The 72089-nt window shown below is 37.0% G+C and overlaps 2 protein-coding genes across 10 annotated transcripts; one reads left to right on the top strand and one right to left on the bottom strand.

Annotated features, from left to right (window-relative positions):
- Positions 1-32065: 32065 nt before the first annotated feature.
- On the top strand, positions 32066-47224 carry LOC103491394 (probable thiol methyltransferase 2). 2 transcript variants are annotated; one of them, XM_008451323.3, is made up of 8 exons: positions 32066-32299; positions 33782-33912; positions 34365-34451; positions 35455-35555; positions 35627-35726; positions 36094-36143; positions 46374-46452; positions 46914-47224. In XM_008451323.3, the coding sequence occupies exons 1-8, from the start codon at positions 32119-32121 to the stop codon at positions 46965-46967; spliced, it is 783 nt and encodes a 260-aa protein (XP_008449545.1). In that variant the 5' UTR covers positions 32066-32118; the 3' UTR covers positions 46968-47224. The 2 variants fall into 2 exon arrangements, with proteins under 2 accessions (XP_008449545.1, XP_016900866.1); XM_017045377.2 differs by having other exon boundaries at positions 32073-32299; positions 46871-47224.
- Positions 47225-49362: 2138 nt separating this feature from the next.
- On the bottom strand, positions 49363-70150 carry LOC103491385 (uncharacterized). Of its 8 annotated transcripts, none has more exons than XR_007822960.1 (4): positions 69465-70090; positions 67423-67629; positions 55115-55482; positions 49680-49829 (listed from the first exon to the last, which is right to left on the bottom strand). XR_007822960.1 is itself a non-coding variant. In XM_008451313.3 (3 exons), the coding sequence occupies exons 1-3, from the start codon at positions 69948-69950 to the stop codon at positions 49686-49688; spliced, it is 837 nt and encodes a 278-aa protein (XP_008449535.1). In that variant the 5' UTR covers positions 69951-70150; the 3' UTR covers positions 49363-49685. The 8 variants fall into 8 exon arrangements, 2 of the variants coding, with proteins under 2 accessions (XP_008449535.1, XP_050944400.1); XR_007822959.1 differs by lacking the exons at positions 67423-67629; positions 69465-70090 and adding an exon at positions 61983-67392 and having other exon boundaries at positions 55115-55197; positions 55316-55482; XR_007822957.1 differs by lacking the exons at positions 67423-67629; positions 69465-70090 and adding an exon at positions 61983-67392 and having other exon boundaries at positions 55115-55197; positions 55332-55482.
- Between the last annotated feature and the right edge of the window lie 1939 nt (positions 70151-72089).

The following is a 72089-nucleotide window of genomic DNA, read 5'->3' as shown; positions in this document are numbered from 1 at the left end:
ACGTTTAGTACAAGTTTTCCTCTCTCTTGCCCAAGTGTAAGTGAAGAGAGAGGTTTCCTGGTAAGGCTAGGGAAAACAAAAAGAATTTGTGCTTTAAATGGATTAATCGAGCGTTCTAATCCTACATGGTATATGTACAATATGATTATGAACAATATATTTTATCCTAAGTATTTACACTACTGTGCGATTGGAGTTAGGAAGACGGGCGTGGCTATGAAATGTGATGAATTGGGAACTCAGGTATTAGATAAGGTAATGAGGGAAAATTTAACTAATAAAATGTAATACAAAGGAAATTAATATTTTGAGGTGATACAAAGCATTTATTATGGAATCACAAGAAATCCATCCTATATGAAGTTGAGCAACCTCTCGATACACACTCGCATCTAATATGTATGCTAAGGATAAGTTCTGTGATAAAATTGTATTGCTACAGTCTCTTCGTCGCGTGTTTAGCTAAGTCTGGGTCATCTCATGTCAATTGACAACAGTCAATGCTTTGTCTTTTCTCTTAAATAAGGCAAGACATTGATGACCACATTTAGCTTAATTGAACAAACAATGTAGACATCCAGATTCTCTTATATTATAACACCTTACATAATTCAAAAAATTAAATAAATGTAAAGTGGATGGCGAGATAAAGAGATATGAGAGAATGGTAGAAGAAATGTTTTAACATTATAATTAAAACTTTAGGCCTTGCGGCCATGGACTCAACATTACAACTTAATACAAATAAATTGTAAAATGGGATACAAAGAAATGAGGCAAGAAGTGGTAAGGGAATTTCTCTCTTTGTTTTAAACTATCACCTTAAACAAAGGAAAGTATAGAAGAATGAGCTTGCTCTTCATTGTTAATTTTTTGTGCCCTTAAGAATGAAGAAGATGTCACTATTTATAGGTAAGATGTGACGTAACAGGACATTATGGGCTTCATTTGATTCTTTGATAAAGTTGTTCTGCACTGCAGATGTCCTTTCTGTCCTTTCTGACATTCCCACTAACCAATTTTGTCTGCTAGTGCTTCAAAACGCCTAGCTTTGCTTTGTGTTTCGCTTTGTTGGTCACAATGTCTCCTCGTTTGATGTTTTAGTCGTTGGATTATTCTTCTTCTTTTCCTGAAATCCTGCATCTTAAACATGAAAAACTCGATAAATAGGGATAATGCTCTTTTGTAACTTGTAACGCGCAACTTAATCAACTTTTTTTTATTTTTTTACACATTTTCTTCCAAACTTATGCGTTAAGGCTTCATTATTCTATCTAAAATGCTATACTAACTTATATTTTTACAAGTTATCACTCTCTTTGTATTTGATATAAATGCAATGATCCAACTCATTCGTGTAAGTGAAATGCGAGTAAGGGTATCCTATACAAACAGTTTGCATAAGATCGGACCACAAAATAGTAACTACTAGATGTAACAACACTATTAACTAGTTAGGTTTCTATTTCACTAGGATGACCTAGGTAACTTAGTCTTAATCTTGAGTGTATTATGGGTAAGAGTAGCCAACCTGCCAACTCAATAAGCTTATCATTTTAGGAACAAGATCAAATGGGTAGTTAGAAACATAATCACACAAGATAAAAGTCACTTCTTCTCAACTTTAGGGTAAGTAGATGAGTGTTCCCCTAAATGATATCTCCAGGACTTGAACAAAGGGTCCTACCCTCTTTATGGCACGAGAGGGGTTTCTATTTGTTGGTTGGACCATAACCAAGTTGTTCATTAGTGGAACACTGGTATTTAACACCTAGAAGTAATTTAGGGGTAAAATGGTAATTTGACTTAACTCACGTTACGAACATTTGTGAAGGACTAACTTACTGCTATTAGTCTTTATCCGTGGACATATAAATATATCTATAGTTAGAAGAGTTCAACTGTGAATCTTCAGTGGAGTGTACACACAGTTAATGAAAATTAATTAATGTGGTTAATGAGTTTAGCCAATTAATCTCATATCGTTGTATCTCTAATGTGAGACTTGAGCTTAAAAAAGAAAGAGAATCTTGGGGCAACCTTGAGTAGTCTCGAACTAGATGAAAAGTAGAGAGAAAACCTCGATGCTATGGAAAGGGCATCTTGGTGTAAGACAATCGAGATAAAGAACATAAGAGTTTTAGAATTTAGTCTCGAGCTATCTCGAGGTATTTCTCAACCAAAACTAAAAGTAGAAAGGAAATTATTAAGGAATATCGAGCATTCATGTGGAATCCCGAGTAGGATTAAAGGTAGAGGGTTCATCCCAGGGTAATCTCTGTGCTTGTTGGGTGGAGATTGGACAAATAGAAGCAAGTGTAATAAGACATCTAACATGATTCCACCCAGGATTGAAGGTAGAAGGGGAAAGTGGAAGGATCTCAGGCATTCTTGGGGTAGTATCATCTGAGACTGGAGATAAGAAAGGATTTAAATAGTGATCCCAGGTTGATCTTAAGCCACTTCCAGCTGGGATCATTAAGAGTTAAGTATTCAGTGAAGTTGGAATTTATGTGTTTTGGGCTCGTTTCATGCATTTTGTCACTAAACAGAAGCTGTCGAGTTTTGGAGATTAGTTTAAATAAGGAGAAAGGGCCAAGAAAGAAGAAGGTTATTCTGAAATTTTGCTAAGAAATTACTTAAGTGTTGTTAATGAGTTTTATGGCGAGAATAAGGGTTCGGGCAAGACATTCTGAGCAAAAGGGAAAGGTAGTACAATTAGTGATTTTCTAAAGTAAATTAGATTTTTAAGCTTTCTTCTAACGTTTTTGATGTTATGTGATGTTTATAAAAAGTATGATTTATGAAGAAAGATTATTGTTATCTTACAAGTAAAGTTTATGTTTTAATGATTTATTAAGAAAAGCTTGAATGATTTCTAAAGATGAATCTTATTTGTTTGATTGTATTGTATGCTTTTCTTGAGAGTAAACCATTAGTCATATTATTCCTATCAATGAGCTAGCTAATTATGTGCACATAAGGAGTAAAGGCAGCTATCTAAAAAAGGATTGCATGATGGAGTGAAGTTGGTCGATGCATAAAATGAGTGTATTAAGCTTAGTGGCCTAAGCAACGAGAAACGAACTAAGAAATTCCTATATATTGTTGATGAAAAAGACGTCACAATAGTCTAAACGCAAGATGTCAACTCTTGGAGTAGGGATTGGTTTATGTACTTGGTAGAAAGGATTATGTGAGACTAATGTGTATGTTTATACAATTTGATGATTTATTGAATTGAGGCATTGAGCTTGTGTTTGTGTAATGATTTTTTTTTTATAAATTGTACTCCTAGAAAAAAAAAGGTTTTCTAAATCTATCACTCACTAAGTCATTGACTTACGGTTTTAAGTTTTTCATTTCCCTAGGATTCATGTGTTGAGGCCAAGTTTGGGTCAAAGAAGGTGAGCAAGCTAGGTTATTGAAGGTTGAAGGTTGTGAAGGCATTTCTTTGTTAAGCTTTTGTAGTAAGAACTTATATCTTGTATTGTTGTAGAACGCATGGTTTTAAGTTATTAAGAGATGTGGTTTATGGTACCTAAGTTATTGTGATTCTGTTATTTCTCTTAAGTCTTGAATTTCTTATCTATGTAAAGTTCAAAAATTCTAGTTCTGTTATGTTTCATATAGCAAGGTTAAGGATGCGTGCCGGACAGGACGTGACATCTGATATGTAGGTCTATTAGGTCCACTTCCTAGCTCGTAAAAGGTAATGAGGTTTAATTTATATTTGATTTAGTTTTTAATGTTCAAATTAACTTTGAGAATTAATATAATGTATTGTGGTTGGGCAGTTCCTTAACCAGTGTCCATTGTGGTCACAGTGGTAACATTTACCTTTTTCTGCAGCTTTCTTTCCTTTGTTCTTCTTGAGAGTCTTCCCCTTTCCATTCTTCTACATTTGACCATTTGCTTTTGAAGGTCTAACTTTGTTTTTAGAGGATAGTCCTCTTGAAAACTTATTTTTGGTGGTAGCAACATTTGCTTCCACTTTTGTTACACCCTGCCCCACTCACGTCCTTACTTAGTATGCAAGACGCGGCGTGGCTTGAGCATTTTGACGCATTAAACACCAAAATACTCATTTTGAGGTCCTTAAGCTTTGCTTAATCGGCTACTCTTTTATTTCTTAACTACAGTCATAATTTAGGCGATAAAACAACTTAACAAAGAGAAATAAGACAAACAAATACTTTTCTTAACTTCAAACAAGTGTTCTACAACTCTTTATATAAATTACATAAGTGCAACACTTCAGTTTAATATAAACGCCTTGCCAGCTTCTTCTCACCTAGCAAGCCCTTGCACCTTTCCCTTGGTCTTAACGCCTGGAACATGGAAGGTAAAATTTTAAAACATAAGTCTAAAAGACTCAATGAGGTTTTATGAAATCCTTTTCGCAAAATACCTTTAACATCATCATTTCACCAAACATTTAATCGCATAAATTCATCATTCCATGTATACATACTTTTTACATAAACACACATTAGTTAACAATCATTCCCTTCGCTAAGAATCCTGAATCATTTTCTACGCTAAGTCTCATTTCACATTTAGACTATTGTAATAGCAGTATCCGAGAATATCCTGATTCGTTTTTGTTGCTCAGGTTGCTAAACACAATGCAGTCCTTTTCTACATTGACCAGCTTCACTCCACCGTGTAGTCCTTTTCTACATGGTTGCCTTTACTCCTTATATACACATAACAGGCAGCTCATTAATAGAAAGTAGACTAATTGTTTGAGCACCATTTCACAATCGTTGAAATACATAAAACATGCTTGAAATCATAGCATAAACTTTTCGTATAATTCTTTTCAGAAATTTTCGTATTGAAATCATCAAAGAATTTATAAACAAAGCTTGAAATCATATAAATACTTTGAAAAAAACACTCACACTACTTAGCTACTTAAACTTCAAAGGCTTCTCTTCTTCTTCTTCTTCTTACGTAGACACTTTGGCAAGCAACACTTCAACGCTTGGCCTTTTCTTTCCAAAATTTTTGAAGAACAATCCTTAATAATCTAGCTGAAGACTTCTATTTATGCTACTCTATAAACAAACTTAATCACCTTTAATCTCTTATCAGCTTGTCAGCTCCTACTCTTAGTTGTGTACATGTAAGCTTAATGTTTAACTTAATCATGCTTAAATTAAACTCTACATGTGGCCCATTAAGCGAACTTCAGAAAATTTCTGAGAAGTTTCCTTATTTCTTCTCACCTAGTCCTTCATCTTCTGAAACACCTTAAACGCATAAGAATACAACTTTAAAAAAATCTTGTTGCATAACCTTTCTCGCGAACTAACCAATCTCTTCTCACGTAGACCACCAAAAACGCCTATTTCAGGACACTTAGTCAAATTTTTACTTCTTATCTTAACTACGAATCTTACAACTTCATTTCCCTTACCTAGGGTAAGAGTTTGAAACAATTGGAGCTCATTGAGAAGAGTGGTTAGGTTAAACTCTATCTTATTCAATGACGCGCTCGTTTGAAATAATATAAACTCTTTGGAAGAGACTGTAAGATAAAGCTAACTTGATTAGCCTTATCAATGAGTCCACCATTTATCTCAACAATGTTGAAGTGCATCATCATGTCTGGGATATGTTCTTTAATAGAGGTCCCTTCCTTCATTCGCTTTGGGTAAATGTGCTTAATTGCTTCGTGTCTTAGAGAGTATGTCGGTTGCCCAAATATCTCCCTCAATGAATTCATAATTGTTTTAATTGTGGCTAACAATTCTTGTTTCTTTTCCAAAACATCAGTCATGTAGGCAAGAATATTGACACATGCTTTCTCATTAGCTCTGACCCATTGATCAAATGCTTCACGAGAAAATTGGTTAGTGTTTGAGGCTGGGCTTTGAGGACATTCTTGAGTTAAGACAAATCGTAAATTATCAATGACTAGTATTGTGTTTAAGCTTGATTTCCATGTCGCATAATTAGCGCTATTAAGTTTCTCGAAAGCTGAAAGTTGAACTATTGAGTTATTCATGTTGAAAAGATAAACATATTCCTTTTAGAGAAAACTATAATCATATAGAAAACAATCTAGCTTAGCAATTACTAATAATGTATCCTTCATTAAATGTTTAGAATAAACTCCATCGAAGAGACTCGATTATTCGTCATTTGAACTAAGACAATCTTGACTAGATGCTAACTCTAGAATAACTTTTTATTCTTGATAGCACTTAGTTATCATTACTTTGGTCAAGAATGTACTAACAATTTAATAATTCTTGTAAGTGTAACACATCATTTTCAGATCTCAGAGATTAGAATCAACATGCTCCCAAAAGTGGAAAGTCAATATGAAATTTGATCTAAGCAAACCTATCCAATTTTGGAGTTCATGTTGTTATGAATCCTAAAATAAGGGAAAGCCACTCCAGGGCAAACAAGCAGGCGCATTATAGGAATCTCTTGATGGGACCTAATGAAAGATATTGTAGGATGTGTTGTCACATATCTTGCACTCACTTACTATGAACTACTTCCCCTATTCACCTTGATATTGATCCATGCAAACACTCTCCAAAGGAGTCCACTCCTATGTACAACCCAAAGCCCTGCATGGACCTCACAGTATGAATTTTTAGGGACGCTAGAGCTAAAACTACACTACTGCTCTCTAATTAAAGTGTTTTATAATGATTTTAAGGGTATTCTCATACTTTAGTATTATATTTAGGCTAACTTAATCAAATCTTAAGTCTAGGTGAAAAAGCCACGCATAACCTTTATACTGGAGTGAGACCTGCGATGTTTAGATGATAAACCAGTTTTATTACTTCACATCTCTCATGTAGGCTCATAGAACTAGGTTAATTATGCTCAAGAACTGATTATGATCTCTAGGTAGTAGGTGTTCTATAAACCGTCAACTTAAGAACCTCCAACCTTAGTCATCTTATCTAACTTTTTGACAAGATCGAATCAGGTGAGCCTCTTGTAACTAGTTTTACAAGATAACGACCTAATTCTATGAGAAATTGGTTGATATGTTTAACCTATGTGAGCATGCAAGTTATCTTTGTTATAAATTTTAAATGTCTAATTCATTTTATAACACTTATAAAAGAAAAGACGATCTTATAACATTCATCTAACATTCATTGTATAACAATTATATAAAGAAATCACTTAATATGAATTTTAATTTATTTATCCTTTAAATTAAACAAATCGAAAATTTTAATTAATTAATTAATTTCATTAAATCATATTTAATCAAAATTAATTAAACAATTAATTAATCAATCAAAATTAATTAACTAACATGCATACTGTACATTATAACCATTATAACATACTCTATGCATAAACATATTAACCTAGGGTAGAATTTTAAATCTATATGTCATACATTATGCACATACAATTTAACTTTAATTAAAACATACATAAACATGCATAATTAATTAAAATACCCTAAAACGAACTTGTTTTGGCTCTTAAATTAAACTATAAGCTAAATTATTACATTAATAATTTGATATAGTACATAAAACCGTTCTCGAACCACTCAAACTGGCTGGAAAAACACCTAAAACTTCTTAAACCAGCACAAAAAGAAACTGAACTGGTCCAAATTACACTGAACTGACCCAATCCACCTCAAGCGAGCAAAGGTCCACATCCAGGTCAAACAAGGTTGCGCACAACAAGTGCGCTGGTCGTGTAGAGATGAAAAGCGAGCGCACAGACAGGTCAAACCAGAGTTAGGCACTTAAGCGAGGGGTTGGCAATCTAGACGCATGGCTATCGTTGAGAGGGACAAATGGAACGAGTTGGAGCTACGAAGCACATATAGGTCTAAGGGTCGGATCTGGGTTGGTTGCCGTTTAGAAGCCTTAAACGAATCTGTAGATTATTTTTTTCAAAATTTTACCTTTTCTCTCTCTTGGTTGATGCAATTACAGCCTAATTTCAACTCTAATAACTTTAAAAAATTATAGACCCTAAATAATGTTAATTAGACTACAAAATCCAGACAAATTACATTTTAGTTCAATACACAATTTATCTAATAAATTGACACCCACCATATGCAATTAAGTAAAATTAAGCATTCTCTAATACCACATGATAGTTTTTAGATATACACATGGAAACTAAATCTAGATTTTACTTTAATTGCTAAAATTAACATGTAATATGGTAATTAGGGTTTAAGGTAAATTTACCTTTGTAGTTTAATTTCTTGAAAATCTTCACATTTACTCAACTTGAACCACCACTAGAGTTGACCTACTATCCTCCAAACTTAAAACTGAATTGTAGGACCCTTTGAATGAAGGAATCGAGAGAGAGAAAAGAGATGGAAATAAAAAGGAATTGGGCTTGGAAATTTATAATTTTAGAGAGGAAAAATTTATGAACCAAAATGAAATATCCGACCCAAATTCTAAAAAACTCAAAAATTCTTCTAAAGGAATATATTGTCGGTCAAAGTTTGACTTTTAAAAATCAAAAGTCAACCCTTTGGCTTTTTACAACTTTGACCATTTCCATTAATTTCGAGCTTTTGAATATGAATATGCATTCATATCTTTTATATTTAAATTCCATTTAAACATAAAGTTTTATCTATAATCTGATAACCGACGACTATATCACATATATCACATATACTTGTTAATTTCTCTCTCCTCACCTAATTCGAACAATTTGAATCATTCCATCATATTATTCTAAGTTTATTCCATATAAACTAATAGGAAAACATAATGGACCTATAGATCATGAGCTCCAACGACTCGAGATTAATTGGATAAGCTATTTTAGACTGAGCTAATCATTTCACTAAAGTCTCGTAGTTGCACTCCCCTTACTATAGATATATTTGTGTCCACCTAATATAACCATGATTAGTAAGTTAATTCTTAACAGATTGTTCGTAACCTCGGCTGGGTCAAAATATCGTTTTACCCCCAATACTACATCTTGCTCCTTAAGTCCCACTAATCCACTATTGAACAATTGGTTTAAGGTCCAATCTACAAACTGAATCCTTATCAATGAGAGGGTGGGGTCCCGTTTAAGACTTGAATTCAGTCTTTAAAGGAATAACCTGTGTCACACCTCGCCCCACACACGTCCTTTGTAACGCCCCAAAATTTCGAGATAAGTTCTAACATTTTATGCTAATTTTTCGAGAATTTAAAATTTTTTTGGTGTTAATTTTTGTTTGGTTTGGAAGAGAAAAGAAAAAGAAAATGAAGGGTATAAATTTTAATAATATAATATGATATAAATTAATATAATAATAATAAAATATAAATTATATTATTATTATTATTATTATTATTTTTTAAAAAAAAAAAGGAAAACCCTAGTCTACCCGTGCGCGCCGCCCCTCCCCCCAGATTTCTTTTCTTCTTCTTCTTCCTCGTCTGTCTTCTTCTTCTTCTTCATTTTCTTCTCTCGATTAGCTGCCGCCCCCAACCTTCTCCTTCTTTTCTGACAGCGCCAGCACAACTGTCTCCATCTCCGTCGTCATCCACCTCACAACGCCAACGTACAGCCGTTCACGGCCACCCCATTTTCGATCCTCCTCTCTGTCTCGCGAAGCCGACCGTCTCCACCTTCTACAAAAAACGAATGCCGCCCACCGTTGTGTGTTCGATCGGTGTTGCGTCACAGTGGTCGCCGCTGTATGGCACTGTGAAGTCCGACGAAGCTTGGGAGAGCAAAATCGATCGTCAAACTTCTCCAAGGTGCGAAACGCCACTACCGTCGAGCACCCGAAGACCCGTCGCTTGTGGTTGCCCCGGCTTCAAGCTGGCCCGACCCGAGCCACCCTCTTTGAATCTGACCCGCAAGCCGAGTCAAGCCGAGCTGAGCCACGAGCCGCGAGCCGCGAGCCAAGAGTCAAGCTAAGCTGAGCCGCGAGCCACGAGCCGAGAGTTGAGTCGAGCCAAGCCGAGCCACCTAAGCCATTTTCTTTCCACTTTGGGTCACGATGAGTCTTCGGTAAGGATCATTTAGTGAGTTTCCTAATGTCGTTATAGCCGATTCGAGATTAGATATTAGAATAAGACATGGTCCTACCTTTCGTTCCTTGAAGGTATTAGAGAGTTGACGCTCAAGTTCTCGGGTTTCACGGCAAGTTTACTTGGAGATAGCTCTCTTTTACTCGGGTAAGTCGACAGATGTTGCTTAGAACGATTTAAAAGTGACTTTTACTAGTGTCATCGTTTAAATCCTTGTGATTTCGTTTAGGTAGATTCGTTGGGCGTAGACTCGATCAAGGGGCATAGCCAAGTTACAGGTATGGGATTTCTTACTACTGGACCTCGGATCGAGGCTGAAAACGTAGTAACCCACATGGGGATTATACGTTAGTAACTGTATTGAATGAATTGACGCATGTTTGACTAATACATATCACTTGTACGCTCTTGACTGATTAAAGGTAACGTGACCGTTAGTTGTAGCGTATGTGCTATCATATGTAATGAGTTGTTTATGGATAGACACCGATGCCCGAATGTTCTGTGAATTATAGTTATGTTGGTAGGCTACGTTGTGAACTGGAATAGTATGTCGATGGACTATAAAGTCTTAATGTTATGTAAGTTAAAGTCTGTTGACGGGATATTGGTTATGGAGTTACGTCGTGGAAGGATTAAGAGTTCGAGAACCTCTCGTGTACATTGAGTATACGCCGTTGAACTATGCTATGAACTGAATACGATTGTCAGATATAATGTGGGCATTACGCATAACGTAGATTACCTGGGGATACACTAGAGTTTGAACTGAGTCGAAGTATCGTCAGGTAACTTTACAAAGTGAAGATAAGCTGATTGACTGGATTTAAATAAATGTCACAATGATGTGTGAATTGGATATGCATATAGCAACTGAGGAGATAGTTGTTTAAACCTATATTGTCTGACTGGCTAAGCCTATGACTGAACTGTCAGTTTGAACGTTATCGAGGTGTGACTATTGTAGATGGTTTAGTATAGGTTGTGGGGTAACGGTTAGCTTCATCTATGGGGTAGTGTACCTTACTTATGTGTATCCTTCGGGATCACTAGACTGATATGTGTATCCTTCGGGATCACTAGACTGATATGTGTATCCTTCGGGATCATTAGACAGATATGTGTATCCTTCGGGATCACGAGACTGATGTGTGCGTTCTACGGAACAACTAGACTGTTTATGTAGGGTACCCTTGAATAGGAAGTTAATTGTTATTCCCTAACGGGCTCTGTAGTGGGTCCCTTACTGGGTATATTTTATACTCACCCTTTTTCTCTTTAACTTTCCAGGTAAGGGTATGGCGAGAGGCAAGAAGGATGCGTGAAGGTCATATGGACGCGTCTAGTTTTCTTTATGCTTCTGCTGATGTATTTTGTTACTCGTTATTTTCATTGTTAGATCGAGTCATGGTTAGAACATTTGGTTTGTGGTTTTGTTTATTGACGATTTGAGCACTATATTTTGGAACTCTCGAAAATGTGATTTAAAATAGGGCCCGAAATTGCTTTTTGTGATATTTTAAACGTTTTTAATGAATCGTAACCAGTCTTTTATGAGCTTGTGTGTTTTAGTATCGAGTCTTAGTACTACGTAGTGACCTCAGCTTAGTCCGGAAAGTTGGGTCGTTAGCGTTACATCCTTGTTAGTATATGAAACGCGACGTGACTTGAGCATCCTTGACACATTTTATAAACACTAAAGACACTCAGTCTTTAGTTTCTTAAGCTTTGCTTAATTTCCCAATGAATTTCCTTTGTCTTAACTTATTACTATACAAGTATTTTTAGGTGATAAGAATACTAAACACAGAGAAGTAAACCAAACTAAAACTTTATTAAACTTTGCTAAGCATTTTACAATAACTTTACAATAAATATACAGATATAACTCTTAAAGCTTAAGCTAAAACGCCTTGGTATCCTTCTAGTCTAGCATGCCCTTCAAACTGATCCTCGTACTTAGCCCTAATGCCTGCTTCCTCGAAGGTGAGATTTAAAACATAAGTCTAAAAGCCTTAGTGAGATTTTAGAAAATCCTTTTCGCAATACCATGGTAAATACCATTTCATATACATAAAACAGAAACATCAATTCATAATAACATTTCATTTCGTATAAAAGCTTCATTTCACATAACACACATTAGTTACCATACATTTCTTTCACCAAGGATCCCAAACCATTCTCTACGCTAGGTCAAATAAGTTTGTGTCTAGACTATTATAATAACAACATCCGAGAATATATAAATTCGTCCTTGTTGCTCAGGGTGAGACGCAAGCACACCTTTTATGCATTATCCTACCTCAATTCACCATGTATCCCCTTTCACCCCTATGGTGGCCTTGACTCATTAAGTGCACATAATAGTTAGCTCATTGATCGGAAGTAACTAATGGTTTGAACACCATTTATCAACAAGTCATGCTTTGAAATCATAAATCATACTTTGAAACATATAAGCTTTTCATGTAAATCTCTTTTATAAACGTTTGAATTGAAACCATCAAAGAATTTATAAGAATGCTTAAAATCATTCAAATACTTTAAAGAAAACACTCACACAGAACTTAGCCTTATATCTGTTTTGCTTTTAATCTCTCCTTCTTGTGTAGACCCTTTGGTAGCACTTCAGCACCTTGGATTTCCTCTTGAATTGAGCAAAATGACTATAACTAATGGTCTAACCTCAACCCCTATTTCTACTACTTCTTAACTGAGCTTAGTCACCCTTAAGCTCTTGTCCACTTGTCAACTCTCACTCTTGGTGGTGCACGTGTAAGCTTAAGGTTTAACTTAAACATGCTTAACTTAATTTCTTCACATGACCCATTAAGTAACCTTAGGAAATTTCTGATAAGTTTCCTCACTTCTTCTTGCCTAGCCGTTCCTCTTACGTAATGCCTTAACCGAAAAGTATCACTTAGTCCTTAAATTTTTGCCATTTAACCTATCTCGTGAACTACCTTAACATCAATTGCTTTTCGCATAACCTTCCTTCAAAACGCTTTCTTTGTTCAAACCGCCTAATCCAACATACTTAGGAAAATTTTAACCCCTTAATTCTTAATTTAGGTATGGGTCTTACAACCTATCTACTAACCCTAAAGCATGTAGGAGTAAATTTTGTCTTACACTTTATGTCTCCAGCTATTCACCCGGTCTTACCTCTGAAATGGAAGCTTATTGGGCTAGCACTAATAAGCTGCCCTCACCTATCTAGATCTAAGGATAATCTCATGTGAACAGAAATTCATAGTTAACTCAAGATTAAGATTAAGTTACCTAGGTCAGTTATAATCAAAATAGTCAATTTAAACAGTAAACGGTGTTATAACGTAAAAGTAACTATTTCATGGTTCAATCTTATGTAAAGTCTTAACATAGGATGCCCCCACTTCCATGTCTCTACATGAACGACTTAGTATCAAATCATTTTTGTACTAACTACAAAGTGGGTCAGGTTCATAGTGTCCCTAGAATAAAAGATCCAACCTTATTCATATACTATAGTGTTGGAATTTATGTCATAAAACTCGTAGTTTGTAGCTTAAAATTACATTATATTCAATAAAGTGGTTATTGAGATCTTATTAGTAAAAATTGAATGCTATGATCTTGAATCCAATAAACGAAGGTCTCGAGGCTATCTAGTGTAGACTTGAACTTTATCTAAAGACATAAAAGTATATAGCCTAAACGGTCTATAGTGTATGAATAAAGTTGGGTGCCTTATTCTGGGAACATTATGGATGCGGCCCGCTTTGTAGTTAGTACAAACGATTTAATCCTAATCGTTCATGTAGAGACATGGAAGTGGGAGCATCCAATGTAAAGAGTTTACATAAAAGTGGATCAAATTCATGTATATAGCCCAAACGATCTATAGTGTATGAACAAAGTTGGATGCCTTATTCTGGAAACATTATGGATGCGGCCCACTTTGTAATTAGTACAAACGATGTGATCCTAAATCGTTCATGTAGAGACATGAAAGTGGGGGCATCTAATGTAAAGAGTTTACATAAGACTGGAACTATATAATAGTCACTTTTAAGTTATAACTCCATTAACTGTATAAAACTGACTATTTCAAGTTTTGATGACCTAAGTAACTTAATCTTAATCCTAAGCTAAGGACTAAGTGCTACTTTTCACTTTAGAATTGTTCCTTTAAGGACTGAATTCAAGTCTTGAACAAGGGGCCCCACCCTCTTATTGGCTATAGAGGGATTCAATTTATAGGTTGGACCTAAAACCAATTGTTCAATAGTGGATTAGTGAGACTTAAGGAAAAAGAAGTAGTCTTGGGAGTAAAACGATATTTTGATCCAGCCGAGGTTACGAACAACCTGTGAATGATTAACTTATTGATCATGGTTATACCATATAAACAGATGTATAGCTTGGTCTAAAAGAGTTTAGCCAGTTAATTTCGGATCGTTGAAGTCCATGATCTATAGGTCCATTAGGTTCCCCCTACTATCTCATATGGAATTAACTTAAAACAATATGTTGGAATAATTCGAATTATTCGAATTAGGTAAAAGGAAACCGACAAATATATTTGATATGGTTGTTAGTTATAAGTTTAAGATAGAGCTTTATTTTTAAACGTGATTTAAATATTAAAAAAATGAAAGGATTCATACTTAGAAGCTCTGAATTGATGGAAATGGTCAAAGGTGTAAAAGTCAAACTTTGACTAACTTTATATTCAAATGTGGTTTGAATTCCAGAAAAATGAATGTGGATTCATGCTCAAGAGGTTGAAATTAGTCCAAACGGACATATTGGTAAAAAGTCAAAATGTTCACTTTTCACTTGAAAAAGTAAGTTTGAGAACTTTTGGCAAAATTGTGTTTTTATGAATTACAAAATTATTTCATCCTAATTTTCTCTCCTAAAAATCTCAACCAAACTTCAGCCCTAAGTTCCATCCCTCTCTCATTTTTTCCTTCACCTTTCGAGTCTCACAACCCGGGTTCTAAGTCTAAAAAATAGCGAGTCAACTCTAGTGGTGGTCTCGAGTTCGTGTTTATGAGGAGTTATCAAAGATTGGGAGGATTTGAAGGTAAGTTTTTCGATAATTCCTAATTTCATCTAATTAGGGTAGTTGATGTACATGATCTCTAAAATAATTTAGTGGTAATTAGAGTAGGATTGATCTGTACTTCCGCTGCGCATGTATCATATCCCATCATGTAGACCGTTTAGGCTATATACTCAAATTTGATCCATGTTTATGTCTCTATTTAAAGTTCAAGTTTACTCAAGATAACCTCGAAACCTTAGTTTATTGGATTCAAGATTATAGCATTCAATTTCAATAATAATTTCTCAATAACAACTTTATTGAAATAGAATATGATTTTAAATTACAAACTATAAGTTTCAAAACATAAATTCCAACAGATCAAACCATATTTGGATAGTTAAACACCAGTCTATCATTTTCACTTTTTATGACGAGTAAATAATGACGACCAAAGGTCATCTTCAACCTCTAGCCTTAAAAAAATTAAGATTTCGGCTAACTTTTCGATGACACTTCGATGCTTCAAAAACCTCATTTCCTGTCAAATCAGTTAAACTAACCTATATAAACCTCTTAACTTGCTAACCTGAGAATTTAGAGCTTAAAAATTTCTTGGATCGATCAGCATCAACCTTAAAAACACCTTGCTCTCATTCAACCAAAAATCTTGTACAGTATTAAGTTTCTTTAATTCCAGCCATTTTGAGAAATAATTACCTCTTACATCCTTCATAAAAAATGTAGGGAAGCCTTTTATCTTACTAACTTCCAAATTTTAGCTTCTAATTCATTTTCTACACTTCATAATCTTCAAAATACCAATGTAAACCCTAGACTTTAAGTTCTTAAGAATTCTAAGAGTCGAAGAAAGTTAAGATAAATGTTGCTTAGGGCTGCTATGTTGTTCTTGTTGATTAGGTAATCATGTTGATGAAGAGCCTAAGTGTTGATATAAAAGGTTGTGAGCGGCCAAAAAAGTGTAAGAAGTGTTGATAAGACGAATTTTGGCCAAGTACAAGAGTTGTGTGTGAAGAGCATGCTAGGCGGGCAAGTAGGTTGATGAGAACTTATAAAGAGATGTCTAGGCACCAAGACATGAAGTTGTAGTGAGTAGATATGAAAACCTCTTAGGAGGCTTGTCCTAGGCTGCCAAACACACTTAGGTGAGAAGAGGCAGGGCAATGAGGCTGCAGAAGCTAAGTGTTGATGGAAGGGCAAAGCTTAGGCATTGAGCTAGGCGGCCATATGCACTTGAAAAGGCTTTGGGCTAAGTGAAAGAGGTTAGTAAGGCGTGTTGTTTGAAAACTAATTGTGGGCAAGAGCTTGAGGTTGGGCATTTGGAGGAAGTTTATAGGCATTCAAGACAAGTCAGATAAGTGCAGAATATATGCCCACAGCATACAAGGGTGAATTTTATGGCAAGCAGGAGATGGAAAAGGTTGGCATGCAGAGTGCACTATATAATGGTCAGTTTAGATGAGGAAAGCTCACATATTTAAGTCTAGTTTCCAAAGTAAGGCTGTCGAACAAAGGTGAGGCAAGGAAGCTTGAGTTTGAGTTCAAAAAAGAGAGAAATGTCAAATTTCATAGGAATCTAAGCAGTGTGGAGTCTTTAGAAGCTACAGACTGATTCTCTTCAAATTTAAGGCTGAAATTTTGAAGAAGAAACTTTTTCATTTTGATGCCTGGATTAAAATATATGAGCTTTGGAAGTTGAAAATCATTTTCTAGAATTTTCTTAGATTTTGGGTAGGCTTGAAGGTGGCCAAGCATTAGGAAATGAAGGGATTATCGAGCGAGCGTTGATAAGGTAAATATGTTATTTTAACCCAAGTATAGGCATGCGGCACAACCAAGGTACAATCAGGCAACATGAGGTATGAACTTAGGCCATCTACAAGGCTATGCCTGCGAGGCGAGGTATTCTGTTGTGTGAGCGTGTGCTAGAAGTGATGCACAAGCAACGTCACAAGACCATGGCTTGCAACATGTGAGGCGCACGAGGCAAGCACACAGCTAGGCGTCCTAATGGCCTATGCGCGCTTGCATGCTATCTACCACCTACGCCTAGCGGCTAGCCATGTCATGACACCAATTTTGGGTTGTTTTAGTGTTTTTGAGATTTTTTAGTTAAGTTTTGATATTTTCTGATTTTAGAGGATTAAAATGGGTTTAAATTCTCTAATTTCAAAGCAAGAATAAAATTGGACATATCTGTAAGCTGAGGAGTTAGCATCCATCTGTGAGTAACAAAATAAATTTCTAAAAGTGGTTTTTAAACATGTTTTTACTAGTCAATGTTTAAAGTATGCTTTGAGATAAATGTTTGAGCTATATGTATTTATATTGAGATTTACAAAGCATTTGTTTACAGTATTAGAAAGCCAAAAACATTTTTGAGCAAATTACTTGAATTTACAAAATGTTTTAGCAAAGTTGATTTAGAACTTGTGGTTTGCTAAATACAAGGTTATTTATAAACATGCTATTTGAGTTTGAGATTATGATTTCACAAAATGTTTTAGTCTATACCTGAGTTGTTATGAGATATATAGCAAGCCTTCGTGGGAGTTTTTCCTGTGCATAGAGGTCCTTTGATGAGGGTATTCAGTAGATACCTAGAGTTTCCATCACTAGTACTAGGTTAGAGATGAGGGCCTTTACAGACACCTAGATTTTCCATCTTATAGTAGCTATAACGAGATAGACTACTACTGATGTCTAGATTTTTGTCTCGCAAGTATCACATCATGAGATAGAGTTTTTATGCCTAGATTTTTGTCTCAGGGATGCACAAAGATTTATGGTATAGCAGCTATATGAGAATGTTTGAGAAAGTTATTTGAGTTTGATAAACATATATTTGCTTTGCTTTGCTCAAATGTACTTCTAGAAACTGTTTGATTACTCATGATTTATTCAACATGTTTAGTATTTAAACCCAGTCACTCATTGAGCTTTAGCTCATGCTTTCCAGAAATATTTTCTTACTTTCCAAGTATAATTCATGGACTCGACACCTGATCTCGCTGCCTATTTGTTAGTGTCATTTTAAGTTCATAGCCAGTAAGTATTGTATTAGTAAGTAGTAGATGTGGGTGGTTTGGAGTTTGCATTAGTGTTGTATAACTTTGGGGATCAGTGTTACGTTCATGTCTGTATTAGTCTATAGTTATGTTTTAGGTTCACTACATGTTTAATATATATAAGTTTGTTTTATTTTCACTGTGTGTTGTGTTTTAAGTTTGGTTTAGTTTTTCAAGTAGGGTCAACATGTATTGTTGAGTAAAAAAATGATATATTTATATATGTTGACTTCACCCCGCCTTTCAGACTAAGAATAGGTGGTCTGGGAGGGGGTATAACAATCGAGTTGCTCTGATTTTTCTTGAGAATCTATAAGTCCTAATGTTTTTCTCTAATCTTCTTCAACTTCTCGATCATATCACTCTGTGGCAGCCAAGGTCTTTCTTCTTCTAGTAGTTCTCTCCAAATCTTTTGTAGAAAATTGACAAAAACCTTAATAAAAATGAGAGCACCGAACAACTTAATCACTTTTGTCTTCTTCTTCTTTTAATAGCGACAACACCTTTTCTTATTCAACCACAAAGCCTTCATCTCCTATTACTTTTTAACGTGGTGACCACTTCTCAAATTCCCCTTCATTTCCTCTTTAACAAATTTTAAACTTAAATAAATAATTAATTCGTTTTACCTAAAAATGCTTCAACATGCTCAAGTTCAATTTAGTTTCATTTCAAAGTTTTTTGTCCAACCTAATTATTTTTTTTATTGTTAGCAACCTATACTTGAAATTTTTTTATCAAATGGATCACACATTCGAGTTAAACATTCAATCTCAAATACATTTAAAAAAAAAAACCAAAGCTAGGGTTTACAAAAATGATATTCCATCTACTATTATCATGAATGCGATCTTGGAAGAAAAATACTTCGTAAAAACTTACATTCTCTCTTTTTTTTTTAGTTTGCTCTGACCGAAAAGTAAATAACTAGAGTGACCTTCGATTCAAAGGCTGGTGAGAATGTTGGTGTTGCATTAAGTGTGGAAAGAATAATCGAAGGAGGGACTAGGTTAAGAAAGGTTTTAAAATTGTGGATAAACATGATAAAAAAATTTAGAGAAAAACAATTTATAACACCTCAATTTTTTATATTGCTGACAATTATAAAAAATAATTAAATATATGAGACGAGACTATTATAGACTATCTACTCTTAAGTTTACTATTTTTGCAAAAAGTTATGGGAAAATTGCCAAAAATGGGTTAAAAAAAGAGGTTTAAATGAATTTTGGGACAAGTTTTCAAAAGAAAGACTTTTAGGACAATTTGGGTGTGAATGGACAAAAATGCCCTTCTTTTCCTTTCCTTCTTCCACGTTTGCTTTCCCTTCTCTCCACGATCAATTCCTTCTCTTTCGTGTATAGTTCCCTTTCTCTTCTTTTTTTCTTTTGCGTAGAACACCTGAACCTACTCTGCCCATTGTCGCTTGCCCTTCGTCGCTTGCCCTTCGTCGGTCGTTGTCCAGTGCATTTCGTCGCTCCTCTTCGAACCATTCAATCAACTTTGAGCGTTTTCTCTTATTTGGGTGAGTTTCATGTCTAATCGATTTTCAATTTATCTACTGTAAGTAAATGTTTGGTTGGGGTATTTGGTGCTATTTTCATCCGTAATTGTCTGGTTTTTGGAATTTGACTTATTTGCCGTAAATTAGTTTAGTCAAAGTTTGGTTTTAGGTTCTTAGAAAGTTCAATGGGTAGTGAAAAATGAATTGAACTAGAGGATGGGGATTTAGTTGGATCAAATAGAGGAGGAGCAAGAAATAGAAATAGAAGGAATGAAGGTGTTTTTTTTATCTCGCACGTATTTTTTTATCTCGCACGTATCTCGCACACATCTTGCACGTATCTTGCACGTTCCAAATTTTCACTATTTATTTGAAAATAAACTTGGTACACCTCCTAATCCATTTAGAGCTATTCTTTGCATGTTTAGTAACTCTCTTAGACCCTCATGCTTTATCTCGCACGTATCTCGCACGTTCCAAACTTTCACTATTTATTTTAAAATCAACTTGGTACACCTCCTAATCCATTTAGAGCTATTCTTTGCATCTTTAGTAACTCTCTTAGGCCCTCATGCTTTATCTCGCACGTATCTCGCACACATCTCGCACGTATCTCGCACGTTCCAAACTTTCACTATTTATTTGAAAATCAAATTGGTACACCTCCTAAGCCATTTAGAGCTATTCTTTGCATGCTTGGTAACTCTCTTAGGCTCACACACATCTTGCAATTATTTTTGTTATTTCTTTACATCTTGCACGCATCTTGTAGGTTCTTAAGTTCAAATCAATTTTTGAAGATACAAAACTACTTAAGGTAGTTTAAGGATGGCACATGTTCGGATTTTAGTGCGTCACGGTGGTGCATGGGATGAGGGACAAAGAAAATATGAAGGAGTAGTGTTAAAAGGCATTGTTATCAGTAAAGAAATAACGCACAAAGATTTACAATATGAATTATATGACCTTGTAGAAGTTGACCCTACAAAGTTCGACATAAAGATAAGATGTATATATGAGATCAAAGGGGAAAAGGAAACTCCTCCATTTGAGTTAAGCAATGACCGTGATTTGAAGTTTTATATTCTTAGTGAAATCCATTGGAGGTCCCCCTATACCTATCATTTGAGCCTACAAGCAACCGAAGCATGAAAGTGTTAAACAAAGATTACAATTCAGTATCTGGGAGCAACCAAGTTCAAAATTTAAACCCTCATCCTCCAATTGGAATGGATACATTAGATGAGAATGAAGTTGATATTGGTGAAGTTCAGGTTGGCTTGTGTGATAACATGATAGGGACCAATTCGGCTATATGGGAATCATATGAGTCATATCATTCAAAAGATGATACTTTTACATGGGAGTCAGTTGAGATGTACAATGAATTGTTTGACATCCCAGAACAAAGAGATGCTTCTACAAAAGATTGCAAAGGAAAAGGTAAAGTTGACTACAGCTCCTCTAGTCGAAAGTTGAAGACAAAAGGAAGTGGTTGGTCCGAAGAAAGCTCTACAAGTGAAGAGTTGGATGTAGGACAAATCTTTTTTTGCAAGAGAGATTTGTCAATGAGTTTAAGTGTATTGGCAATGGAAAAAAAATTTCAGTTTGTAGTAAAAAAGTCTACAAAAGAGGTTCTTTTCGTTAGATGCATCGACAACAAGCGTGGTTGGAGATTGCGAGCGGTTAGACTGAAGGATTCAAATATATTCAAGATTAAAAAGTATGTGAAAGTTCATTCATGTTCTCTTGAGTTTTTGAATCGTGACCATAGGCAAGCAAAATCTTGGGTTGTTGGAGAATTAATAAAGTCCAAATTCAAGGGACCCGGTCGCATATACAAACCACGTGATATCATAGAAGACATGAGGCAAGACTATGGCATAAATATGAGTTATGAGAAAGCATGGCGTGCCAGAGAAAATGCATATGAACAAGTGCGAGGGTCTCCTGAAGAGTCATATAATTTTTTGCGTAGATATGGTGAAGCACTCAAATTTACAAATCCAGGTACAATATTTCACATGGAACTCGAAGATGATCGTTTCTTTAAATATCTTTTTATGGTTGGATGTCCATGTATTAGAGAATTCTTAAATTGCATTAGACCGGTCATAGTCATGGACGGAACATTTCTTAAGAACAAATATCGGGGTCAGTTGATAGTGGCCGTTTGCTTAAATGGTAACAATCAGATCTATCATCTAGCCTTTGGAGTAGTTGATAGAGAAACAGATGACTCAATACAGTGGTTCTTAGAAAAATTGAAAGGTGCAATAAGGGAGGTGCCTAATCTAGACTTCGTGACAGATCGGAAAACATGCTTCTCCAAGGGTATTTCATCAGTTTTCTCCTCTGCATTCCACGGCCTTTGTGTCCAACATTTGAGTTAAAATTTGCATGATAAATATAAGAATGACACGGTTGCTACTTTGTTTTATAATGCATCTAGAACATATCGCGAATCAACGTTTGTAGAAGCGTGGAGACATCTTCTTGCATTTCCTAATGGTTCAGAGAAATATTTAAATGATGTTGGAATAGCACGGTGGTCTCGTGTTCACTGCCCAGGAAGACAATATAACATGATGACAACAAATATAGCAGAGTCCATGAATTCTATACTGAAAGAACCTAGAGATTTGTCTATTGCTTCATTCCTTGAAAATGTTCGAGCTTTGCTACAACGTTGGTTTTCGGAGCGTCGAGAAGAAGACATTAAAGTGACGTCTACATTGACCAAATGGGAAGAGTTAGTTATTCAAAAAAAACAAGAAGGAGCTTTGACAATGAAGGTCAACCCAATTGACTGTTACCAATTTCATGTCAAAGATTTAGATAAGGAGGAGGTCGTAAATCTTCAGACTAAAGAATGCACTTGCAAGGAGTTTCAAGCTGAGCAACTACCATGCTCACATGCCATTGTTGCAGCATGGGATCGTAATATAAATGTTTATAGTTTATGTGCTAATATTACACTAATGAATGTTTGTTGGTTGCATATGCGAAGGCCATCTACCCAGTTAGGAATCAGTCAGATTGGAAGACAAGCGAAGACTACGTACATATGACTGTTTTACCTCCAAAAGTAGTCAAAAGAGTTGGTCGACCGAAGAAAAAGAGGATTCCAAGTGTTGGTGAAGCTTCGAAATTGCATAAGTGTGGTCGGTGTAAACAAATAGGTCACAACAGATTAACGTGTACCAATCCAATTTCATATACCGACAAGTCGAGCATACAAGATTAGAAATTTCTCTACCAATGTACTAATTATTACACTAATTAATGAATGTTTGTTAATGATGTGTTTTCTTAATGATTTGTCCCAACATTCTTACTTTATGTGCTTCCAGATGGATGAAGAAGACGAAAATAACAATTGGCTTATTCATTTAGGAACACAAGAAACTGGTTTTAGGATCGTTTAAAAATAACTAAACGTTCGTTTAAAATATCTAAATGATCATTTAAAAATAACTAAACGATCGGTTAAAAACAACCAAACAATCGTTTGAAAACAACTAAACGATCAGTTAAACAAAACTAAAGTAAACGATCGTTTGATAACAACTAAACGATCGGTTGAACTAAACTAAACGATGGATTAAAAACAACCAAAACATCGTGTAAAAAACAACCAAACGATCCTTTGAAAACAACTAAACGATCAGTTAAACAAAATTAAACGATCGGTCAAACAAAACTAAACGATCGTTTAAAACAACCAATCGATCGTTTGAAATTAATTAAACAATCGATTATAAACAACTAGACGATTGTTTTAGTTTTAAACAATCTTTTAAAACAACGAAACACACCCGCGAATTGTTTACAACCGCGATTCAACATTTCAAAAAAAAGTACGCGAATTTACAATATTGCCTCTTTGGTAAAAACAACCGATATATACGTTTCGCCTTCTTCGTTCGTTTTTCGTCACTTTGCAATACACAACCGCACTAATCACTCACCTTCGTTTTCTCTCAGTCCATTGTTCTCTCAGACCATTTTTCTCTCAATCCATATTTTTCGTCAACGTCAAAAGGTATTTTCCCAAACTTTTCCTACTATAACGTTATACTTTTCCTTTCTTTATATTTCAAACGTTTCGACTTTTGTCTTGAAAACTATCATTTTATTCTTAAATTATTATTGTGAAGTGTTTAGGGTTTCGGATTCGACTTCTGTCTTCAATATAGTTCTCCAGATTGTTAAATTTATTACTTTCCGGTTAACTATATTTTCAGGATGGCTGTACCTAGCGACAAGTATTTCCCTGCCACTGTGTCATGCCAAGTGCACAAGATCGGCAGTCTTATTAAGGATAAACTGACCAAAGAACAACTGCAAATGTTCGACAAAACAATTTTTGGTCCATTACTGAATGTGAACATGGTCTTCAACGGCCAGTTGATCCATCATTTCTTGCTGAGGCAGATACCTGAAGACGGTAACGCAGATGGAATTTGTTTCTCAGTTTTGGGGAAGAACGTCTGTTTTACCCAAAAGGAATTCAACATCATAACTGGATTGTGGCAAAAAAACAATCCATTGGAGAAAGATTGTGATAGCAAGCGCCTACAAAGTCTTCTATTCGATCAGAAAATAAGAAACTAATAACATGCTTGGAAATTGAGGAAATTTTCAAGAATTTTGAGTTTACAAATGATGACGATGCTGTGAAGATCGCCTTGGCTGTCTTTATAGAAACTGTGATGGTCGGGAAGGATAAGAAAACACAGTTTGACATGGATATTTTGGGAAGAGTTGATGATGAAGAAGCATTTAAAAGCTTCGATTGGTCAACTTTCTTCTACACTCGTCTGCTCAACAGTTTAAAGACAAGTCTCCAAGGAAAAAAAGAAGCATACGAGCTGAAGAAGACAACAAGTTCCAAAGCAGTGTCATACTACAACATCAAAGGCTACGTGCTTGCTTTTCAGGTGATTTTTATTTGTTCATACACTTTAAGTAAATGCCAATTGAACATCAAAGTTTAACATATTTGTTTAAATGTTGTAGGTGTGGGCTTATGAAGTACTCTCAACTGCAAATGAGCACCTGGCCACAAGAAACAGTAAGGGATTAATCCCTAGGATATTGAGATGGAATTGTACGCAAGCTTCATCTTACAAAATGCTGCAGAAGAACATATTCAACAACAAAAATGTAAGTAAAACTTGTCAGCGATAGTTTAATACAATTACACGATCGTTTAATACAATTACATTGCAGACTGTTGTTCAACCTAAACTGAAGATGTCAACCCAAGAGAAGGCTTTCATGGAGAGTTGAATTCGAGGGGATGATAACATGCAAATGGAGGATGATGAATCCATTGAAGAAATGAACAACAAATCATTGGAGCAATCAGACTCATCTCCACAAAGAGAATAACTGTCACCCCAAAGAGAACAAAGTCAAACAGTGGCTGACCAGTCTGAAATGCATCCAATCACCAAGAATAAACATTGCAGATCAAAGAAGTCCAATGACAAAAAAGAACAAAGTCATTCAAAATCCTACATTGACTTCTATAGTCTGTAGGATGGATGACACAATCACAAAGCAGTCATTGAAGCTGTATGAAATGAAGCAGATGCTGGAGAGATTGGTCCAGGTAAAATTTGTTTTCATAATACATTACCTACACGATCGTTTAACTTTGATAGACGATCGTTTATAAAAGTTACGCGATCGTTTACTTTTATATACACGATCGTTTAACAATACTTATTTTTTTAATTTTATGTTCGTTTTTATTTGTTTATTAGAATCAAACTGAAAATCAAGGGAATGATCATACTGATCAGAATGACAATGAGAATGTTGTTCAAGAACAACATACTGAACAACAACCTACTGAACAACAACATACTGAACATCAAGAGGAAACCCAAAGGTTAACATTTCATTCATTGTTTACTAGTTTATAAATACCTAACAATTGTATTTTTTTTTTCTTATTCTCATTTTTTTTCTCATTTTGTTTAGGGAACATCAACAGGAATGTGGTAGTGATATAAGCATAGACGGCAGGGATGCAGACTTGCTAATGACTATAAGAGATATATCGGATAGTCTAAGTGCTAAAATTCAGAAAGAAACAGACCTACCACAAATGATTACTACCCTTCCACTTGTGAGCCAACCTCTTGCACTTTGTGAATTGGCTCCATTGGATCAAACTGTACAAATTGTAAATAAAGAATCTCAACTGGTATGTATACACAACAAATTTGTAGTCGTTTGAATTAATAGTTTGTTACTTGTTTAATACGATTACATTGCAGGAAACAACAAAAAAACAGGTTGAGATTCAAAAAAATGATGAAGCAGTTATTTTGGTTGAAAAAGAACCAGTAACTGTGCCTGATAAAGATGAACAAGAAAAACCAATAAAGAGAAGAAAGCTATGTAAAATAGAAAATAAAAAGGTGCAAGATGAAGATGAACAAGGTAATCCACCCACAACATCTACTAAGATCATATTAGAATCTACAATACCTGTCCCAGATGTGGAAATCAGAGAAGTAGATAGATATAATCCGATGTGGCAAGTGGATCCAAAATTATGGAAGGAATACTTACAATGGAAAAGATCAAGAAAAACAACCCATGAACAAAGGAAAGTAGTCTCCACAACCAGAAAGAAAGACTTTTTCAGACAGCTTGAAGAAAACACATGGGTACATGGAGACGTAAGTACTCTTCCCAAACGATCGCTTCTATTAACTAACGTTCGCTTATATTAACTAAACGATCGTTTCTATTAACTAAACGATCGCTTCTATTAACTAAACGATCGCTTCTATTAACTAAACGATCGTTAAGTTAATATTATACGATCGCTTAGTAAGTAAACGATCACATGTACATTTCTTAAGTGATCGCTTATACTCTCATTTCATTCACTAAACGATCGTTTATTTTTCCTTTGTAGACATTGGATTTGCTATTATTCCACTTGCAGAATAAAATTTTGCATCTCAAGCAACTTTGCAAGCGTTCTTTTAGAATATTACATTCCTCATTTCTAGTAAGTTGTTATTCTTTATTTTTTTTTTGTATAGAAGTTAAACTGCATCATTATATTCTGACTAAATTTTTTTACTTGTTCTTCAAGCTTGGAATCAATAAACCAGACTGCATTGTTTGAAGCCATATTTTCGATACTCATCTGGTGACACCAGATAATAACAAAGCTGAATGGACAGACCCAACAGCACACCTAACTATATGGACAGAAAAAGATGTCGAATACTATTTCAACACAGTTGTTGGTGATTACGACCAAATACCAGGATGGGGAGATGTCAACTACGTGATTAGCTGCATCAACATAAAAGAACATTGGTTGGCTATTGCAGCTGATATGAGAAAATGCAAGATCTACGTGTTCGACTCAATGCCAAATTATGTTGAGCAGAAACGTGTTGATGAAGCTCTTCAAATGCCTGCACGATGCATCGCCTCACTCGCAATTGCAATTGGAGTCAACCTCCATTCAGATCATTTCACATATGGCCCTTGGCCAATACGCAGATCGAAGTCCACATTACAGAAAGGACGTTCATTGGATTGTGGAATTTTCTGTTCTAAATTTGTTGAATGTCTTGTAACTGGTAGTGACCTTGGTTGTCTAACTGTGCCAAACATGAAACTGTTTAGACAACAATATGTACTGGAACTTTGGGTGAATAAATACTTTTGCTAAATAAAAAATATATATTTGGTTCTTGTAGTTTTGAGTTAATATTTGTATTCGTTTAGATACATATCACAAAACATTTGTGTAGAGAAATACTCATCGCGCACATATGTTTAAGCGATCGTTTAATAAAGTCTTAACGATCTTCTTAATAAACGTCAAAATATTAAGTGATTGTTTAGTAAAGTCTAAACGATCGTTTAGTAAAGTCTAAACGATCGTTTAGTAAAATCTAAACGATCTTCTTAATAAACGATGTTTAAACGATTTCCTAAACGTTCAAGTGAAGAGTATTAAGCGATCATTTATATGTATGACACTAATGTAAAAGATCGTGCACATATCTTTACACGATCGTTTAGTAAAGTCTTAACGATCTTCTTAAAATCATAAAGAATATTAAGCGATTGTTTAGCTACAAGTAGTTTTGCAACATAGAGAATAATTGATACTACTAATTGAAATGCCAATTGATACTAATTGAAATGCAAGAGAATAATCAAAAAGCCAATTGATACTTGTGATTTATGTAAATATTTCAATACATAGGAGTGTTGGTCGATAATTGAAATGCTAATTGTTTTCTAAAGTAGGACATGTTTTCTTGACATAATGTATCTAAACTAACACCAGCAGCTATGTACTTAAAATACTTAATTGTGAATACGCAACAATCACTATTATTTCGTTGAAGTGGAATTGAGTCAACAATGACAACTGGCCAAGGTTCCTTGTGTGTCGATGATCTATCTCTCCTATCAAAGAAGCCAGTAGTATCTAACAACTTTGGCACCAACTCTCGAATGGGCAGTAATATGTTTGTCATCTCTTCGGCAGTTGTAAGTGACGGAAGTGAATCCCATACCTTCACTTGACAACTTACCAAATCCAAGCATAATAGAATCCAATGGTTGCCATGGACATTGAATGGAGAGTAAACGTAATCAACACTTGCTCAAGGATCTTGGAAGTCCTCTTTTGACCCGACAACATAGTCAACCAACCTATACTCTTCCTCCCAGTCAAACGGGCGATTCTCTTTAATACATTCTTTGTATAGGGGCCACTTCGCAACTAAAATGCGCTGCAAAGAAAAACATACAAACGCAAATATCAGACCGAAAGACAAATATCAAACGCAAATACATACATAAAGTAAAGTGACGATTCCAAACCATAAAGATTGTGTCTGCAGTTGTGAAGTTTTGAGAAGAAGGTATCCCGGCTGCCTTAAGCAGTAAATGTATAGAACCATAACAATGAAAAAATTATAATGGCATAAATGATAAGATAATCCCTTACCTCATCCGCCAATCACCGGCGACACATAAACAAGTCTCTGAAAAAAACCTTCGATTTTTTCCAATGAAAGGTTTCACGCACCTCATCGTCTGTACGCTTGTCTGTAATCCAAGCTCGAAGTCTATCTAAATGGACGTCAAGTATTTTGTGCATAGGATCATAAACAATTGGTTCAGACTGAGAGGTGCTGGTGGTTGATGTCACAGACCGTTTAGGTAGAGTTGTGAATGGGGTTGATAGGTAAACACTTGCACACTTTCTACGGGCGGGCCGAACATGTGGTTGTTGAGTGAGAAATGGTTCTATCTCTGTGACGTCTTCATCAAAATGAGTACGAAGTTTTTTCCCACTGTCCTCAATTTGAACCTCATCGTCAACAACATCTATTGGCTCCTTTAAACCAATATCAACCTTCTTCTCCAACACATCTTCGTCGCCCTATGAAGCTCATAATGCATTAGTGTGGATAACGATAGAAATTAAACATCAATATTAGCAAGAACATGGAACCAAACCTTCTTTTTAAGTTCAATGTGTTCATCCTCCTTTGGCATCCTCAACCAATTAGGGGTACCGCCTGTGTCAACATCTTCGGTCTTAGCATTATCCACTTCTTTACTTTCTAATGTATGATCTACTAAGCCTTCAGACACCTTGCGGTCTCCTTCGTCACCCTATGGAACCTCAAAATGAATTAGCGAGAACATGCAACTTAACGTATGAGTAATTACCAAATATGAAACAACTAACGTTAATACACTTAACAGTTTCATTCCTAACCTTTCTTTGAAGTCCAATGTGCTTCAATATGGTTGACATCATACCCTTCAATTCGTCAATATCTGATTTTATACTATTAAGTTGCCCTTCAACAACCGCTACTCGATCTTGGAGATTCCGAATACCCTTTTTCATCTTAGTCTTGGACTTCTGTTTCTTACTCTTTTTGAAGTCATCTTCATCATTAACAACTTCTCTTACTCTTTTTGAACCACCATTCTTCGACTGAATAATGGTAGATGAGCGGAAGTTTTCAAAAAGTTCACCTGAAGCAATTTTCAACTGCTCCTCTTCAGGTGTCATCTCAATGACCGCCTTAATTATAAACTGCAAATAGAAAAAGACAAATGTATTTAGGACAAAGAAATAAGCACAAAATCATGCGATCCTTAAGTAAGTTACTATTGCTTGCTACTTACCATTGACGAGTCAAACACCTGGCTTATAGTTTGGGACTTTGGTGATTGTTGGCACACCCACCTCAGTATTCGTGGTATGGCATGATCGTTTACTTTATCTACATCACATCCAATGATGGTTGGTATAGACTCATATGCCCAAACCTATTCGACATTTGACAAACAAGTTTAGGAAGTGCCACAAGATATATATAGATATATAAACAAGTGGTTTCACAATCGTTTGAAAACAACTAAACGATCGTTTAACATAACTAAACGATCGTTAAAAAATAACTAAACGATCATTTAAAATAACTAAACGATCATTTAAAAAAAACTAAACGATCATTTAAAATAACTAAACGATCGTTTAATTTTAAATGTATGCATAAGTTTTGAAGTAAGAAGTAAGAAGTCACATACCTGTAATGCATGCAGAAATCCATTGATAGTATATTTTTTTGTCTGTGTTGATTTCTTCTTTCCCTTGGCATATTGCTTGTCCAAGGCTCTTTTCAAGGCACTTAGCGTGCGTACAAAAACAATCCGACCCCAATCATAATTATTAAATGTATTCCAATCATCAGCAATTTTGAAAAAACCAATGTCGACTTTGGTTCGCCTATCTTTTCCCAACAAAGATATCTCTATAAAGTAGACTAAAGCTAATTTCACAATATCATTGTCATCACCCTCGTATTCCAAAATTATATCCTCTAAGTCGCTAACATAAATACACTCCTTGTCTTTGAAAAACTTCTCCAACAGTCGACTATTCCCAACCAACTGAATATAGTCCTCTTTAGGACCCCATAGTCCAGTTATGATGTTAAACTCTCTCCTACCGAAAGTACAAACAACGCCCCCTAGTAAGAAACTTATAGAATCCTTTCCTTCATCTTCCACCTCCCTTAACAGTAAGTAGTGGATGAGTGGCCCATTAAAGACAATATTTAGGTCCAAAAAGTGCCCAAACTTTGTTTTCCTAAATAAGGCTAATTGATCGGGTTTGAGTTTGGCCTTAATATTAGGGGTGTAAGAATAACCTGAACAACCCGATAACCCGGACTACCCAACCCATATTATATGGGTTGGGTTGGGTTAGTTTAAAATGTGGATTGGGTTGGGTTGAAAATTTTGGTTTTTTTCAGGTTGGGTTAGGTCTCGGGTTAGGGGTTGAAAAATTCGGGTCAACCCAACCCAACCCGAATTAATAATTTATATATATATATTATAGATATTTTATTATTTATTTAATATTTATGGATAATGTTTAAAATGTTGAACTTTTATGGATATTTGAAACTTTGAATTTATAAATGTTTGAAACTTTGGATATGAGTGTTTATCGACGTCGTACAACAAGTTTAAACCGTACAAACATCAAGAATGAAAAAATAGTAATACAACCCGACAACCCAACCCAACCCAACCCATATTTTAAGGGTTGGGTTGGGAATATAATATGGGTTATTCGGGTTGTCAACCCAACCAACTCGAAAACATGGGTTGGGTTGAAAATGTCCCTCAACCCAACCCAACCCAACCCGTTTACACCCCTACTTAATATTATGTGTTGTCTTTTCTAAATGGGACAAACAACTTACTAGGGAATAAAAATGATGGGAAGGATTAATTTTCTACAAGGGTCTGTCGGTCGATGTCGATGTCATGATTGAAGCCTGAAGAAAAAGGAACAAATTCCAGCAAATAAGTCGATTCCAAAACCAAACATTTACAGCAAATATATTGAAAATGGGTTACAGATAAAACTCGCTGAAATAAGAGAAAATGCTCAAAGTTGATTCTTAGGTTCGAAAAGGAGAAGCGACGAAATGCACTGGAGGACCGACGATCGACGAACAGTCGGAGTATCTTCGAAGAGCAGAACGGGAAATTTCAAAAGTCAACGAAAGGAGATGTTTTTTTTTTACTTCAGGTGTTCTACGCGAAAGAGAAGGAAAAGCGAACGTGGGTAGACGAAAAATTCAATAAGAGGGATAGAAATTTAATGAAGGACATTTTTGTCCATTCACACCCAAATTGTCCTAAAAGTCTTTCTTTTGAAAACTTGTCCCAAAATTCATTTAAACCTCTTTTTTAACCTATTTTTGGCAATTTCCCCTAAAGTTTTTCTTTTGAAAACTTGTCCCAAAAGTCATTTAAACCTCTCTTTTTAACCTATTTTTTGCAATTTCCCAGAGTTTTGTGACTTGCATTGGAAAGTTTTTTTTTTTTGAAGTTATTTCGTGAAATTTTGCAATAGCAGTTGTCATTATGATCCTCGGCGCTGGAAAATTTCGTTCAGTACTTAGTAGAGCTGCTCCCCTGCAAACCCATCGAGCTTTGACGCTGAAATTGAGGATGAACCAAAATTCTACAGAACATAAGGCTTCCAAATTCAATCATCAATCGCGCGTCCATGAGTTTCAAAAGGTTATGGGCACAGACCATTCTGGTAACACCAAATTTCTCACAATTCCACATTCATTATATCTCTCTTCTGCCCTTGATGCTCTATCTAACTCATATATTACTCTTTTTTGGGGTCACTAATCTATACTCCAGGATGAGCACATAATTTTACAATAAAATTTTGTCGAGTTTTTAGGCCTGAAATTCGATGAAATGATTGAGACTGATATATCTGCTTCATTTTAGGATATAGTTTTGAATTGCTTTTAACACTCAATAATTATTATAGAGTTCGTTGTGATTGAATCTTTTTAGTTGACATATTTTTTGATAAATTTGTAGGATTTTAGGTATAAAATTTTGATGGATCACTAACTTTTGTCTTCTTAATTCCAAAACCTTATTTCATTACTTTCTGGACGTTTTATATGGTAATCAGGAGTTGCTGGTCAAACATGAAACTATTCTTTAGCTGTCTAGTTGGTTCTCATAAATCATAATTTTGGTTCCTCACTCCTTGTCCTTAATAAAAGCTCTCTTGGTGTGAACATTGAAAAGATCTCTTTTGGATCACAAAAACATTAACAAGCAGTTGTTGAAGGAAATTTTGGGTTTTAGGTTTTAACCATTTTGTTAATTTGAAACTGATATTAGAAAAATTAAAGGTGTGTGAGATTGAGAGGTTTTCTAGGAAGATCAGTGGTATATTGAGTAATATGTCATTGTTGCTAAGCTGCTTGGATGGTATAACATTTAACTATTTAGGATAAATTTTCTTTTCCCCCCATTGCTAGATTTGCCACCTCTGACAACGCTGACACATCTTCCTCTTTCTTAGGCTCTCTGATTAACTCAGTGACCCGCATTTCTAGCGTGTTCTTACCTCCATCATCATTGATTCCACACTCTTTTTCAAAACCAGTAGTCTTTGACTCTCCTTCGTTATCTCCTTTGTTTCCGACTCTGATGCACCCAATCATTCTTCTCTGTTTTTATGTCATCTTCTTCAACATTTCCAAGATTTTAATTCTGCTCTGATACCACTTGTAAAGACTCTATGTTTCACTTGTAATAATATGGATTCAAAATAGTAACAATTACATTACAAACAACCGGCCAATTTGAGAGTGACAGGAATCTCTTCCCAAGAACTATTGTTCTATTCCAAAATGCAAAGCATGAACTATAACATAACAGACAAACGTACTAATAGGCACCTGCCACACACAAACCTAAACCCTCATCATAATTCAACATAACTTCCAGCCCACTGTAACTTCCCTTTCTACCCGTTCTAATTACGTATTCACTATTGGAGACCTATCATATAACTTATAGACGGCTATGCCAAAGTAAAATTACATAGTTTGATTCATGCAAATGTAGCATGTCTGATTTTGAAGGAGATTCTTTTGCATGTTTTGACGTTGTGTTCGGCTGCATATTGTTTATTTTTTTCTCTATTGTCAATTGTTACAACAATATGTCATCCAGTGTGCTCATGCTGTGAAGGCTTACTAATTAGGTGGTTGGGACATATGCTGGGAGCACGGTCTAACACCATGGGACTTGGGACAACCAACGCCTCTGATTAGCCATCTCTGTGCAACAGGAGCTCTTCCAAATGGTCGTGTACTTGTGCCTGGATGTGGAAGTGTACGTCATTTGGTGTATCTATAATTTTACACCTATTTTTACTATATAAAACAAAGTTTTCGTTGATAAAGATAGAAGCACGAAAGTCAAGCTAGAAATCCAAGAACTCCGCTTTACATTACATTTAAGAATTCCTACCAAGAACCAAGATAAGAAAAATGTAGAGATGTTGAGAAGTAGAGACTGAAGTGAGGCATTGAAACATTTTAAGGTTTCTCTTTGAGAGATTGACAGAGGAAACGATGAATATATTTTCGAGAGATTTCATAACATGGCCCATGGCTTGTTTAATTATTAATCTCCTATAGTTCTCCGGCTTCCTTTCATCTCCAAACCTATTGTGAAGATGATGGATGGGTTCCCTTTGCATTTAGTAGTCAGCTAGAATCTCTCTCTTTTTCTTTTTTTTTTCTTCCTGTCATAGGTGACATCAAAGTTTGTAAATATGACAGGGCTATGATGTTGTACAAATGGCATGTGCTGAACGCTATGTTGTTGGATTGGACATATCAGACAATGCCATTCAAAAGGCAATAGAGGTATAAGTATTATATTTCTGTACTGTTCTTCTTTATCGAGCCTAAATATTCGAAAAGCAAAGAAAGTTTTAGGCTGTTTTGGGAATTTCGGTAAGCGAACTATTTGTGAATTGAATTGTTGGAACCTTGGCAGATATTCATCTTCTTTGTTCTATTAAATAACTAAGGTTTATTTTATTCTAATTTCTAACTTTATCATATTTAATTAAATGTAAGTTATAGTATATATGTTTAGATTTAGTTAGTCACTTCCCTGGTGGGTAGGTTCTGCTGCCTTGTTTGTCTTCAATCTTTCCCCTAAGCCTCGTTTAGACACAAATATATCCAAGTCATCTATCTTCACAAACATCTAATTCAATTTAAAAGATAGTTTGTGTCTCTATGCACATGGTTTCAGTGTAGGCTTCTAAATGTCCGGTTTTAACAATGCTTGATGTTTTAACATTTTTAGAGTGATTGTAGTTTTGCCTTTTGCTATGAATGACACAGGAAAGCTGTAAATTAGCATGAGGTCTAAAGCATGTTCTACCAATGTGAAACAGAAAGAAACAACATTTTAGGTGTATGGATTGAGCTCTTTTACCCTAGCATCACAAAACAAACGGTACATGAGAGAACTGCATAATTTCATTCAAACATGTATATGAGAGTTCTAGTTTAGGAAATGGTATATTATAATAAAGAACTAATAAATAAAGGGCTCATAATAATAATGACACACAAAACTAGCATTATTATACAACTTATCAATAATCGGGGGTAAATTTCATGAATTTTGTTTTTTTTAAAATAAATACTAAATAAGTCTTCTTTTTGAATAAGAAATTAAAAATAGAGTCGAAATAAAGAAAAAATAAATGAATTATGGCCGTGGGCAAAACTATTGACAAACACATATCACACACTAGTGTGCTTATACTAAACTGAAACGAGCTGCACAGTTAAGACTCGCTGTTACATTTGAACATAAGAACTTATTTCTGTCTTTCTTAATGAGCTGCAGCTATCTTCCTCATCACCAAATATGAGACACTGTACCTTCTTAAGGGAAGATTTTTTCAGTTGGAGACCTAAGGAATTATTTGATCTGATTTTTGATTATACGTAAGTTGGCTTATGAAAAAATTATTTCCTATTAGAAGATTTAAACATGACCGCTATTGCAAACCATGCAGGTTTTTTTGTGCTATTGAACCTGTCATGAGACAAGTTTGGGGACAACAGATTCAGAGACTATTGAAACCAAATGGAGAGCTCATAACACTAATGTTTCCAGTAATCCTCTTTACTTGAGACAAATATTCTCAACATTCTTTTCCAATAATTTTTTACCATTTTAACAGGCTCTGAATGCAAAATTTCACCTCCTATTTCAGTTTTCCTCCATTAATAGATTTTTTTTTTCATATGACGTTTAATTTTTTAGGGCACTTTTATCTCTTCTATCTTTTTCAGCAATTATTTTGCTTGAGCTTCCTTTCATTTTTCTATAAACAAAAATAATTTTCAACCAAAACTTTGAACTGTTAACACATTTTATCTCGTTTCTAACAGTAAAGTCATTTGATTGATCTTGTGCTGCACAATATTTTTACGATTTTTTCATTATTTCATGTTTGAAACCCAATTTATGGGCTGGCAGATTGATGATGACCATAGTGGTGGACCACCTTACAAAGTTTCAGTTTCAGAGTAACTCTCAACCTTCACTTTGAACTTTTTCCTACTTGTTTCATTGTTCCTTGCAGTTAAAATATTTATCTAGATCAACGTGCTTTCCTTTTTCTTTTCCCTATACAAGTTGTAACTTCTTTCTCTTTAAAATAATTAATGGTCATAAATATTAGGGAGTACATTCCTTATCTTTACTTGTTAAGTACCGTCTAATAATAATAAAAAGATTGTGATTAGCTAGTTGTAGTTGGACGAAAGAAATGTTCTTTGTCCATGGGGATGATATTGAAGATGAGTGATATATGTTCACCGAAAGAAGGGTGTTAAGTAGGTTTGGGGAGAGTGTTATAGTGTTGAACATCAAATTTACTTTCATCCTGATTAAGCTTTTAGGTCAATCGGTAATGTAACATGGTATAAGAACTAAATATCACGCCCTAAAATTTGACTCCAAAATTTTTTCGAAATTAAGGCTCCTTAGCATAGCCTAATAGGAGCCAAGACATTCCCACACAGTCCAAAGACTCCAAGCATTGCCAAGAGGACATGCCAAGCCTTTGACGCACCCATGAGCACTGGTGGGCGTGCAACTGCACCATGACCCATGACACATGCAACCCCATGCATGACGCGCATGGCCTTAGCACACGCAAGGGCCCACGCGCAATAGGTAAAGACATGTACACACAAGCAAACAACGAGTGTCACGAGCATGCTTATCTAGGGCATTGTTTGCCTATGGTCGCATGTCTAAATACCCCAAAATCACCTTGTCTTTATGTTTTGTACTTAGTTTAGTTTATTGCTTTCCTTTTTATGTCGCCAACTTAGAGTGTGACGTATCGGCATTTTCACATGCAAACTTGTCAAAGCTAAAAATATTCAAAATGTACTATAGGGGAGACATAATAGTTGAATCCCCAACCAAGCCTTGTCGTGCTCTTTGCAATTGACAGTCTTCAATGCTTGCTTTAATGATGTTTTCAATTATAAAATTTTTTTCTCAAGAACGTGAAGGGAGGCTACATCATACAGCGAGTTTGTCTGCGATTTTTGGATTTTGCACGGCTGACTTGATAATTAAGTATAATAAGTGCCACACAATTGCCCGTCCCGTATTTGAAAGGTTGCGATTGTGACAAGTGGTATCAGAGCCTAAGTTGGCTTTTTTACGATTAAGACGAAAACATGTCCACGACGAAACAGTTGGGCAAACATCAGGCAGACCGACTGGTAGAGCTTAAAGAGCAGATGCACTACCTAGTTGAAGTTTCCGACTCCATCCACTTCTTAAAAAGCCGTCTTGAAGAAATTTATGAGAAAGCAGATGCTATTGATGCGGTGACTAGCCGTCTCGACGGGTTACCTATACAGGAGTTGTTGACAAGAGTCGACACTCTAGAGACAAAGGTTGTAAGAACTGGAAACTATGAACATGGGGACAGTTCGACGAGCTATGTTTCCCATATAGAAGAACGCGTTGTTGAGCTAGATAGCTCTCAGAAGAGTATTATGGAAATGATAAACAGCATGTCAAAGGATTTTCGAGCTACCCTCGATGTTGTTAGAAATGAAATCGCAGACGTGAGCACGAGGGTGAACCTCACTATGCGAGCAATGGCAAACTAAACTCCGGTTGGAGGAGCAATCCCGGTGAGCAGAATAAAGATTCCTGGTTCCAAGCTCTTCTGTGAGGCAAGGGATGCACAGGCCTTAGAGAACTTCATCTTTGATCTTGAGCAATACTTCAAGGCCACAAGCACAGTTACGGAAGAAGCTAAAGTGACATTGGCGACTATGCATCTGTCTGAGTGTGGTGGAGGTCTTGATATGTCGACATTCACGAAGGGCATTGCATAAGAGACACTTAGGACACCTTAAAGAAAGAACTCCGCTTGCAGTTCTTCCCCGAAAATGTCGAAATTCTGGCTCGATGGAAATTGCGTGAACAAAAACACTCCGGCAACATCTGAGAGTATGTGAAGCAATTTGCAGGGCTGATGTTTGACATACGTGATGTGTCAAAGAAAGACAAAGTTTTCTGTTTTGTCAAATATTTGAAATTGTGGGCGAAGACCAAGTTATATGAATAGAGGGTCCAAGACCTCACGTCAGCATACGTTGCGACCAAACGGTTATTTGATCTGTCCAACTACTCTCAAGATGCGAGACGTCATCAAAATCCCTCATTTGGAGGAAGTAAGAATAACCATTCGAGCTCTCCTAAAGCTATTGGGGGAGACAAACGTCCTAGTGGAGACCGCAAGCCTTTCCGACTGAAAATGGGGAACACGTGATGAGGACTGAATAATCAGAACCCATCCAATCGTCCTCTAGCTGTTTCATATATATGTAAGGGACCACACCTAGCTAGAGAATGTTAAATCGAACTGCCTTCAATGCCTTTCAGGCCTCTTTAGCCTTGGATGCAGACGATAAATCGAGTAAAATAGAAGGTGAAAGTTCTCAGACAGAAGAAGGTGATAACCTTAGAGTGGGGGCCTTGAAATTCTTATCGTCTCTTTAGAAGAAGGTGGGGAGATGAGTGGGTCGGTAGAAAGGTGTCTGATGTACGTTGACAACTGGATCAACCAGAAAGCAACCAAGAGTACTATGGTCAATTCCGATGCAACTCATAATTTCATTTTTGAATAAGAAGCATGCCGGTTAGAATTAAAAGTTGAAAAAGACACAGGCAAGATGAAAGCCGTTAATTCCAAAGCCTTACCAATCGTGGGAATATCAAAGAAGGCATCCCTAAAATTAGGCAAATGGGGAGGGGATGTCGATTAGTCGTGGTTCACATGGATGATTTCGATGTGGTACTGGTATAGAATTCCTCTTGAAACATAAAGTCATTCCCATGCCACTGGCTCAGTGTATGGTGGTAACGAGCGATACTCCAACAGTTGTTCCAGCGAATATCAAGCAATCGAGTGGGGTGAGAATGATTTTGACCCTACAACTGAAAAATGGGCTCAGTAGAGAAAAGCCGACTGACCTTTATGCCCATCCCGTTGGTGGATGAGCAAATTGAAACTGGGGCTATCCAAGTAAAGATCCAGAAAGTTATGAATGAATATGTTGATGTAATGCCTTCTGAACTGCCAAAGCCGCTACCTCATCAACGGGGGATTGATCACGAGATTGAGCTTATCCCAGGAGCCAAATCCTTACGTGATGGAACTCTTTTTGGTATTCAATCACAAACTCTCTTTATTGATAATATTGTTCAATTACAAGTAACACTCTCTCTTGGTTATTCTATCTCTCAAGAATTAACCCTAAGACTTTCTCATAAGATTTCCCTCTCTATTTACTCGGATTCTATGGCTATTTATAATGCATAGACTCAACTACTTTTCTAACAGATTTCCTAATGGACTATAACAGTTTTCTGTTAACAAACTTAATTACTTTTCCTTCTTCTACTGTAAGTTTGGATGATAGGGGGTCTATCATTACACCCCTTCTCCAAATTCACCTTGTCCTCAAGGTGAAGGTCAGGATAACATTGCTGAAAATCATCATAATCCTCCCATGTTGCCTCATTTTTCGATAATCCCTTCCATTTGACTAGGACATCCCATCCAGCTACTTTGTTTTTTGATACCCGTAGATTTCTTTACGGATTGCTTGCCATTTGTGGTTTTCTGTTACATAGGGTAACTCAGCTACTTCTACTTGTTCTCCCTTCATCTTTTTTAATTGTGATACATGGAAGACTCGGTGAATGGGTGAATGGATGATGATTCCGGCAATTCCAGTTTATATGCCACTGGACCAATCTTTTCTATAATTTTGTAAGGCCTGAAAAACTTTGGAGCTAGTTTTTCATTTCTTCTTTTGCTCAGTGAGACTTGCCTATAAGACCTTATTTTTAGGAAAATTATATCACCCATCATATATTCCACTTCTCTCCTCCTTTGGTCTGCACTCATTTTCATCTTTTTGAGCAATCTTCAAGTGCTCTTTTAGTGCCCCTAGGGCTATATCTCTTTCTTTTAGTTGTTCATCCAGTGCAGAATTTGGAGTGTCTCGATCTTCATAGTAGATTAGAGGTGGTAATCTGCCATAGACTGCTTGAAAGGGGGTGATCCTTAATGATCTTTGAAACGTAGTGTTGTACCAATATTCCACCCAATGTAACCATTTGGCCCACTTCTTTGGTCTTTCACCACAAAAGCAGCCCAAGTATGTTTCAACACCTCTGTTTACTACTTCTGTCTAACCATCTAATTGAGGATGGTATGCTGTACTTCTATGTAACTTGGTGCCAGCCATTTTAAAGAGTTCTTTCAAAAATTGACTTAGAAAGACTTTGTCACTGTCCGATACTATAGACTTTTCTAACAGATTTCCTAACTGACTTAGCTAACTGACTATAACAGTTTTCTATTAACAAACTTACTAACAGACTTAATTGCTTTTCCTTCTTCTACTGTATGTTTGGATGATAGGGGGTCTATCAGAATGCTTACCGAATGGCTCCACCTGAGCTAGTTGAGCTTAGAAAACAGTTAGATGAGTTGTTGGCTGCTGGATTTATCAAACCTGCGAAAGCACCCTACGGGGCTTCTGTTATGTTTCAGAAAAAGAAAGAAGGGACGCTCCGACTGTGTATAGACTACAGAACGTTATACAAGGTTACAGTTTGAAACAGGTATTCTCTCTAGATCATAAATGATTTGTTTGACCAATTGAATGGGGCTCAGTACTTCACGAAGCTCGACCTTTGTTCAGGCTATTACCAGGTTCAAATAGCACAAGGGGATAAACTGAAAACTACTTACGAAGGTATGGGGCCTTCGAGTTCCCCATAGTGCCCTTCAACTTGAGAAATGCCCCTGCAACCTTTTCAACCTTGATGAACCAGGTATTCCACGAGTATCTAGATCAGTTTGTGGTGATGATATCGTGGTTTTCAGTTCAAGTCTTGAAGAACACTAGGTCCATCTTCCGTTGGTCTTTGACAAGCTCCAACAGAATCAGTTATATGTTAAGAAAGAGAAGTGTGCTTTTGCTCAAGATTGTATCAACTTTTTGGGTCACGTCATCGAATGTGGAAAGATTCGAATGCACAGAGATAAGGTGCAAGCTATTAAGGAGTGGGGATCCCCCACTTCCGTGACAGAGTTGCGTTCTTTCTTTGGATTGGCTAATTACTATCGCAGTTTCATTGAAGGATTCTCAAGTAGGGCCGCTCCATTAACCGAGTTGTTGAAGAAAAGCACAACTTGGAGATGGTCAGTTGGATGTCAAACTGCTTTTAACGAGTTAAAGATGACAATGATGAGGGGTCCTATCCTCTGATTGATTGACGTGTCTAAGCCGTTTGTAGTTGAGACCGATGCGTCAGACTTTGCCCTTGGGGGCTTCCTTACCCTAGAGGGTCACCCAATAGCTTACGAGAGTCGTAAGCTTAATAGTGCTGAGAGGAGGTATACTGTCTCTAAGAAAGAGATGCTTGCAGTAATCCATTGTTTGAGGGTCTGGAGGCAATATTTACTGGGATCATCTTTCGTAGTCAAATCTGACAACAGTGTTATTTGTCACTTCTTCAACCAATCCAAGTTGACCTCTAAACAAGCAACGTGGAAAGAATTTTTGACTGAATTCGACTTCAAGTTCGAACACAAGAAAGGAACCAACAGTTAAGCTACTAATGCTCTTAGTTGTAAAGGCCAACATGCGGCCCTGTGTATGCTAGCTCCCATTCTTATTAGCAAGGTGGATGCATCGATGCATGATATCATTAGAAAGTTCATTCTGAAGGATCTCTCTACCCAAGCTGTTATTATTGTAGCCAAAACTGGTAAAACAAGACAGTTTTGGGTCAAAGAAGACTTATTATTGATGAGAGGAAACCGATTATATGTTCTGTGAGCAGGTGATCTGAGGACAAAGTTACTGCACGCATGTCATGACACATTGTGAGCCAGCCATCCTAGGTGGCAACGGAACTATGCATTATTGAAGAAAGACTACTTCTAGCCTAACATGCAAGACGATGTCATGTAATATACGAAGACGTGCCTCATTTATCATTAAAATAAGGTTGAGAAAGCGAAAGTTGTTGAGTTTCTTGAACCTCTACCAGTTCCGACAAGACCTTGGGAGAGTGTTTCTATAGACTTCAACACCCACCTTTCCAAGGTAGGCGATTTTGAGGCCATCTTAGTCGTCATTGATCGATTTTCAAGATATGCCACCTTCATTCCCATTACCAAGTTGTGTTCAGTTGAGTTGATGGCCTAGTTGTTCTTTCAACACGTAAAGTTGTAGGGAGTCCCGACAAGCATTGTGAGTGACAAAGATGGTAGATTCATCGACATTTTTTGGATAGAGTTATTTACCTTCTTGGGGACAAGTTTGAATCTATCCTCAAGTTACTATCCCCAGACCGACGATCAGACCGAGCGATTCAACTGTATGCTCGAAGAATACCTGCGTCATTTTGTGGATTCTAGACAAAAGAATTGGGTTTAGCTATTGGATGTGGCCAAATTCTGTTTCAATGCTCAGACGAGTTCGTCAACTGGGAGAAGCCTGTTTGAGATTGTTTGTGGCAGATAACTTGTATTGCCGCACCTTGTTGACCATCCCTACGTAGGGAAGAATTGCCATGCTCACAATTTTAAGTGGGGGAGAATTTCATGAGCATGCTTGTCCTAGGCATTGTTTGCCTATGACCGAATGCTCAAATACCCCTAAGTCACCTTGTCTTTATGTTTTCTACTTAGTTTAGTCTATTGCTTTACTTTTTATGTCGCGAACTTAGGATGTGACGTTTCGACATTTTCATATGCAAGCCTTTCAAAGCTAAAAATGTTCAAAATGTACTATAGGGGAGACATAGTAGTTGAATCCCCAACCAAGCCTTGTCGCACTCTTTGCAATTAAAGCTTTCTTTGCAATTAAAGCTTTCTTTGCAATTGATAGTCTTCAATGCTTGTTTTAATAATGTTTTCAACGCTTTTCTTTCTCACATTTTATAAAACAACTTTCTCAAGAACGTTAAGGGAGGCTACATCATACCGCAAGTTTGTCTGCTATTTTTAGATTTTGCACGACTGACTTGTTATCCGAGTAGAATGAATGCTGCATAATCGTCTGTTTGTGTTTGAAAGTTTGCGATTGTGACAATGAGCGGGTGCATGCACAGAAGAGCTGCAAAGACCCTAGGAAACTTTAGAAGATTTGTTGACGGACTGGGAGAACTAAGGCGGCCATATGATGGACGAACACGCATGAACCAGACGAGGCCCTTTGACGCATGCCAGATGTCGCTATCGCAACCTTTCAAACACGGGACAGGCGATTATGTGGCACTTGTTCTACTCAGTTAATAAGTCAGCCGTGCAAAATCCAAAAATTGTGGACAAACCCTCAGTATGATGTGGTCTCCCTTCACATTCTTGAAAAAATTGTTTTATCAAACATGAGAGAAAAAAGCATTGAAAGCATATCATTAAAGCAAGCATTGAAGATTGTCAATTGCAAAGAATGTAACAAGGCTTGATCGGGGATTCAACTATTGGGTTTCCCCTATAGTACATTTTGAACATTTTTAGCTTTAACAGGCTTGCATATGAAAATGTTGAAATGTCACACCCTAGGTCGACGACAGAAAAAGGAAAACATTAGAATAAGTACAAAACATAAAGACAAGGTGATTTTGGTGTATTTGGGCATGCGACCATAGGCAAACAATGCCCCAGACAAGCATGCTCGTGACATTTTTCCCCACTTAATCAGTCGACATCCCTATCGACTGGCAAAGCTTGAACTCTTTGATCTTTTGCATCCAGTGTCTAGGTCTTCGACATGTTCCCAACTAGTTTTTCCACAAGAAGGTTCTTCCATTTTACCAGGTACTCATGGATTCTTCTTGTGGTTCTTCGGCCCATTCTTACTCGATCGGCCAAGATTTCTTTAACATTTTTGTCTTCTTTCTAAGTGAGGTCGATGGTTGGTCGAACTATGACATTGCGCTGCATGTTTTTGGGATCTTGATGGTAGGGCTTTAAGTTACTCACATGAATTACTGGATGGATTCTCATCCATGTGGGTAACGCCACTCTGTAAGATGTATTCCCCACCCTTTTGAGCACTTCCACTAGTCTCTTATGTTTTCTGACGAGGCGATGGTCTTTGTGTCCTCGGAATCGAAATTGTACTGGTCATAGTTTGATGAGGACCGAATCTCTCGCCCGAAACTCAAGGGGGCGACGTTTCTTATTTGCCCACTTCTTTATCCGCCTCGAGGCTTTCTCCTGGTACGCTTGAGCGGTGTCTGTCGTCTGTTTCCATTCCATCGTAAAGTTGTGAGCCTGGGGGTTCTTCCTTACATAGAGATGATCAATAAGGTGCGACAATACAAGTTGCCTACCACGAACAATCTCAAACGGGCTTCTCTCAATTGACAAACTCGTTTGAGCATTGAAACAGATTTGGGCCACGTTCATCAACTGAACACAATTCTTTTGTCTAGCGTCCAAAAAATAAGACAGGTATTCTTCGAGCATACAATTGAATTGCTCGGTCTGACCATTGGTCTGGGGATGGTAACTTGAGGATATATTCAGACTTGTCCCCAAGAAGATAACTATGTCCAGAAAGTGCCAATGAATCTATCATTTCTATCGCTCACAATGCTTGAAGATTTGTTGACGGACTGGGAGAACTAAGACAGCTAGATGATGGACGAACGCGTAGGAACCGGACGATTCGAGGCCCTTCGATGCATGCCAGATGTCACTCTCGTAACCTTTCAAACACAGGATAGGCGATTGTGTGGCACTTGTTCTACTCAGTTAACAAGTTAGCCGTGCAAAATCCGAAAATTGCGGACAAACTTGTGGTATGATGTGGCTTCCCTTCACATTCTTGAGAAAATTGTTTTATCAAATGTGAGAGAAAAAAAGCATTGAAAACATCATTAAAGTAAGCATTGAAGACCGTCAATTGCAAAGAACGTTTTGATTGCAATGAATACGACAAGGCTTGGTCGAGGAATCAACTATTGGGTCTCCCCTATAGTACATTTTGAACATTTTTAGCTTTTAATAAGCTTGCATATGAAAATATCGAAAAATCACACCCTAGGTCGCCAATATAAAAAGGAATGAAATAGAAAAACTGAGCACAAAACATAAAGATAAGGTGATTTGGGGTATTTGGGCATGCGGCCCTAGGTAAACAACGCTCTGGACAAGCATGCTCGTGACACCATACGCGCCTGGATGCATCCAAAAGTTTCTACGACGGTCTGAAAGTGTAATGAAAGCCTTAGGAGGCTCTAGACCTATTTTAACGAACTTCAAAGGCAGTTTAGGTGTCCATTGTCGATGCAACTCATGTATAAATACCCCAAAAGGGTCCCATTCCCATCCTTGAAAACTATCAATAAAGCTTACATATTCATTTTCCCAAACTCCTCTCTACACTTTGCCTACTCCCTTCCACTCTCACGATTCCCTTAAAGCGTAGCAAGTACACAGCCTCTAAAAGGCTTACATTGGTGCTTCTTTGCAAACAAGAACACCCTTGTGCCACACGGTTAGTTGCTTCAAAATATTAACTACGTGACATAAAGGTCTAGAAGGTTTTCAAACACCCTACAATGGCTCATTTTCTCTCCAATTATATGATTTTCATTTGTCGTTTTCTCTACATATTTCAAATTTTCAAGTGAGGGAGAGTGTTAGAGTGTTGATACAATATTAATTATTAAATTTTCCTTTATCCATCAGCTTAAACTTTTGGATCAATTAATAGTGGAACAAGATCATTAGGTGGGAAGGATTGCCATTTTCATATATTGGAGTTATTTACTCAATGGCGAGAGGGGCTTACTGAAGCCGTTTGGTGAAATGGGGTGTACTTGTATCTCCATTCACTGTGGAGTCCTGAGTTGGTTCTTTCGGAGGAATAATTCACTCCTTATGGGCTGAAGCTACATTATTGGTATGATCAAAGACAGCAAAGCTGAATAGGAGAAGGGCTTGGTTTAACATTGTAAACATGTTTAAATGGATCCTTAGTTTTACTTCAGACTTTGTGTTAGACCTAAGAAAACAAAGTCATCTGAGTATAGCTCAACTTGTTAAGAGGTTATATTTTGAACGAGTCGGATTTTTTCACGATCCCTTGATATTGTCTTTTGTTCCTTAAAACAAAAATTACTTTTCTTATCCTTCTCATTCTTCCATAAACTTGGCTCATGATTACATCGTTTAATGATAGTTATGAGGACGTGTTACATCCATTGGGCTTTAAGGCTGTACTGATCAAGGACAATGAACTCGCCATCCCACCTCGCAAGGTAAATATAGAAACTTTTTGCATACACGTCTGATAAAACTCGATTTATTTTTCTATGGTTTATGACAATTGCAAAGGGATTTGTTCTCCCCAAGATCATTCAAAATGTGAGTTCCAAACAAAGTGCCAAAAGCTAGTAGGATTAGTTTGCTAATGCTTTCCCTAAAATATTATAATACACTGGTGCTCATTTGCGTCCTCTGTTTTTCCTTTCTTATTCCGTAGAATGACTGTATAGAACCTAATGACTTGATTCCACCATCTTCTAGATGCAAATATTATATTCTTACATCAGACATGCTATTGTCAACTAGAACTTAACAGAACAGACTACTAGTACGTTGAACTCAAAAGTAAACTACTGAAAACATACTTTATAACTTAATTTTGAAAAATTCAACATTATTCATGTTCTGTAGGTGCTGAATGTTCAAAATATGATTGAAGTAAATTTTGTGACAGGGACGAGAGATGATTGGAAGGTGGAAGAGGAGTTTATCTCAACCTTCACTCTAACATGTTTTTAGCCGCTCTTTTGAAGTTGAGGTTGGTTCCTTTGTCTTTTAGTTTATTCTCCATTTGATCCTAATCTTTTAAAAGTCTCATCTACTCTTGGTAAGTGGTACATCAAAAATTTAAAATTAGATTCTTTTATGTAAAAGAAGAATACAAACAAAATATTAAGATTAAGATTGTGAGACTTGTAATTGTATCAATTAAACCTCTAAATTGTCACAAGTGAATCGATTTATAACACCTTTTTAGTTTCCAAATTTTGACGGATATTTATTTGATCCCAGAGTTTTAAAAATATATTTTTTTAGTCCTCATTTGGTCATTAAGTTCTTAAAATGTATCTTTTTAATCCTTGATTTTTTTAAAAAATGGATTTAAAAGGTTGTATAAATCTAGTTTTAGGGAAGTTATGATTTTTAGAAATTATTTTCTAATTTAAAATGTCATACAATTACTAAAAATTAAATGTATAAAGCTATTTGACAGACTTCTTTGCTTATTTTTAAAAACTCAAGGACAAAATGTACATTTTTTTTAACTTGAGAATTAAAAAGATAATTTTTCTATATGCATCAGTTCTTACTCCTGACAAATTAATAAAATGAACGATTAATTTATGGATAATTAATCTTATTAAAAGTCTAAATTGATTAATTTATACATGTTTAAAAATTTAATTGTTGAATTATTACATGTCTATCCATCTATAACGTGATAGAGGACATAAATTGATGTGTTTACATGCTTAAGATCTAAATTGATATATTTATTAATTTAAAGTTTCCATCGAAAACAATCCACAAAATTTAGGAATATACTTGATACTAAACCTTGATATGTCCTTCGAATGTTGCTTGACGTGAGAAATCCAACATGTTCGTTACCAAAAGGGGAATTTTGACTACCGACTGAAAAAAAAAGTTTGTCATTAGGGATTATGGCTCACGGATATTTTTTTAGAAAAATGACAAAGTTGTGAGAATTTTTTCTAAAAATGATGTGAGAATAAAAATAAATGTGTCATTTAGAGTTTGCTGGAAAATATTGAGAAATGTAAGGAAGTCCGTAAATTACTTGAGAAAATTGTTCAACTAAAATCTGCTCAAACTCTTCATTCATGCCATCTAACACAACACAATACTCGTGGTTCTTGTCCATATGAGTAAGCTACCCAGTTCATGATGAAGCAATTTTTCTTTTTAGAAAAATCAAATTATATTTTAAAAAAAAAATTCTCAAGTTTTCCAATAGATGGAGAACAAAAATTAAATGAAAATTAGAGGGTATGATGACCAAAATTGGATAAAGGGAGAAAAGATTTAGGGTGAAGCATGTTGGCACTCAAAAATATAAAGAAGGAGAAGAACGAAAAATACTAAAGATGGAAAAAATTAGGAATATTATTTTAAATCACAAAATTTTTTAAAATGTAAAAAATTATGTATCTTTCAAAGCAAAGAAAGTTGGGGAAGAAAAAACAATGGAGGTTTGAGATTCCGTCAGCTACGCACCTTCCAAATCAGCAATGCCTGCATTTTCATCCAAGCAGCAGGCAGGTGGGTGGACATTGTAGACGAGTTTTTATTTATTTATTATGATTTAAACCATCTTTTTTTATCGATTCTTCTTTTTCTACTATTTCTGTTATTATTTATCAAAATAACATTATTAGAAAAACCTTTAATAGGGAAGTTGCTGAGGTTTTGTTTCCATTTTATCATTCATATAATCTTATATCACGCCATAAATGATTACTAGACTTCTAAATTATTTATTGGAAGATCCAAGTCTCATTCTTGTTTGCATGTAAGCAACTTTCAAAACACAAATAATAATTAAATAGAGAAATAACGCCAACTAAATCAAAATTCTCCCAAATATTATTTATTAAGTTGTTTTCTACACGTAGAGAGATTTAATAGGGAATTCTCTTTCTATTTCTCCAAGTTTTTCTTCACAATGTACAAAGATATAATTAATTACACACGTATATACATATCCATGTATCTGCAACATAACTTCTGAATGAACTCAATTTTAAAATGTATGCATACTACACCATTCAAGGAGTATTCATAAAAAATAAGTAGTGAAATCCACCAAATAAAAGGATGAAAATGGTTTGACAAAAAATGGAAATCACCTCTTTTTTATTTCCAAATCGAAATCACATTTAGAGAAGCAGCATCTACCAAACAAGAAAAATAGGGAAAAAAAAAAAAAAGACGAGACAATTTTCTCCCATTATTCAAGTGATTGATTTATTATACATTCTTTACCCAATAACATTACTATAATAATATACCATCCAAACAAGACCTGGTTTAAACATTCAGCAACACCTACTCCTTAGTTACATTATCAAATCATCAACTCTTCGGGAGAAAAAAAGAAATAAGAAAAAGCCATTTTGATGTCATTAGATTCTAGGAGAGATTGTATGATTTTACCAGTCCTTGTCACTTTTAAATCACTACCAAACAAGTTGAATTTAAACGGGAAGTGTTTGTTGAAGCATAGCCCTATCTTAGGAAGCTTCATGAGCACTGCAACTCTACAAATATGGATTACTGATTGCAAGGTACTGTACATCTCATTCCTTCTTTTATGTGAAAATGTATTCTTGTCGTGTTTGTGTTCCGGGTATCAAAATAGAACAAAAATTCAAGAGAAAAAAAATAAGTGCCAATGTAATCCGTGAGGGAGGAGGTGATAGAGTCAAGAGATGTTTGCGTGTTTAAGGGAGGTGGAGGTGACAACACCAGTTGAAGTCCTCAGTGGATGGGAACCCAAAACAGCAGTGCAACAACCGTCAGTTTTTAGATGAGGCTGCACCATTTCCCATATTTTCTTCTTCTGAATCTGAGCAATTCATTGTTCACCACTAATTAGACATCTTATTTCTAATTTGTCACAAGAAGCATATATGTATATATGTATGTATGTGTATATATATATATATATATATATATATATATATATAATCATTATTATTATACAGCAGCTACCAAAAGAAATTATTTAACCATCCGGGATTTATTCAAGAAGTTAAAAAGAACTTTCAACTCAACGGTGGCTGCATACGTGGATGTTAGAAAGGATAAAAGTTATGCAGCCACCACACCACAAGATGCTCTTTAGTTGGCATTTGCCAATTCTCTACAACGAACTACATAGCGTAGGGACAATTCCCAGGCTTTGCATCCTTGATAACAATTTCAGCTGAAAGGAAGCCACAAGTTCTTTTTCTGTTTGAATGACAGCAGGAGAGCAATCCAAACAGTTGAGTGTTAGATGACCAAATACTAATCCACCTCCAACGGCTCCCAGGTTCTGTCCACTGGCTTCAAAGACAGCATGTTTCCAGCACTTTATTGGCAAATTTTTAATACTAATCCATCCTCCATGGCTCAGAATAACATTTGATGAGAGTGAATAGTATCAGACCAATGCTCTACTTTTGAGTGTAAATTGCCATATACTGACCATTTCCCCCAGAGGGTGTTAATATCTGAAAAGATCTCAACGCACTTGAATAATGTATCATCTGAGAAAGAATTAACAATTCGGGACCAGAAATAATCTAGTAACCATTGGCTGAAGCAAGGACAAAAGTCAAGGAGAATATATGTGGATTCATGCCTTCCACAATGGAAATAACGAATTACTCTAGAGGAATCATTTTCCTGAATTATGGAGACGTTTCTTTCTTTTTCAAAAAGGAAACCGGCTTTTTTATTGATAATTGTTAGAAATAATTGTATTAAAAGGTATCTGTGTAATCTTTTATACCCTTGTTTATTTCCTTTTTTGTCAAGGTTTTATGGTCTATAAATATTTCATCCCTTTTGTAAAAAGAGAAATATACAAAAGATTCATATGGTTTCTCCCATAACTAGAATTTTCCACATACACCAAGTAATATTCTTTCTCCTTGTCATTTTATTAATTTTTATATGGCATCAGAGCCATAAATAACAAAACCCTAGCCGTCATTGACGAAAATAAACCTATAGAAAACCCTACCACGGAAACCTTGACCACCGACAATAACCTCACCATCGCCGCTCCTATTGACCTCAACGATGCCACCGCTGCTGTCGTTTTTCTCACTAGAGTCGCTCTTGACCAATATCTTTGACGCCTACAACCGCCTTCGTCCGTATAGTCTGTACACCTGTCGTCATCCGTAGAAGTCCGTACAACAATTGTTAGACCTATATGATTCTGCCATCTAGACAACAAACTTCTTCAATCTGGCTACCAGCACTTATTTCAAGGTCGAAAGTGGTGAGTCTTCTATCCACTATAAAGGTAAATCTCCTAAGAATGGTCATAGTGGTATTTCCCCATCGAAGATTCAACAACAGGCAGATCTCCAAATGATTTTTCAGCAACAAATGGCCGCTCTCAGGGTAGCTCTAGCTACTTCCACCTCCATGAGTTCTGCTATTCTTTCAGCCCTACTGATGTATTCTGTAATATCCATCCCTACATCAAATACTACTAATTATTTCTCTGGTTTAATTGCAGAGGAGAAACTAAATGGTTAGAATTACTTCTCTTGGTCTCAATCTATTAAGATGGCTCTTGAGGGACGACATAAGTTTGGGTATTTGAAAGGGGAGGTACAGAAACCTAGGCCAGGAGGTCCTCAAGAACGAATTTGGAAGGCAGAGGACACTCTTCTTCGGCACATATTAGTTAACATGTATGGAACCTCATATTGGGAAACCGTTGTATGTTGCTGCAGCTCAAGACAATTGGGATAGTATTCAAAAATTATACAAGCGTCAGAATGTTTCCTGCCTCTACACTATACAAAAACAGGTCAATGAGTGCAAGCAAGGGACCATGAATGTTACATCTGACTTTAACAAACTATCTCTAATCTGGCAGGAAATGGATCTATGTAGAGAAATAGTCTAGGACCGTCCTTGCGAAGGTGTTCAATACTCCAAAATAGAGGAGGTTGACTTCGTATATTATTTCCTTGTTGGTCTGAATTCCAAGTTTGACTTCATGGTCGAATACTAGTCAAAGACGTATCCTGTCCTTAGTAGAGGTATGCTCAAAAGTTCGTTTAGAGGAAGATCGTACAATGCAATGAACATCATAATTGTTCTGTCTATTGATTCCGCTGCCTTTAATGCAAAGTCCAACTCTAGCAGCGGCAAGTAGAATGGAAAACATGTCCCAATATGAGAACATTGCAAGAATCCGTGGCATACAAAGGAGAACTGTTGGAAGTTACATGGCCGACCACCAAACAGTAAAAGACATCTGCTGAATGATAAGCACAACATTGGTAATGCCACTCATCAATGCCCCACCGATCTCAATCCCTACGAGGAATCACACTAATCCTTGTACGTCCTCACTTTGAGCCATTGTACAATCAGGTAACTCCCAATCATTTAGTCTTATCAACATTGAAGGTAGGAAAGTCTGGATCCTCAATTTAGGTGCTACTGATCATCTTACTGACTCATCTGAAATCTTTATATCGTATTTACTTTGTGCTGGAAATGAGAATTAGGATTGTTGTGTTGGAATTTATGTCATAAAACTCGTAGTTTGTAGTTAAAACTATATTCTATCTAATAAAGTGTTTGTTGAGGATTTATTAGTGAAAATATAATACTATAATCTTGAACTCAATAAACTAAGGTCTAGAAGCTATCTAGTGTAGACTCGAACTTTATGTAAAGACATAAACTTAGATCAAGTTCAAGTATATAGCCTAAACGATCTATAGTGAATGAATAAGGTTGGACGCCTTATTCTGGAAATATCATGTGGCCCGCTTTGTAGTTAGTACAAACGATGTGATTCTGAATCGTTCATGTAGAAACATGAGAGTGGGGGCATCCTATGTAAAGAATTTGCATAAGACTGGAACTATGAAATAGTCACTTTTAAGTTATAACACCGTTGACTATATAAACTGATTATTTCGATTATGATGACCTAGGTAACTTAATCATAATCCTGAGCTAACTATGAACTTTTATTCAAACGGTATTATCCTTAAATCTGCATAGGTGAGAGGAGCTTAACGACGTTGGCCCAATAAGCCTCCCATTTTAGGGGTAAGACCAAATGGATGACTAGAGACATAAGGTCCAAGACGTAATTCACCCCTACTCGCTTTAAGGTTAGTAGATATGTTGTTCTCTTAAGGACTGAATCCGAATCTTGAACAAGGGATCTCACCCTCTCATTGGCACGAAGGATTCGGTTTATAGGTTGGGCCTTAAACCAAATGTTCAATAGTGGATCAGTGGGACTTAAGAAACAAGATGTAGTCTCGGGGGTAAAACGGTATTTTGACCCAGCCGAGATTACGAACAACCAGTGAAAGATTAACTTACTAATCATGGTTATATCAAATGGATACAAATATATCTATAGTGAGGGGAGTGCAACTACGAGACTTTAGTGGAATGACCCGTTAGTTAACGAATGTTGATTAGCTCGATCTAAAAGGGTTTTAGCCAATTAATCTTGGATCGTTGGAGCCCACAATCTATAGGTCCATTAAGTTCCCCTACTCGCTCATACAGAATTAATTTAGAACAATATGTTTGAAATAATTCGAATTGTTCGAATTAGAGAGAGAAACCGACGAATATGTGATATAGTCGTCGGTTATAGGGCTTTATGTTTAAATGTGATTTAAATGTTAAAAATATGAATATAGATTCATATTCAGAAGCTTGAAATTGATGGAAATGGTCAAAGTTGTAAAAAGTCAAAATGTTGACTTTTGATTTTGAAAAGTCAAACTTTGATCGGCTTTATATTCAAATGTGATTTAAATTTTTAAAAAATGAATGCGGATTCATGCCCGAGAGGTCGAAATTAGTCAAGATGGACAAAATGGTAAAAAGTCAACAAAAAGTCAACATCTTGACTTTGGACTTGAAAAGTCAAAGTTTGACTTTGACTATAATGATCAAATGACCATTTTGCCCCTTGACCAAAATTAGTGGAAAAATGCAACATTTTGTTGGATAATTCCACTAACTCTTAATGGGCTATGTGGAAGCTTATGATGATGACACCAAGCCTACTAAAAGAATGAAATGGTGAATCAATCCACTAATGGATAGTGGATTATGAGGTGTTAGGCTTTGGTAGTCCAATTACATGCAAATTTTGCATGTAACTTGTCTATTTAAGGGGCAATTTTTAAATGGAAGAAGAATTTTTGCCATTTTTGTAATTTTTGAATTACAAAAGAAAACATTTTTCTCCTAAATCTCACACCAAAATCCACCTCCAAATTCAATCTCTTTCTCAATTTTTCTTACTTTAAACGAGCCCCACAACCCAGTTCCAAGTCCGAAGAATAGCGGGTCAATTCTAGTGGTGGTCCGATTTGAATTCAGGAGAAGAATTGAAGCTTCAGAAAGCTACAAAGGTAAGTATTTCTTTTAACCCAAATTAAATGTAATTAGGGTTGTGTTTAGTATGAATGTTAATCTCTAAATTAAGTTTAGTTGCAATTAGTCCTGCTATCTATTGCTGTGAACAAAGATTGGTCTCTATACCAGGTGGATGTTAAGAATGCTTTTTTGAATGGAGACCTTGTGGAGGAAGTCTACATGAACCCCCGTCAGGATTTGAAGCCCAATTTGGTCAGCAGGTGTGTAAACTCCAAAAATCCCTATATGGTCTGAAATAGTCTCCTAGAGCATGGTTTGACAAATTCACTACCTTTGTCAAGTCCCAAGGGTACAGTCAAGGACACTCTGACTATACTTTATTTACAAAGGCTTCCAAGACAGGAAAAATTGCTATTCTGATAGTTTATGTGGATACCATTGTTTTGACTGGAGATGATCAAACAGAAATCAGTCAACTAAAGCAGAGAATGGGTGATGAATTTTAATTCAAGGATTTGGGAAATCTGAAATATTTCCTTGGAATGGAGGTGGCCAGATCTAAAGAAGGTATCTCCGTGTCTCAGAGAAAATACACCCTTGATTTGCTAACCGAGACAGGTATGTTGGGATGTCGTCCTGCTGATACTCCTATTGAATTCAACTGTAAACTAAAAAACTCTGATGATCAAGTTCCAGTTGATAAAGAACAATATCAGCGCCTTGGAGGTAAATTAATTTACTTATCTCATACTCGACCTGATATTTCCTTTGATGTGAGTGTTGTCGGCCAGTTCATGCAGGCTCCCTATGAGAAACACATGGAAGCTGTTAACAGAATCCTGAGATATTTAAAAAATACACCTGGTAAAGGTTGATGTTTAGAAAAACAAATAAAAAGACCATTGAGGTATATACTGACTCAGATTGGGCAAGATCTATTAATGACAGAAAGTCTACCTGTCGGTTATTGTACCTTATAACTTGGAGGAGTAGCAAAGTGTTGTGGCCAGGAGCAGTGTTGTGGTTGAATACAGAGCTATGAGTCTGGGAATATGTGAAGAAATTTGACCCCAGAAAGTCTTGTCAGATCTTCATCAGGAATGTAAGACACCATTGAAGCTTTTCTGTGATAATAAAGCCGCTATTAGTATCGCTAACAACCCAGTTCAACATGATAGAACTAAACATGTTGAGATTGATCGACATTTCATCAAAGAAAGACTTGACAGTGGAAGCATATGCATTCCGTACATTCCTTCAAGCCAACAGACTACTGATGTTTTTACCAAGGGGCTTCTCAGACCACACTTCGACCTTTGCGTTAGCAAGTTGGGACTCATCGATATTTACGTCCCAACTTAAGGGGGAGTGTTAGAATTAGTAGGGCTTTGCCCTTAGAGTATTTTTGGAAAGAATAATATATAAGATTTTATTTCTTAAATATTTCCTAGATCTTTTCCTTTCTTACTCCTATTGTACTCTATTTATTCTCTCTCTTTGTACCTATTGTATTTTGTTCATAAGAAAATAATAAAACTAAAAACATGGTGGTCTTTTTTCCGATTCTCGGGTTTCCACGTAAGCCGGTTTCGTGTTTATTGCTTTCAATAGTTTCCTTTATCCAAAAAAAGCAACATTTGACTTCCTGGAGGCCGCAATAAGCACCTTTGAAATAGTGAGAAGCTAGTTGGCTAAGTCGTCAGAGAGCAGCACAGAGGAAGCTAGAAGGCCAAAACAATGGGGATGTGTTAAGCTTCTACCCAACCTGCAAATAAATCAGCCAAACAGCACACATAACCACGCAAAGATTCCAGCAGAATACACAGAAAGATATTAGGGAGAGGCTAACTGTATATAGATATATATATTGAATTATCAGTTCAACAACCACAAAAGGGTATCTAAACAAAAGGGATTCAGTTAAATAAGAGGGTTGCACTGTCCACCATGAACAAGGTTCACACAAAATGCATGATGACAAAGATGATCAATCCTAACACAAAACACTCATATATATTCCTACGTTCCTGTTGCCACGTGTAATGAGGACCACTGACCATCCTAACTACCAAGCTGTCTAGGTGGAATTTTCCTTTTTACCCCTTCTCTTGTAAACTTGAGTGATTGGAGGCCTAGCAATACCCCCATGGAGAAGAGCCACCTTATCCTCAAGGTGGAAATTTGGTAATTGATGCCTAAGCACCGCGTAGGACTTTGTAAGGCCTCCTATTATTAATGTGTATAAGAGAAAGGGCAAGAAAGTAATTACACAAGACAGCATGGATGAAAGAAAGAATTAAAATGGGATAGTGGGATAGTGGAACAGCAGGTGGACCCGACAGGATATTATCTTTTGTCCTATTAAGGCACTTGTCCTATAAATAGTAGGGGGAGGGGAGCAGGGTAGGTATGAAAAATATGATGAATGTATTGGTGAGGAGAGTCTTTGGCGACTGAGGGAATCTGTCCTAGCTCTAGAGAAAGTAGTTGGTATGTTCTTAAGTTTTCTGTTGTTTTCTCCTTGTTATTTCCCTTTTATATATTGTAGCTACTGTATTTGGCATTATAAATATATAAATACAGAGTGCTGCCTCTGTTTTTGCCATTAAGATAGTAAAATCAGTATAGAAAGGAGTGAGGAATCTCACAATTGGTATCAGAGCCACGACAAGCTGGGAGTAATTACAAGGCTAATGGCGCAACGGCAAATGGAAGAGAGGTTGGAAGGAACGAAAAAGGAAGTGCTGAGCCTTAAGGAAATGATGCTAGAAATGAAAAAAAGTATGGATAGGCTGGCTGATGAGTTGAGAGAAAATCAATCGTATAAGAAGAAGGAAGAGTCTGGTACCTCCGACGGATCCATCATGAAGATGAAGGGCAAAATGGAAGAGATGGACGTAACCACTGAAGTTAACACCACTATGGTCGATCGAAGCAAGTACAAGAAGTTGGAAATGCCCATGTTTTTGGGAGAAAATCCAGAATCCTGGGTATACCGTGCAGAACATTTCTTTGAGATCAATAACCTGTCGGAAGCTGAAAAAGTCAAGGTGGCTGTGGTGAGCTTTGGAAAAGACGAAGTGGACTGGTACAGATGGAGTCACAACCGGAAAAAGGTGGAATCGTGGGAGGATTTAAAGACTCGAATGTTTGAGTTTTTTAGAGACACGGGACAGAAGAGCTTGGGGGCCAGACTTATACGGATTCAGCAAGAGGGATCTTACAACGATTATGTCAAAAAATTTGTGAATAGGCACCTCTTCCTCACATGGCAGAAAGCGTATTACGTGATGCCTTCTTGACAGGATTAGAACCGACGCTGCAAGCAGAAGTGATGAGTCGCCACCCTCAAACGTTAGAAGAATGCATGATGGCAGCCCAGTTGGTTAACGACCGTAATTTAGCCCTCAAATTGGCACAAGCAGAGATGGGGATTTCGGAGTCGAAAAGAGGTGAAGCCACTAATACTAAGGCCCCCTGGAACAACGACAAAGGAAATCTGAGGAAAAACGAGTTCCAAATGAAACAAATCACGATACCTCTAAAAGGAAGTTATCAAAAGGGAGAACCGCCGGTTAAGAGACTCTCTGATGCAGAGTTTAGATCACGCTTAGACAAGGGACTTTGTTTTAGATGTAATGAGAAATATTCTCATGGACACCGCTGCAAAATAAAAGAGAAAAGGGAGCTCATGCTCTTTATCTTGAATGAAGAAGAAAGTACCGAGGAAGGGGAAGGTTCAGACACACAAAAGGCAGAGCCCTTGGAGATCAAACAGCTGGAGGCATTAGATGAAGCTGTGATAGAGTACCGTACTATCACAGCCTGACAACCAAGGGAACTATGAAACTGAGGGGAGTAGTCAAGGGGAAGGAGATAATCGTCTTAATTGACAGTGGGGCAACCCACATCCACTATGAGCTAGTCAAGGAAAAGAAGATCCCTAATAGACAGGAACACACAATTTGGAGTTACAATTGGGGATGGCACGAGTTGTAAAGGGAAGGGCATTTGCAGCAGAGTGGAAATCCAACTTGAAGGACTGACGATTGTGGCTGATTTGTTGGTCGTGGAATTAGGAAAAGAGGATATCGTATTAGGAATGCAATGGCTTGATACAACTGGTACCATGAAGGTACACTAGCCATCATTGACAATGGTCTTTTGGAAGGAAGGAAATAAGGTAGTTCTAAAGGAGGACCCTTCATTGATTCGAGCCGAATGTTCACTAAAGACTTTAGAAAAAACATGGGATGATGAAGACCAGGGTTTTCTGATTGATTGGCAAAATTATGAGACCGAAAATGAGTACAAGGAAAGCAAGACACCAAGCCAGCATGGTGATGAGGAAGAATTGCCGATGATTCAATTCTTACTTAACCAATATTCTAATTTGTTTGACATCCCTAAAACCTTACCACCCAAGAGAGCTGTAGATCATCGCATCTTCACCGTGCCAGAACAAAAACCGATCAATGTGAGACCATATAAGTATGGCCATAACCAGAAGGAAGAGATAGAGAAACTGGTCACAGAAATGCTGCAGACCGGAATAATCAGGCCTAGTCACAGCCCTTTCTCAAGTCCCGTGTTGTTGGTAAAGAAAAAAGATGGGGGTGGAGGTTTTGTGTGGACTACAGGAAACTGAACAAAATCACAATAGCCGATAAATTTCCCATTCCGGTCATTGAAGAACTTCTGGATGAATTACATGGGGCCACGGTGTTCTCCAAGTTTGACTTAAAGTCAGGCTATCATCAGATCCAAATGAAGGAGGAAGATATTGAGAAGATTGCGTTTAGGACACATGAAGACCACTATGAATTCCTGGTCATGCCGTTTGGATTGACAAACGAACCTTCCAATCTCTCATGAATCAGGTATTTAAGCCCTTCCTCAAACGTTGTGTATTGGTTTTCTTTGATGATATACTTGTCTATAGTTCGGAAATAACGGAGCATGAGAGACACTTAGGGATGGTTTTTGCAATATTAAGGGATAACCAGCTGTATGCTAATCGAAAGAAATGTGTGTTCGCCCATTCCCAAATACAATACTTAGGTCATATCATTTCAAAAAACGGGGTAGAAGCAGACTAGGATAAAGTAAGAAGCATGCTACAATGGCCCCAACCTAAAGATATAACAGGCTTAAGAGGATTTTTAGGGCTGACGGGTTATTATAGACGCTTTGTCAAAAGTTATGGAGAGATCGCAGCACCCTTGACCAAACTGCTGCAGAAAAATGCTTTCAAATGGGATGAGAACGCTACACTTGCATTTGAAAGTTTGAAAAAAGCTATGACTACAATACCCGTACTAGCACTACCCGATTGGTCTTTACCCTTTATGATAGAAACTGATGCTTCAGGCAGCGGGTTAGGAGCAGTCCTATCTCAGAACAGCCATCCCATCGCATTCTTCAGCCAAAAGTTATCACCAAGGGCCCAATCCAAATCCATCTACGAAAGAGAATTGATGGCTGTAGTACTCTCAGTACAGAAATGGCGGCATTATCTCCTAGGAAGAAGGTTTACCATTGTATCGGATCAAAAAGCTCTAAAATTCCTATTGGAGCAAAGGGAGGTTCAACCACAGTTCCAAAAATGGTTAACCAAACTGTTGGGATACGACTTTGAGATTATATATCAACCAGGACTCCAAAATAAAGCAGCCGATGCACTTTCAAGAATGGAACATCCATTGGAGCTGAACACAATGTCCACATCAGGAATTGTGGATATGGAAATAGTTACAAAGGAAGTTGAGAAAGATGAAGAACTCCAACTAATAGCACAACAGCTTCAAGCCGACCCTCCACCGGAAGGGAAATACTCATTGTTGAATGGCAAGTTACTGTATAAGGGACGGGTAGTATTGTCTAAATCACCTTCACTTATACCCAGCCTCTTACACACCTTTCATGACTCTATCTTTGGAGGCCATTCAGGTTTTTTGAGGACATACAAGCGGATGAGTGGCGAGCTGTTTTGGAAAGGAATGAAGACAGATGTTAAGAATTATGTAGAACAATGTGAGATCTGCCAACGAAATAAATATGAAGCGACCAAACCGGCAGGAGTTCTTCAACCACTACCCATACCCGACCGCATCTTGGAAGATTGGACTATGGACTTCATAGAAGGGCTGCCTAAAGCAGGGGGCATGAATGTGATTATGGTCGTGGTCGATCGGTTAAGCAAATACGCTTACTTTATCACTTTGAAACATCCTTTCTCAGCAAAGCAAGTAGCAGCGGAATTCATTGATAAGATAGTCTGAAGGCATGGCATTCCTAAGTCGATCATATCGGATAGGGACAAAATCTTTCTTAGCAACTTTTGGAAGGAGCTGTTCTATACTATGGATACCATTCTTAAACGAAGCACGGCGTTTCATCCACAAACTGACGGGCAGACGGAAAGAGTTAACCAGTGTTTAGAAACATATTTAAGGTGTTTCTGTAACGAGCAGCCTAGTAAATGGAACCAGTTCATACCATGGGCTGAGTTATGGTACAATACCATATTCCATGCTTCCACACGCACAACTCCTTTCCAAGTTGTTTATGGTAGACCTCCACCACCCTTAATATCCTACAGAGAAAAGAAGACACCTAATAATGAGGTCGAAGTATTGTTGAAGGAGAGGGACTTGGCTATTAGCGCGTTAAAGGAAAACCTAACTATAGCTCAAAACAGAATGAAGAAGTTGGCAGACACAAAGAGAAGGGAACTCAAGTTTAAAGTAGGCGATGAAGTCTATCTCAAGCTGAGGCCATACCGTCAACGCTCATTAGCAAAGAAAAGGGCCAAAAAATTAGCTCCTAGGTACTATGGTCCGTATCGCATCACTGAAACCATAGGGGAGGTGACCTATAGACTTGATCTTCCCCCCAGAAGCATCAATTCACAATGTTTTCCATATCTCACAGCTAAAACTTAAACTGGGCAAACATCACACGGTACAAGTACAACAACCGAAACTCACAGCTGAATTTGAGTTACAACTATGGCCGGAAACAGTATTGGGCATCCGTTGGAGTCCAGAATTGGGAGCAAATGAATGGCTGGTGAAGTGGAAAGGATTACCCGAAAGTGAAGCAACCTGGGAGTCCGTGTACTCAATGAACCAACAGTTTCCTTCATTCCACCTTGAGGACAAGGTGATTTTGGAACCCCGGGGTATTGTAAGGCCTCCCATTATTAATGTGTATAAGAGAAAGGGCAAGAAAGTAATTGCACAAGACAGCATGGATGAAAGAAAGAAAGAATTAAAATGGGATAGTGAGGTAGTGGAACAGCAGGTGGGCCCGACAGGATATTATCTTTTGTCCTATTAAGGCACTTGTCCTATAAATAGTAGGGGGAGGGGAGCAGGGTAGATATGAAAAATATGATGAATGTATTGGTGAGGAGAGTCTTTGGCGGCTGAGGGAGTCTGCCCTAGCTCTAGAGAAAGTAGTTGGTATGTTCTTAAGTATTCTGTTGTTTTCTCCTTGTTATTTCCCTTTTATATATTGTAGTTACTGTATTTGGCATTCTAAATATATAAATACAGAGTGCTGCCTCTGTTTCTGCCATTAAGATAGTAAAATCAGTATATAAAGGAGTGAGGAATCTCACAGACTCCCATGTTGCTTCATGGCTTGGTTGATCCTTCCATTGTACCAAATATTCCCAATCACGTACAGCCTCGTTCCAACGAAGTTGGGTCACGTTTTCCGGTTCCAACATTAACTCCATTTGATCATTGATCATTGCAACGTCCGGATAGACTTGATGTTTGTCTCCTACCGCTTTCTTAAGTTGTGATACATGGAAAACGGGGTGTATTTTGACAGTTTCCGGAAGGTCCAGCAGGTAGGAGACCTCTCCCACTCGACCCAACACCGTATATGGCCCAAAATACCTTGGCGATAACTTTTCACAACGTTTTTTCGCTACTGACTGCTGTCTGTAAGGCTGCAATTTTAAGTATACCCTGTCCCCAATGTCAAACACCACGTCGCGGCGATGTACATCGACAAATTTCTTCATTCGCTCTTGGGCATGCTGTAAATGCCTCTTCAAGGCTGCCAGCATCTCATTTCGGGATTGCAATTGATGCTCCACCGAATCATTCGGAGTTGTCCCATTGTGACCATATGAAATGATAGGAGGAGGGAGTTGTCCATAAACTACCGCGTAAGGGGTACTTGTGATCGACGATTGGTATTTGGTATTGTACCAATACTCAGCCCACGCAACCTTATCACTCCATGTCTTTTGCTTCTCTTGACAAAAACATCTTAAATAAAATTCCAAGCATTTGTTAACAACCTCCATTTGTCCATCTGTTTAGGGATGGTATGTCGTGCTCCGCTTTAGTTGGATCCCTTGCAACCGAAATAACTCTTTCCAAAAGTGGCTTAAGAAGACTCGGTCACGGTCGGATACTATCGAGCAAGGATATCCATGGAGGCGCACTACCTCTTTGATGAACACCATAGCTACTATTTTAGCCGAGAACAGATGACCCAAGGTAATAAAATGAGCATACTTGCTTATGCGATCAACTACCACCAATATTGTGTCGAACCCCTTGGAACATGGTAGACCCTCCACAAAATCCATGGAAATATCTTCCCAAATATGGTTAGGAATAGGAAGAGGTTGTAACAGCCTGGCTGGAGATAACGCTTGGACCTTGTTCTGCCGGCAAACATGACATTGATCTACATACTGCTTGATGTCATTCTTCATCCCTTCCCAAAACAATTCTGCTGCTATCCTTTTGTAGGTGCGTAGCTGTCCTGAATGTCCCCCAATGATCGAGTCATGGAAAGTGTGTAATATCGTAGGAATGAAGCTCGATGTCTTCGAGAGAACCAATCTGCCCCTATAAAACAGCTTACCTTGGCGAACCGTATAACGGGGAATGCAGTTCGGGTCCACCACAATTCTGTCAAATATTGCCTTTAATTTCTCGTCCTCTTGCACCTCCCTTTCAATCACTGTAATGTCCAGCAAAGAGGGGACAAAGCATCCGCAGCTTTGTTTTCTGGTCCAGCTCGATAGCGTATCTCGAAATCGAATCCCACCAGCTTCATCAACCACTTTTGTACACCGAGTATTATTTCTCTTCGTTCCAGGATATGCCTCAACGCTTTCTGATCAGTATATACCACGAAATGATGACCCAATAGGTAGTGCCTCCATTTTTCCACTGCCAACACTATGGCCATCAGCTCCCTTTCGTAAACAGATTTTTCCCGAGCTGTTGAAGAGAGTTTTTGGCTGAAATACGCGATTGGCCTCCTGTTCTGCGATAATACAGCACCCAAATCGAACCCCGATGCATTTGTTTCTACTTCAAAAGGCAGCTGGAAGTTGGGTAATGCTAACACCGAAAGTGCTACCATCGCTCTCTTAAGTTGTTCAAACGCTTTTGTTGCCTCTTCCAACCAACAAAAATTATTCTTCTTGGTCAACTTCATAAGTGGTGTAGCGATGGCGCCATACTTTACTACAAACCGATGATAATACCCGGTCAGCCCCAAAAAACCCCCAAACTCCCTTACATTCTTTGGTGTTGGCCACTCTAACATGGCCTTAATCTTCTCCTGATCAGCTTCAACTCCCTTGGCCGACACCCAATGGCCTAAGTATTCAATACGATCCTTCGCAAAATAGCATTTCTTCTGGTTAGCAAAAAGGCAATGTTGTCTCAACAGTTGGAATACCACAATGAGATACTCTAGATGTGCTTCCACGCCTTTGCTGTACACAAGAATGTCATCAAAAAATACCAGCAAGAATTTACGTAAATAAGGTCGAAAAACCTGATTCATAAGAGCTTGGAACGTAGTGGGTGCATTGGTAAGCCCGAAGGGCATGACTAGGAACTCGTAATGGCCCTCGTGTGTTCTGAAGGTTGTCTTGCGTACATCTTCATCACGCACCCGGATTTGATGGTACCCAGATTTCAAGTCTATTTTAGAGAAGATACTCGCTCCATTTAGCTCATCCAGCAACTCATCAATCATGGGAATAGGGAACTTATCTGGTACAGTGGCTCGATTTAAAGCGCGATAGTCGACGCAAAACCGCCATCCCCCATCCTTCTTTTTTACCAATATAACCGAACTGGAAAAGAGGCTGGTGCTAGGTCTTATAATGCCCGACGCTAGCTTGTCATTCACCAATCTTTCAATCTCGTTTTTCTGGGCATGTGGGTAACGGTATGGCCTCACATTAATGGGATCCGTACCTTCTTTCAATTGGATCCTATGGTCGATTTGTCGCATCGGGGGAAGTCTGTCGGGCATATCAAATATATCACTAAATTCCTGTTGTAGTTGTTCAAACTCTGGTTGGAAATCTTCCACTGAATCTGTCACTACTAACTCCCGATCAGCCTTCGAAATGCCCATGGCTCTAAAATTAATCAAAAATCCTTGATCGTACGGTTGCCACGTTTTAACTAATACCTTCAAGGATATTTCCATTCTGGTCAGCGAAGGGTCCCCTTTTAGGATTACCTTAGTGTCTCCGACAACAAAAGTCATAGTGAGAGCTTTCCAATCCACTGTCATTGCGCCTTGCTTCTGCAAGCCACTGCATCCCCAACACCATATCCAAGTTACCCAGATCCAGCGGCAAGAAATCCTCTACTATGGTTAGCAGTGGCAAACCCACAGTGATGCCTTTACACATGCCTCGACCTTGCACCGCTTTTCCAGACCGCATAATTTGTTGTTTCAGCCATAGGTAAATTGAGGCTCTCTACCAACTTCAGGGAGATAAAATTATGGATGGCGCCACAATCCACCATGATCACGATTTCTCTATCATCTACAGTTCCTTTCACCTTAAACGTACCTGGTGCTGTCAAACCCACAACGGAGTTCAGTGATAATTCTACCACCGAACTGACTTCAACCATTTCTCCCTCGTGCGTGCTGTCTTCCATCTCAATATCTTCTAAATCGTCCGCGACCACGCAAAGGCGAAACTCTTTGTTTTTGCAGCGATGGCCTTTGCTAAATGGTTCGTCGCATCGATAACACAACCCCTTGTCGCGTTGTGCTTGCAGTTCAGAATTCGTCCACCTTCGAAAATTATTTTCTCGCTGGCCACCATTCCTCGATGCCATATTCTGTAAGTTAATCGACTGATTTGAACTCGTGGGAATCCTTCGGCCAATGTCACGATCTTAGTCAAAGGGATTTCTGAAATTTTTGGCGCGTGCTTTTGGGCCAATTTCCCATCCTTAGCGTATGGGCCTTGCGAAGCCCTAGCTATATCCAACTTCTCTTCGGCTAATCGAGCCACGTCCATCATATCCTCCAAGCCCACGGCCCGCATTGCAAATACTTCGGTTCTAATAATTGGATCCAACCCGTTCATGAAGGTCCCTACCAGAACGTCTTTCGCCATCTCCAGTTTTTTAAATTTTATACGATCTTGCCATGCCCCTATTTCTAAACTCAAGAGAGGTTTCCCCTTCCTCGTCTCCTTCGACCAAGTCTTCAGTTCGAATTTTCCGTTTGCCAGTACTTACTCCGATCAGTTCAGATCCTCCCGGCTGTCTCTGGCGATCCTCATACATTTCGGTTAACATGGCGTGCATTCTTTCCATCGTCTTCTCCAGGACAGGTATTCGTTGAACCTCTTTTTTTATTGCTTCTATCTCAGCTTCCGAAGCGTTCAAGCGCTCTTCAATTAGTTTCTGCATCATCTTCTTCCACCTCCCTAGGGTGTCGATTGGCTCTGATACCAATTGTTAAGCTTCTACCCAACCTGCAAATAAATCAGCCAAATAGCATACACAACCACGCAAAGATTCCAGTAGAACAGCCACAAAAGAGTATCTAAACAAAAGGGATCCAGCCAAATAAGAGGGCTGCAATCTCCACCATGAACAAGGTTCACACAAAATCGTATAAAATTTAAAAAACTAACACAAAACAATATATATATATATATCAGTTCATTATGCATTTTGTGTGAACCTTATACGATCATCTTTGTCATGATCAATCCTAACACAAAACACTCATATATATATTCCTACGTTCCTGCTGCCACGTGTAATGAGGACCACTAGCCATCCTAATTACTAAGCTGTCTAGGTGGAATTCCCCTTTTTACCCCTTCTCTTGTAAACTTGAGTGATCGGAGGCCTAGCAGTATGGGTGGAAAGAAAGAGCATTTTTTCTTTATTGACACGAAGAAACCATGAGCCCTTTGTTAATGTGAACAATTGGGGCCAATTGTATTTAGTTATTACTTCTTGGATAGAAAAACTTGACTTCCAAAGAGAAAAATGAATACAGTTGTAATTATTTATCTTTTCATTTGGCAGTTACATTTTTATTATTTGTGTAAGTTGATTGATAACGAGGGGGCTGCATTCAATCCTTTTGTCGTGTTCAGTCCGTTTCTATGGTATCATGGAGTCTTCTTTCGCAGTTCAAAACAAATTGTTTAGTGGAGTATGTAGAAGTAGAAGTTTTGGAACAAAAGGATTGTAAGGGGGTGTTCAGGGAGCTAGAATGTAATAATAATTATTGAGAATCCAAGGAGTGTTGGAAGGTGTGTTGAATTGAGGGTGAAGCAAAAATGAAACCATAAAATGTGAAAACAATGGAAGTAGAGTTTAATTGAAAACTGCAGAAACAAAATGAGTTTAAAATATTACAATTCGACTCAAAACGCTCAATCCAAACATGAATTTTAGATTACATTACAATGCATTCCAATCCCATTACGGATATCCAAACACCCCCTAAAAGGCTGTAAAACAACAGACATGAATACTGTGAAGATGTAAAAGCATAGTTACAAAAAACACATTTGATATCAACCACATGAAAAATTTTGTTTTCTTTTAAAGAAAAAGGAAAAAGTTTCTACCACATATAGAGATGGAAATCATCCTCATGTAGCAGTTTGAAATTTAGGTAATTGATGTGTAGATGTCAAAGCAAGTTTATGTTAAAGTTTGCACTGAAATATGTAAGATTATAAAATGTCGTTCATGTCTTGCAGGATTCAAATTTTTCAAAAGAATTTTCTTTACCTGGTTTGGGGAAGCAGCATCAGGTTGGTTGCCTTTTTCATCTTCAGATCCAAACCATATTCTTTCGCCTGGAATCGAACCCTCAGGAGGCAAAAGAAGTTCAACATTCTCGTGCAAAGAATCAGAAGCAGCCATTAGCATTCCACAAGATTTAATGCCTCGCATATTTCTTGGCTTCAAATTTGCAAGGACAACAACTCTTCTATCCTATATGTTGGTTATGTTCGAATCAGACAGAGGCATAGGACGTTGCAGTAGAGTAAAAAGTTTAAAGCGCTAAAACAATCAAAACACGATATACAGTTTACAATATCATCAGTGAAAGACCCATTTAGTCTATAACCCATTTGATCTTGATCATAAATTTCCACGTGAAATTAAACAAAGTTTTTTTCTTTGATGGAAACATCTTTCATTGAGAAACAGTGAAAAAATAGAATGACATACAGAAAACCAGGCCCACAAAGAAGGAACCCCCTCTACAAAAAGGACTTCAGCTATGCAAAATAGTGGTTAAAGAATATAGTTACAAAAGGCCTATGAAGCGTAGACGCTGACTAAATGACTAATGTTCTTTGGAGTAATGGTCTCTCAAAGAACCACTAAAATTTGTGTTTCTTCATCCTTCAACTTGCCAATGGCACACTCCATCCCGAGTAAGCACTCTAATTCTCCAATTCTCCAATCGTTGCACTCATCTCTTTTTCTACCACTTCAAACCTTCTAAGATAATGTTCTTTTCTTCTCCCATACCAAAGTTGTTACTTTGATATCAATATGATAGGTCATATCGTAAGCATCTCTTTATTTACTGTTAGATAATATGTTTAAAGATTACAATCTATCATTTAGAGACCAATTCAACAGGTGAGGTCAACCTTCTCTCCCGACATTTACACTTGACTTGAACAAGGAAACAGACATCCCCATCTCACATGATACAAGAGCTATCCATCGTACAAACTTAAATACCGAGAGAGTTGCATTTACAACTCCCTAAAATAATTACCCATCCTTATCTGCTTTTAAATAACTATACAACTTTATTAAAAAGTATACAAAGCTGGTTAGTTATCTACACTTGGGACCGACTTTCCTATTTTACCCTTCTTGGAACACACCTCTGTGATTGGAGGTCTAATAGAACCTAAACATCAACTAGATCCAACTAGTACTAAGTCCCAAATACAAAATAACAGCCAAAGAGTAACGACATATGCATAGCACACAAACATAAGCATTGGCAATGTGAGGCCCAAAACTTGCAAGTTCCAGATTTTATATTTCTAAGCTGCCAATCACCTAAACCAGACCATACAGACCATACTTATTAGTTATTAGTGTAAAATGATTGTGCTGAACTACAAGATATTGTGCTCACGCAGCCATCCCAACAGCGAACATCTTGAAATAAAGATTCTAGAAAGCAAAAAATAATAATAATAATAATAATAATAAATAATAATAAAAAAAATCTTTATCTTAATTTTAGTTCCACCCTGAGGCTTCTTCCATTCACACACTAAACAATTCACCTGTAGGATAGTTGCTTCATCTATGAGACCTAATCTTGGAAATCTAATGTAAGAAGAATGAGGTAAATTGGGTAGTATTCTAGGGGAATTTTCTTTTCACCCCACTTGTTGCTATAAATAGGAAAGTCTTCCGCTCTTGTATGAAACACAATATCATTTTAATAAAATATTCACAAGTTTCATACTAGGTCAAAATCTCAATCACCCTCCTTCAACAAACCAAGTAGTCCTACATTGTTCCTCTACCTTTTCTACTCTCTAAAACTGATATCTGAGTTGGTTCCTGAGGTTTCCACTTTATACAGCAAAAACAGCAGGGACATGATAGGAAGAAAAAGAAAAGACTCCCAATTGGTAAAGGAATCGATCTATAAGCCATGAAGAAGAATAACAGTAAAATGAAAAATGGGTAGAGTTCCAGTTTTAATCATGTCCACTCAAATATTTTTCTATTATCTATGAACCAGAAATTAAATGTATTGATCATAAGATGGAAAAATGAAGTACCAGAAGTTGATCGAGAGGGATATATTTAACAAGGCCGCTGCAAATAAGCCTCGGCTCGGGTTCACCAACATCAACTTCTTCAACATAAAGAGTGTCAGCCTCCAGATGTCTCCAAGCCTTAATGATTCGTCCAACCCTAATATCGAGCATGTCAGCCGCATTCTTAATATTCTTTTCCGGATCATCGTCGCCCTTATCCATTGATGTGGAAGATGATGCAATGGAGGCGTCACTGGTGACGGGCTCAGTGGATGCAGTAGTGCAAAATGAGAACGGAAACCGTGTACCATTTCTGGAGATTCTTCCGGCGACATTATCCTTACGAAGGGATGGAGTGAAACGAGAAAAAGTTCGAGGTAGAGCGAAGAAGGGGATACAATGGTCGAAGTTATGGGAAAGAGAAGAAGAGAAGAAGAAGAAAAAGCGGGCATTGGTGGCAGTTTTTGCAACATTGGCAATTGCAGCGGCCGTTGGGAGAGAAGCCATGCTTGTCAATGGAACCGGTTCAGACGTTCCCAGTTGTGGGTATTTGAGGACACTACTCTCCTAAACCCCACGCCATATCGAGATAATGGAAGTCAAGATGGTAAAATTTCAGAATTATTGCATGAGGTTCTTATCTTGGCTTTTTTTCTTTTATGATTGTCTCTCTTGAGGCCCAATTTTTGCATGTTAAAGAAATATGGCCTTCTGATCACATTAGCAACCTGCGAAGATACTATTTTGCCCCCTTAAACTAAATGCGTGTGTCCTATGTCTACTTTTACTCGTTCCACAACTATAGACCACTTAATATTTTTTAATACCTTATTCAATACACGTTGCCACTCCATCATTGATATCTTCCTATTTATTTTAAAAAGTTAATACTTAAATAAAATGTTCACTTTGCTCTCACAGCGTTTGCTCTTTCTCATGTTTGAGACAAAAATTCTCTCGTTTTCTAATTCTCTCTTCTTCAACTCCTCAGCTCTGGTTCATCAACTTCTTGCAATTCATCATATTCCTAATGTCTCTTCTATTTGCAAAAGGTAATAATCCTCGTTTAGCACATGCATGTAACTAGTTATTGAGATAGTTTACATTATTTGAAGCACATACTTTATTGAGATAGTTTACATTATTTGAAGCACATACTTTTCGTTTTTGTTTCTCCCATTTCAAATTAGAATGTTAGTTCATTTTGGCGTTCCTTTCAATTTTGATGCATAGAACTAGAGTTTAATGTTTATGTCAATTATTTCAAGCATAGGCATTCATACTGAGTGGTGTAACGAACACTAAGCATCGGACATGAGGGCCGAGTATAGCTTGTCATGTAATTAGTCTATGAGCTGCATCGAGCATCGATTTAATGGATCGGTTATAGCGAGAAGCGAGAAACAAGGATTTATCAATGGCCTTTATCATTTTTGCCTTCTTTATGTGCAGTATAGCTAGTCAATTCAAAATTCCTCTGAATGATCGGTTTTCTAGCCAAGCTACCAGTTTGTCTTCCCACATCACATTAGCCAATAAGATAGTAAAGGAGAAGCTTACACCTACACACAACTTGATGTAAACCCGAAATTTTCCTTGGATCTTCTAATCAAATAAATCATTTGGGGTAAAGTTGTAGATTTTGTGTGGAGAATGGCCTAGGCAAGGTTATAATTGAAGTTGAAATTTTGGTAATTATATTTTGTTTTTAGAAATATTTATAAAATAAAAAAGAAAGTAGAAAAAGAGAAAGGAATTAAATAAGAGAAAAAGAAAGAGAGGAGAGGAGAAAAGTGGGTTAATGGTGAGTTTTTTTTTTATTAAACCCACACCACTAAAGGTTTTCTCATCTATTTTTCATCCGATTTGTGAGACCCATGTCTGAAATAGAAGGATCAATGGAAAATAAGTGTTTGTTTATTAAGTTTTGAAAAACGCATTTTAAAAGGAGTAATTTTGGAAGTAGGCATTCTGATTGGTAGCTCATGTGGAAGTAGGCGAAGTAGGAAAAAGGAAGGTGTTTTGAAGGCAAGGCAAACTAAAGTCAGGCATTGAAAGCTAGGAAAATGTTGGAAAATTTCCTAATTGTACTTAATGAACCACGTGTAAAAGTTTAAGCTAAGCACGGTTTGAAAAGTTATTAGGCTTACACGTGTATTACATTAAGTAGGAGATGGCAAGCTTAAGGAAAATTATGGATGACTGATCCAATTTAGTATTATTATAAATAGGATTGAAAGGACAGTAGAAAAGAAGATTATGCTGAAATTCTTGAAGTTATTATGCGGAAAGGAAGACTCATTAGGTGAGAAGAAGACTTTTGGTGGAAACTAGGCATTTTAAAGAAGGAAGTTTAGTCTGTGAGTGATTTTCCAAAATATTTTAAGAATTTAAAGCTTTCTTCTAAGTTTTTGGTTGTTTTATAATGATTGTTTACACATTAATGTTTATAAAGAGAAAAATTTCTAAAGAAAGTCTTATGTTATAATTTAAAGGTTTTATGTGTGTTTGAATGTATGTAATGTTTATGTGTAAACCATTTGTCTGTCTTATTCCTATCAAAGAGTTAACTATTATGTGCACATAAGGAGTAAGGGCAGCCATACAGAAAAGGATTGCATGGTGGAGTGAAGCTGGCCAATGCGT

This window comes from Cucumis melo, chromosome 8 (genome assembly GCF_025177605.1).
Source record: "Cucumis melo cultivar AY chromosome 8, USDA_Cmelo_AY_1.0, whole genome shotgun sequence".
Taxonomy (NCBI): domain Eukaryota; kingdom Viridiplantae; phylum Streptophyta; class Magnoliopsida; order Cucurbitales; family Cucurbitaceae; genus Cucumis; species Cucumis melo.
Note: the sequence above shows the minus strand (reverse complement) of the source record. Positions and strands in the feature narration are given on the sequence as shown.

Bases quoted from the DNA above. Each gene is read 5' to 3' on its own strand.
- LOC103491394 (XM_017045377.2), top strand. From the start codon at position 32,119: ATGATCCTCGGCGCTGGAAAATTTCGTTCAGTACTTAGTAGAGCTGCT. The intron at 32,300-33,781 runs GTAACACCAAAT...CTTACTAATTAG, and splicing joins TATGGGCACAGACCATTCTG to GTGGTTGGGACATATGCTGG. The intron at 33,913-34,364 runs GTACGTCATTTG...TAAATATGACAG, and splicing joins TTGTGCCTGGATGTGGAAGT to GGCTATGATGTTGTACAAAT.
- LOC103491385 (XM_008451313.3), bottom strand. From the start codon at position 69,950: ATGGCTTCTCTCCCAACGGCCGCTGCAATTGCCAATGTTGCAAAAACT. The intron at 67,630-69,464 runs GTACTTCATTTT...ACCAACATATAG, and splicing joins TCCCTCTCGATCAACTTCTG to GATAGAAGAGTTGTTGTCCT. The intron at 49,830-67,422 runs GTAAAGAAAATT...TGAATTGCTCAG, and splicing joins ATGCTGCTTCCCCAAACCAG to ATTCAGAAGAAGAAAATATG.